General features: G+C 41.7%; 2 protein-coding genes across 2 annotated transcripts in view; one reads left to right on the top strand and one right to left on the bottom strand.

The window, feature by feature from the left end:
- Positions 1–44632: 44632 nt before the first annotated feature.
- On the top strand, positions 44633–57866 carry LOC145418062 (trypsin-1-like). The gene is made up of 7 exons (XM_080286595.1): positions 44633–44807; positions 45233–45370; positions 50686–50878; positions 52316–52427; positions 54893–55040; positions 55778–55914; positions 57696–57866. The coding sequence occupies exons 1-7, from the start codon at positions 44633–44635 to the stop codon at positions 57864–57866; spliced, it is 1074 nt and encodes a 357-aa protein (XP_080142721.1).
- A 9897-nt stretch (positions 57867–67763) lies between these two features.
- LOC145418061 (tryptase-like) overlaps positions 67764–72089 on the bottom strand; it is an 8473-nt gene continuing 4147 nt past the window's right edge. Inside the window, exons 3-5 of the mRNA XM_080286594.1 lie at positions 69947–70094; positions 69086–69222; positions 67764–67934 (exon numbers count right to left, since the gene is read on the bottom strand). Coding sequence (XP_080142720.1) covers positions 67764–67934; positions 69086–69222; positions 69947–70094 — 456 coding nt within the window. The remainder of the gene's footprint in view (positions 67935–69085; positions 69223–69946; positions 70095–72089) is intronic.

Raw genomic sequence — 72089 nt, 5'->3', positions numbered from 1 at the left:
AGAACGAGAGGAAAATATACAAGCAGACGATATACTGGGAGAATATACACATACAAACATTCATAAATGCATACATAATTCACACACACACACACACACACACACACACACACACACACACACACACACACACACACACACACACAGTATTATATCTACAGTACAGTATGTATCTATATCTATCTATCTATCATATTTTATATATATATATATATATATATATATATATATATATATATATATATATATATATATATATATATATATATATATAAAACTGAAGACCAGAACAAGGAGACGATGGACTGGGGCCATGTTCACAATTTATTTCAGTGACGTTTCGAGGAAATCCAACCTCATCATCAGACGAACTAAAATACGTAACATGAATTACAAAATGAAGTACCACCAAAACATCATTCACAAATTAATAAAAACCAATAAAATATATACAAATTAAATTTAAAAATGTAGTAGTAAAAAAAAAAAAAAATCATTCACAAAATTACTAAAACTCTAACCTATACACGTCCACACCGTGGCAACTACACATAGCAACTAATCAGTAGAGGAAAGTCTGTGGAAAAGTAAACTTGGTTGAGCTGTATGTGACTGCTGAATCGAATCCGTGAATCAGTGGGTAAATAATTTAATGGAAGACTCATAGGTATTCAGTGAAGGCTGTAAGTCATGTATAAACAATGATTCCGCTATTATAAGACTAGTTTTATCATTATTTGTCATTAAAATCTCAAAATCATCCATTTGATCTGGACGAGAATAAAGTAAACATAACGCACTTGGGTTGGATAGAAATTATTCCCTTCATTACGGAAGTGTCATTTTATATTTTATTTTCGTTACCTATAGACAGTATTTATTAGGCTTTGGTGCCACTTTTTGATCTGATGGAGTTCGATATAACTTACATTAGACCCTTTCCAAACAGAGGGCTTTCCCATCCAGAGACAAACTGATTCATGTTTTTAAAAGAGTATAAAGTTGTGGATTTTATATATTGTAGGTTAAGATATGCAACAAAATAGTGTAGACTGCATGACTATTTATTTGTCAATATCTTTAGTCTTCCTTCTAAGTTTCTCTTTTTGACGTTCATATTACCATTAAGTTCACAATCAAATACAGAAAAAATCCACTGCAATTTCTAAAGCTCATTTATCAGATTCCTCAAATATTACCCTTGAAATTGTATGGAGAAATTGGTGATATTTTGGAACAGATCTCTGGCCTTAAATGAGGACTACTTTCTGTATACATTAAACAGCTACATGCATTTGTGTCTGTAATAGATGTACATATAAAAGCAGAAGGATGGATGCGGAATTAGGACATGCATAATCTGACACATGAATAGCAAGTGAGTGCTTTGTGGGAAACGTTGTCACCTCAGCCTCACTCTCAGATGACGTGGGCCTCTTTCATATGCATGGCCGGGAAGCAGGTGTGGAATATGATGCATTTCCACCCTAAACACCTGTCCTCCCTGCCTCTACACACACTTGTTTCTGGTATTCTAAATGTTTGGACTGCAAAGATATTCGCCTGGTCACTCACTACAACCCAACTCCTGACCTTTCCCTTCCTTCATAACCCTCACATCAGCCATCACCTGTAAGCTACCTTCACGCCTACCCTAATTGGCCCCCAACACCTGTTCTATCCGCCACTCTATACATTTAACTTACTTGCCACCCTGCACACCTGTCCTATCTGCCACCCTACACATCTGACCTGTTTGCCAACATACACATCTGTCCTATTTGCCAACATACACACCTGTCCTGCCACCCTACATACCTGTCAAATTTGCAGACCTACACATCTGTCCTGCCACCCTACACACCTGTCAAATTTGTAGACCTACACATCTGTCCTGCCACCCTACACACCTGTCAAATTTGTAGACCTACACATCTGTCCTGCCACCCTACATATCTGTCCTACCTGTCACTCTACGCATTTGTCCTACCTGCCATCCTACAAGTTTGTCCTACATGCCACCCTACACATTTGTCCTAGTTGTCAACCTTCATATCTGTTCTGTCCCCCTACACATCTGTCCTACCTGTCACCCTACGCATTTTTCCTACCTGTCACCCTACACATCTGCCCTACCTGTCACCCTACACACCAGTCTACCACCCCACTCACCTTTATCCTCTCCCCTGGACTACAGTACACGCGCACATTCACACCCTTTATTTGCTTCCTTCCCTTTTCAGATATTTTAACGTCACTACACACCTGTAAATCATCTCCACACCTCTCCTAATCTTGCCTCTCTAGACAACTGTATCTTGTGGTCTAAATGTCTGGTCTACACAAACACATCTCCCCACTCCTCTCTCCCTTCCCATCACAATTTCTTTACATGATTCCGTATTCTTACACCATTCTGATATGCTTTATCTTTTTAATGTCTTCATACATTTGCATTTCCTGTTCTGCATTCTACCTCACCACAGCTGCAGTAAGGAAAAAAAGTGATGATGATGATGATGATGATGATGATATTCTGCATGCTTGGGCTTCACTAGTCCACGTCTCCTCCCTCCCCTCTCCCTTTCCCTTCCCCTCCCTTCTCATCATCTTCTCACACTACTCCATATCCACATATCACTTCCTCATTTGTTTTACCTGACCCTCATACAACTGTACTTGGTATTTCTATGTATGTATGTACTGCAGCGCCCGGCCATCTGGCATTATATATAAACACACACCCTTTCCCTTTTTCTCTCTAACTAAACTCGTCTCCATTTTATAATCACTTTCATACCATCCTCACTTATTACCTTCGTTCACCTGATTCCATACACCTGGTCTGCCACTGTAAATTTTTGGAGGACATAAATACTTTTCCTTCGTCCCCCTTCGGCCCAGCTCCTTCTGTCCCCTTCCCCCTACAAACACTTTAAAGTTTTTCCGCGTGTATATACCAAACTCACATTTTATCAGGCACCCACATTATGTATTTGGAAACGTAAATGGTAGAATACACACACACACACACACACACACACACACACACACACAGTTCTTCCCCACAGCCATTCCCTTCCCTTCACAAAGCCCTTCACACAACCTCACATCTTTTCACCATTTCCACATCTGTGCAGCCTAGCTCAAACACACCTGTATCTGCTGCGACACATACCTAGAATAATAAATAAATTTTTTCACCAATAACCCTCTCCCTTTCCTTTTAAAGTCTTCGTTTCATCATCACCTACACAACTATCGAACACTAACACAGCTGTTTTGCCTTTGTTTACCAGGGCTGCGTTGCACCAGGCATTATCGCTAAAGGTCAGTCCTGGAGTAGCGGGGGAGGTGGTGCAACTATCAAATACATAAGAGGCGAATTCCCTTTCACTGTAGATATCTTACTTTTTAAATATACTAAGCGGAGAGATATCATAGTAAGTCTGATTTTTGCAACACTAATCACAGTATACGTAATTTCTTTAAATATTTTCCTAAACTGGTAATTGTAAATAGAGCTTTCTTCAATATTATGAAAATTATGTTACAAATACGTTAGCCGTATCGAAGAACCACAACCCGTGTGCCTTCCCGTTCAAAGAGAACCACAACAAACCGTGTGTTTCCCAGCTCAAGATTCCCCTGATTCCTCAAATTCTGACGAGGAAATGGGATAGGCAATCGCTCTGGAAGTCATTACGGAGGTGAGATGAAGTGTTGTTCCCAGAATCAAGAAACACAGAAAAATGATATCGGGGGAAATAATTAAACAATTCATCAACACGTGCACATTAATTCCTTAGTCTTTATTTTCATTATGCGAAAATTTATTGCTCAGTGGTATCGTGTTGTTATTCAAACTACGTTTACCACCTCTAAATACAATGAAAAGGTTTCTAGTAAGGTGAAGTTATTTCATCGTGACCATGAGCCGAATCTATGCCATTTATAGTTGTGTAATACTGCCAGAGAGTGTATATGAGTGAGGTGGAGGGGGGGAGAGGGAGGGGGAGGCCAAGGATGAGATGGGGGGATGGAATGGTGAGGTACATGAGAGAGGGGGGTGTGAGCTGGAAGCAGGGCAATGAAATGGCGGGGGACAGGGCGACATGGAGGCGATTTGTTAGTGGCCACTACTTACGGGATTGAGGCGTCTGGCAATAGATAAATAGACCCACCATTCCAAACAGTGCCAACGGTGGTAGGGGTAGCGACGATCCCCTCCCCCTCTTTTACCCCCACACTTTCACTCTAAAGTTCCGTCTCGCACCGTGGCGACAGCGCTGCCCAGGCTCCCCGCACCTGTATCTGCTGCTCTCAGTGCTTGGAAGACATAAACCAAACACATATACACAAACAAAAACACAAAAACACATACCAACAAAAACATAAACACACAAAAAAACAGAAACACACAAATAAGCAAAAAACGCACGCCAGGAAAACACACACACACACACACACACACACACACACACACACACACACACACACACACACACCAATCTCTTCCATTCACCACCACGTGTGTACTGTATGGCACTTCATCCTGTGTGACATGGACTATAATTTTGGTCACAACTGTGTACCAAAACATCTGTTGTCATAGTTCTTTACTACCGCGTCACACCTGTTGCCCTATTGATCACGTACCTTTTACATCCTCTTAATTCTCCACGATTCATTACTCCTGTGTCGGCCAGAGGTGTGCACAGTCAAAGAAACAACTATCTACCCAGTTCTGTCTGAAGGATATTTACCACTGGCGAAGTACAGTGTGTGTTCTACTGTTATGTGTTTCAGATGGATTGTTTTCAATGTATTCGTCAAACCTTAGGAACATACAAGTATTTGTGCGTGTGTCTGTACTTCAGATGTTAATATTACTATATAATTACGTTTCCTTCCCCCATATCTCCCATTTCATTTTTTTTTTTATTGTGGGGTTATTTTTTGGAATGGTTCCTTCACTCACTCATACTCTAAGGATTTCCACATGCAAGGTGCTTCACTTTAACGAAGCCCCATGGGATCCAGCAATTCTCTAGTACTTTCTTACTTGCATGTATTTCCCTCAGTTCATTTAGTCGCCTGTTTTACGACTTCCTCTACCCGTTTCACTAATTTCTATATTTTGTATCTCGACATGAAAAGTTCACTGTAGGACTGGAATTTCTCCTCGAAGGACGTATTATCAGCACCCACTTTAGTAGTCTGCTTTGACTAGATTCGAATCCAGGCCCAGGGCACTGCAAATCGGAAGGAGAAAACAATAATTACAGGGCAACTGATGATCTCTTTCCCTATACCCTTCTTCACCTACACTCTCCAGGTATTCTTTTCTTTCCACATCCTCCCTCCCCTACACTCTCCCTCCTCTACGCCCTTCTTCCCCTACACCCTCCCTCCTCTACGCCCTTCTTCCCCTACACCCTCCAGGTATTCTCTTTCACTTACATCCTCCCTTTTCAATACCCACTAGATACTACACCCTCCCTCTCCTATACACTGTAGGAATTCTCTTCCCCTTCACCCTCCCACCCTTACACCGTGCCTTCCCTACACCTTGTCTCCCCTACACCCTCCAGGAATTGTCTTCCTCCTGCACCCTTCCTTCTCAGTCCCCTCTAGGTACTACATCCTCCCTCTCCTATTCATTCCAGAAATTCTCTTCCCCCACATCCTCCCTCCCCTACACCCTCTCACCTCCCTTCCCTACACCCATCCTACATCCTCTGTTGCTGTGATGAATTAACCACACTTCAGGCAACACCATTAACGATCAAAGGAAGGACCACAGCACACTCAGGCTCCTGTGTGTTGTCAGGTAGGTCAACATGTAAGTTATTGATCTTTCACCTTAACTTGGCCTAGATTTTTTACCTTTTGCAATTTGCTTCACAAAGGCCAAGGCAGGGCAAGATAATACTAAGGCATTACATTCTTTCCATAGCACTTTTATCGTGACTAGCATCCTGCTCTAGTGTTAGTTTGGTGTTATAACTCAGGATTCAAAATCTGAGAGGTGGCTATTATAAGCCAAGTTAAAGTGAAGTAAGTGTGGCAAAAGTATGGCCTATATCAGTTTAGCCACCGCATTTCCAACTACCGAAGCGGGGTGTATTCGTTTAGGATTCTGGACCTTTCTCAGGCTGTCATTCCCTCTGCCTACGATCTCCAGTTTTTTAAGTGCAATATATCTATGGATTTGAAAATGAATGAATCTTGAGTTTGGCTCTCTTTCTTGATCAGTTTTGTTTGGAAAGAATAAGTATTGCTGGCTATAAGTCCACCCCCCTCCTTTTTAAAATATTTTCTACATAAAAAATATATAGCAAGATAAGGATGTGAACAGGTGTGAGTCAGGGATGTGGGACAACTGTATCAGGCAGGTGTGTGGAGCAGGTATTTAAAACAGGTGTACTAGACGGGTGTGTGAAGCAGCAAATGCACAATGTAGGTGTGTGAGACAGGTATTTAAGACAGGTGTACTAGACAAGCGTGTGGGGCAGGTGTGTGAGGCAGCAGATGTGCAAAGCAGGTGTGTAAGGCAGGATATGTGTACTGCAAGGCAGATATGTAAGGCAGATGCTTAAGACTGTTGCTAGGTTATGGTAGGTTTGTGTACGTCGCTGTGTCAGGCTGATGTGTGAGAGAATTGAGAGGATGGTGTGTAATGCAGGTATATGACGTGTGTGAGGCAGATGTGTGAGTCTTACACACTTGCCTCATGCAGCTGCCTTACATACACCTGTTACATAACTGAGACATGTACACCTGTACATGGGCTTACACTCCTTCACTGAATAGCTTTAATGATTTCTCTCACGCACTCTCCTTGCACATCAGTCTCACACACATGCACCACCCTACTTACCTACTCGTACATGCACACACACATGCACCACCTCACATACATACATGCATATTCACATGCATTACCCAACATACACACATACATACACACATGTACCACCCTACATACATACACACATGCACATGCATACACACATGCACATGCATACACACATGCACATGCATACACACATGCACCACCCTACTTACATACATACTGTACATGCATACACATATGCACCACCCTACTTACATACATATATAAACACACGCACCACCCTACATACATACATACTGTACATGCATACACATATGCACCACCAAATATACACACATGCATACACACATGAACCTCCCTACATACATACATGCATATACACATGTACCACCATACATGCATACACACATGCACCACCCTACATACATACATGCATACACACATGCACCACCCTACATACATACACACATGCATACACACATGCACCACCCTACATACATACATACATGCACATGCAACACCCTACATACGAGTACATACACGCATGCACACCGCATCACCCTACATACTTACTCGTACATGCATACACACATGCACCACCCTACATGCACATATGGATACACACACACACACACACACACACACACACACACACACACACACACACACACACACACCAATCTTTTATTCTCCACAACCCATGTATTCTCAGCGGCATCTCGACCTGTGTGACATGGACTATAGTTTTGGTCGCAAGTGTGTACCAAGCCATCTGTTGTCATAGGTTCTTATCACAGCATCACACCTGTTGCCCTATTCATCATACACCCTTTACATACCCATAACTCTCTGTGATTACTTACCCCTTTGCCGGATATGAGTCTCCCTTCCTTGAACATAGCCGTTTTTCTTTCCGCCATACCCCTTTTCCATCTATTTTACAAATGTATCTCAGCTCCCTTCATAACCCTTGCGTGGTCGAAAGAAAGTTAGTATTCTTTTCTAGCTAAAGTAAGACGACTGTATTAATCTCAGAGTGAGTCATAGGCGCCTGAAAGTTAATATTCCTGTAGGTAGAATTTCTCGTTATTTTATTCTGAATCATGCTTTGAAAGGTTCACTGCAGGACTGGACCTTTTCCTTTAAGGATTTACTACTAGCATCCACTTTGAATAACTGCTTTGCTTAGGTTCGAATCATGGCTCAGGGCACCGAAAATCGAGAGATGAAAGCGATAACCACTGAGGCATTATGGCTTCCTCCCCCCTACACCTTCCCTCTCCCACTCCATCCCTCCCCCTATGCCCTCATAGTATACCCTCCTTTCCCTATACCCACCACGTACACACTCTCTTTCCCATACACCCTCCAGGTACACCTTCCATTTCCTACACCCTCCAAGTACCCTCTTCCCCTACACCCTCCCCGTACACTCACTATGCATCCCGTGTTGGTGTGTGGTGTGCTGAATCAACCACACCTCACGCAACACCACTAAGGATCAAGGTAAAGGCCGCAACACACTCAGGCTCGTGTATTGTCAGGTAGGCCAACACATATGGTAGGAACAGTACTGTCCTCAAACTGTAGAACTATTACATTTCAAGGTTCCTGTGTATTGTCAGGAAGTCCCACGCGTAAGGTAGAAACATTACCGTCGTTCTCAATAAATCAATAACATATCTGGAGGTCTGGATTGACGAAAGTGGGGTGTATTGGTGAAAAACTGTACACAACATTACTCTCTTCGCTTCCTTCACCTTACCTAGGCGTATAACAGCCAACTCTCCCTTAAGAGTACTGAGCTTTCACTAGAGAATCACATTAGACTATGGTACTATACTGCTTTTACCCTGTCTTAGCCTAGGTCTGACACTTCTCTGTCTTGAACGCTAAACTGTTAAAACTAGAGTAATACTAAAATATTGTGTTAGCCATGAGGAAGTGCTATGGAAAGAACGAAAAGTCATAACATTATCTTTGCTAATAAGCTTTGCCTAATAACCTAAAAAAGGATGAATATCTTGGCCAAATTAGTGGAAAAAACCTAAACCCGTATTCTCGACTGTTGACGAAACTCCGTAAAACTTTTTCCTAAGCCATCTATTTGGTTTATTACACCTTACTGTCCTTTTCTGTGTTACTACATCTTTCGAATATCGTCATTCTCTGCCTAAAGAACTTACAAAAGAGTATTAACCAGCCGGATCCAAAAATAATTCGCTGAGGAATAGATGCTAGAGAGCTTTCTTAACCGACGAGAATACGAACCCCATAGTCACGAAGGGTTCTATGAAAAGCAAGCAGAGTCGTAATATTATGTTACTGAGCTACGGGAAACGACAATTACCTCGTGTTAGTTAAAGAAAATGAGTTGTAGTCAAGTCTGGAACTGTCTTCTAGGGCTCTCATTCAATCTACCTATGATGCTAAGTCTTTTAAGTCCAATGCATTCGGGGGTCTGTAATTGAACGAACTCTGAATTTGTTTTTAATACTCATTCAGTTTCATTTGGAAAGAACAAGGTTTATAGGTTATATGTCTGAGACCTAAACTCCTGTCTAGGTTTTGGACAAGATCCCATGTTTAAAAGTTGGACTGCAACAAAACTGCATGCCACAGATATTAACAGCGAGGTTTTGAGCTGCTGAGGCGCTTGATCAAAGGCTTTGTCCATCCACGGTTTAAACCGCCTCGAGGGGTGCGGACTGAAGGAAGATTAAAGTTGGCAAGTGTCAGCATGACTACAAAATTATTCTTTCCAAGCACGTCTACAGACTGATGAGCTTGTGGAGAGGAGACTATTGGATGCCATGCGTAATACCGTTGTAAGTGAGCCGATGTTTGTGGTTTAGTCATCACGATTCAGACGCTGCCAAAATGCGATGAATTGGCGCTGGTCTCTTCCTCCAGTGGTAGAATGGAGTTTTTAAGAAAAACCTGAATACCTGATGGTATATCTATGGGCCTACATCTTACTCTGTCATAAACTAAATTTCAAACTTCCTTGCCCGTTTGCTGTTGAGAACGCTGTGCAGACAGTAGCTTATTGTTACCGTAGCTTACTTTTCTATAGTAGAATTAAGTCAGTTGTGCAAACAGTAACCTGTTATTACTGTACTTCTGTACCATAAAACTGTAGCCGAGTATTTTCCTACTGTATCAAACATGTGCAAACAGTATTCACTTAACGCCTTACTTCCGTACAATAAAACTGTCAGCTGTGCAGATGGTAGCCTCTTAATACCGTACTTCTGTACGAGTATCACAACTGTGACAACTGTGCAAACAGAACCCGATCAATATCACCGTACCTAGTATGTGTCATAAAACCGTCAGTTGTGCAAATGGTAGCTTTGTATTACCATACTTCGGTAATACAAACTTTTATATCAGTGACTATGCTTTTCTAGTACATAGAGCACATAATTATGTTTTATTGGAAATTTGGATTTGTTTAAATAAGGAATGGAAGATTACATAATCTAAACACGTTATTTATAAATCCACGTTCCCTGTAATGCAGCAAGACCGAAGCGGTTTGAATTAATATGTTTGAACTTTTGATACTTTTCTATCGTCTCAGTAATGAGCAACTGGTAATGGCTGTCACATTAAGACTTTTATCGCAGAAAGAGTTACTGCAAATGTCAAATGTTTTTGCACCCTACAGTACTATTAAACTTACGAACTTACAAGTACTGCATTATTCGTTCATGGATTTTGTGTAGTCACTCGAGTTATAGTGATATTTCGTTACTCTGCTGATTAGTTTTTGTCACATTAATCCACCAACTTGGCAGGGAGCTACTATTCCTTTATTGTAGAGGTTGATGTTCCCGCCACATTCAAATCCCAGTTAGGCCACAAACGCATACTAATTGGCTGTGATCAACGTATCTGAATGCGTTCTTCAGTCCGAAGTTGAAGTCCTAGATTACTCAGTCTCGGATTATCTGTGATATAATTCAGCTACTTGAATAAGGCTAAACCCTAGGCTATGATTCTGGATCCAATTATTCTTCAGTCCGTGGTCTGAACTTGTCTCAGACCCCAGGTTTAAACCGTTGTCCTGAATTTGGGTCTTAGAGTGTTCTTTTCTGTTAATAATACATAAGATAAAGGTGTGAGGCAGATGTGTGAGGCAGGTGTATGAGGTAGACGTATTAGGTAGATGTATGAGGTAGGTGCGAGTTAGGTGTGTTAGATAACCAGTGTGTTAGGCAGGTGTATACGGAAGATGTGAGAGGCAGGTAAATTAGGCAGCTGTATTAAGCAGGTGTATGAGGCAAGTGTATAGGATGTGTCAGGTAATTATAGGTTTGTGTATGTCGTTGTGTCGGATTGATTTGAGGCAGGTGTGTGAAGCAGGGATTTGACGTAAGTGTATCAGGTAATTATAGGAATGTATGTATCATTGTTATCAGGCTCATTTGTGACAGAACACTGAAAATCAGGTGTGTGAAGCAGGTACGAGTATGTAGGGTAGGTATGTGAGGCAGGTGTGTGAGGCGGGTATGTGAGGCAGGTGCGCGAGGCAGGTGTGTGAGGTAAGTGTGTGGGGCAGGAGTGAGGTAGGTGTGTGAGGCAGGAATGATGTAGGTGTGTGAGGCAGGAGTGAGGCAGGCGTGTGAGGGAGGTGTGTGGGTCAGGTGTGTGGGACAGGTGTGTGGGTCAGGAGTGAGGCAGGTGTGTGAGGTAGGTGTGTGGGTCAGGTGTGTGAGTCAGGTGTGTGTGGCAGGTGTGTGTGGCAGGTGTGAGGCAGATGTGTGATGCAAGTGTATTATAGATTTCTGTGTATCGTTATGTTAGGTTGGTTCGAGAGGGATGTTTGTGAGGATGAAGTGTGAGGCAGGTGTTTGAGGCAGCTGTCCAGTAGTCTCACACACCTGCATCCTACAATTGCCTTACATACTCTTGCTTCATAAATCTGACTCACTCACCTGTGCATAGGTTTACATTTCTTTACTGGATAACTTAATAATTTCCCTCACGCACATTCCTTGCACACCTGCATCACACATGCACCCCCCCCACACACGCACGCACGCACGCACACGCACACACACACACACACACACACACACACACACACACACACACACACACTCTCTCTCTCTCTCTCTCTCTCTTTCACACACACACACACACACACACACACACTCTCTCTCTCTCTCTCTCTCTCTCTCTCTCTTTCACACACACACACACACACACACACATACATACATACAACACTCATACTATACACACAACTCACACACACACACACACACACACACACACACACACACACACACACACACACACACACACATACACACACACACACACACACACACACACATATATATACATACAACACTCATACTGGACACACAACTCACACACACACAACTCACATACACGCAACCCACACACACACACAACTCACACACACGCACACAACTTTCTCTCACACACACACACACACACACACAAACATCTGTGTGTGTGTGTGTGTGTGTGTGTGTGTGTGTGTGTGTGTGTGTGTGTGTGTGCGTCACATAGTTCTTCACACATATTTCCCACATACACAAGCCCACGCATTAACAACCCCTTCTTCTACCTTTCCTCCTCCTCCTCCTCCCCTTCCTCCTCCCTCTCCTCCTCCACTATCCCTCCTCCCCCACTTCCCTCCTCTCTCCTCTCTTCACCCCAGGACATTGACACTATGGTAAATAATACAAGCACACCAAATAACATACCTGTCACCAAGCTGCCATGGAAATATGCAGGTACCGGCGAGATGCACCTGGGCATAGCATTATGTGTACATATGATGAAAGCCACGATTTGCTCTTATGGCGAAAACATAAAAGCATCATCACTTCCTCTTTCTATATACTTTTCCACAAATACATACACGAGAGAAAAAGGGATCCTAAAATATTATATTTATTTTCCCTTTATTTACTTCAAAAACTTCTACAGTGATGGCGCATACCGCAATATTTATACCCATGCCCTTTTATTTTACTTGATGGGAGTGCCAATGTGGATGTGAACAAAATAGCTCAAAACGTCTTCATCCGGTTTTAGACAAGCTTTTTTTTTTTTTCTTATGTAAGGAAGAAGGAACCAAAGGCCAGGAGCTCGCAAACCGTTCCTTCCAAGAAAAAAAAAAAATACAAAAGAGAGCTTGGTGGAAGTGTTGAGGTTTAGACAAAATGTTGACCTATTATTTTGAGAACAACAGCTCAAAGGTCAAGGTCACAGGGCTTGGTCAAACTTTGGCCAATCATGGCGACTGAAACAGTTTTCATCCAATTTGCACCAATCTTAGTGAAGGGTTTGAGGATAAGGAAGACTCAATTGGCTTCGATTATGAGAATAATCAACCAAAAGTCAAGGTCTCTGGGCAAGGTCAAAGTTTGATATGACTGACTCTGTCATAAAAATGTCTAAAACAGTTAACCTGATTTGGACCAAACTTAATGGAAGGGTTGATCAGCCAAAGAATTAACTTTTTTTTTTTTTTTTCAAAGTAAAATAGGTCAAAGGTCAGGGGAACATGGGAAGGTTAACATAAATAATTTTTATATAATTTCGTTCAACCCTTGTGGAAGGCTTCAAGATAATGAAAGGATAAAGGGATTAGATAATTATTTAGAACAGTCAATCAAATGTCAGGGTCACAGGGAGAAGTCAAATGACAAAGTCAAAGGGCAGGTTAACTCAGACAGTTTTGATCCGATTTGGACCAAACTTCATGAGGGAGTAAAAAGTTGGGAACGAATGGAAAAAAAAAAAAGTGATTTTGGGAGGAAAAGGTCCAAGACTAAGGTCACAGGGCAAAGTCAAGTGTTGAGGTACTGCACGCTGTGAATGTTATTCCTTTTCTCCCCTTGCTGCCACAAGATGGTTTTCTTCCCTTTATGATGTTTGGTAGTGAAAGGGTGGATGAAAGCTGTGTTTAAGCATTCCGGTTTAAGAAGTTTGTCTAAAGTTTGATGAAATAATCTGGAAATAAAGGCAAGGCAAAGGTGACAGCAGGCATCATGAGACGTTAAACCGCTGTGTTCATCTTAGTGATTTTGACCTTTGAGTTTGTGGTGGGTTAATCACCTCCAGAATACAAGGCTACTGAGCCATCCAGTTTACCATAGCTACATCTCCTAGTTTTACCTTAAATACACATTTTACTCACCAACCTACAGACGGTGGATACACTCTTAAGTCAAGTGGTTAACAGTGCTAACCACTTGACCACCACGTAGCAAAAATGGAATGAAAAGTATGGCACATCCTTGGCTGGAAAGCGTTCATGGCAACATTATATAAGATTAGTTTTTCTTTCTGTATCTATTATGCTGTTCAACAAAATGCTTAAGTATTAAAATAAAAATTGAGTAAGTACTACCCTAAGTTATAATATGGTGATGCTAAAATGGAGTGAACAATTTCCTTCAAAATTTCCCTATGATCCTACCCTTTTATAATTTGTAACAGTATACCCTGGTTCTTGTACCTTAGCTTAGCCCAGACTTCTTCCATTTGCATCTTAGTCCACGTAACTAACTGGAAGATCAAGGCAATGCTACAGCTATACAGCCTTTACATAACAGTTCCTCATAACTAGGATCATATTCTAGTGTTGGTCTGTTGCTACTGTAAAGTGTTCAAGATGGTGAGGTGGCATAGTTAGGACAAGTTAGAATAAAAGGAGTATGGTTTGGGTAGCCAGAGCCAAAAGTTAACTAAAATGAAGGGCTCAACTCATCAAACAATTTCTAGTGATATTTCTGGTTATTCTTTCAGGTGACAATTTCTACTGGCAATTTTAGGTGACATTTCTAGTTAACCCTGACTAATAAAATGCTTCGTATTACTAAAGGGTAGGACAAGGAACAGAACTTTTTGAGGAACTGTACATTATTATATGTAAGACTTTTCTGGCATTGAAATATTGGAGTGTATGCTACTGTAAACACACAGTTTAACAGTCTAATAGTGTAATTATGAGCAAGCGAGCGCAGCGATCGAAGCCAGCAAGCATAGCAAATCAATGTTTGCTCTATGTTCAGCTGAGAAATGAGTGATCCGACACGACCCGGCCCGGTCCAACATGAATAATGTATTTTCTATTTTAATTTTGCTTTATCCAGACGATTTCATTCATCTTGAGGAAGCTTTTTGATCTGGGGGGGTTAGATAGTACCCTCCTTTACCTCTCCGGTTCAAGGGGCTTCCCCTAATCTGAATAAAATCGTCCGGAAGCAGCAAAAACAATTCATGGAAAAATACGTCACGGGACTGGAGAGTCGACAGGCCATTCCAAAACTGAAAAAAAAAAAAAAAAAAAAAACAGAGAGAGACAGCCCAGTATCGAAGTGGTGCAAATATAGTTCATGCTTTTGTTAATTACCATGATTGTGTGCTTAACGATTTGCCGAAAGTGGTGCAAATATACGTCACTTTGTCTTCATGGAATGTCCTGCATCATTAGTTGTGTTGGTTGACACGCTGAAGTATTGAAAGTATTGATTGTGTCGGAAATGTCAGTCTCATCTACCTAATTGCCGCACCTTTGCTGGAAGTCGTGACATTATATACGGTTATATATATATATATATATATAAACTCGGATATATGAGATATATTAATAAATAAATAATAAATAAACGTCACCAAACTGAAGGGTCAATATAAGGGAACAGAGGAACAATGTCAGATATATGGCATAATGTTCTGTGGGGCGTGTGGGAAGCGAAGGACTGTGGGGCTGCCTGAGTTCTGTGGAGTTAGACCTTAGGCAAAGTCAGTCCAAGCCAGACCTGGACGTTCCCTCTACCTGGATTATCCCACTCTCCGTTATAATCTTCATCATCATCAAGACCTGTCCTTTTCCCTCTCCTTCAGCTATTCTCTGTCACATCACCATTTTCCTTCTTCTCCTCCTCCTCATCATCATCATCATCATCATCGTCATCATCTTAACCCCTTTCCCTAGACTACATACGGTGTGAGGACTCCACAAACAGGAAGAGGGAAGTCAAAAAATAAGTCATCAACAGACCGCCCGATAAAAGTGAACCAACCATTTATTCATCACTCAAACCTTCACTTTCTATATTACTTACAGTTATGAGCAAAAGTTCGCCTACATTTCCCTGCCATCATTGCCCTACCTTCCATACAGGGTGGTTCATATATAACGCTTCTCTTTCGCCCCGCCTGGTGATTTCTGTTGTGTTGGGGGGACGGCTTAGTGTTACCAATGTCTACCCAGGATCATTTATTCATTCCCGACGCCCACTGCCACACTCACGACCACACCAGCAGACTGAGCCGTCCTCACACACACAAACCATCGGGCGAGATTATAGTTGAGGGTTAATTATGGATCACCTTGCATTTCTCACTCCTTCCAGGTCAGAGAGAGAGAGAGAGAGAGAGAGAGAGAATCACCACAGCCACCAGGGAAGTGTCAGCTAACTTTCTTTGCTCACGGCTGTACCACTTCACAGCTCCTACTCTCCCCCCTATCCCCCTCTTCCGTGTTACCTGTATTAAGAGTTCCAATCAGTGATACCTTTGCTACACCTGTTCTTATCACTCCTTGTACACTCCGCTCAACCACGTGAAGCGATGTATCAAGGAGACTACTGGTGCTATTTATTTGTGTATTTTTAGTATTTATTATTATTCCTCCTATGGACTTACCTCCCGTATTGGTTATTTACGATTTATTATTGTGCTTATTTATCACGTGACTTGCTGTTTGGGAGGGAGGATAAATATTTCCTTTATTGCCGTTTCCTACTTTTTTTTCCTTCCATTTGCTAGATTTTTAGTTCATTTGAGTGTTTTGAGGCCTCATTTGTTGTGCAAATGAATATTAACCATAGTATGACTATGACAATAGTCTGATCAGAAATATTAGTAATGGTGGAAGGGACCGCGCTAATCTAAGTGTTTAACTAAACCTAACCTAACCTAGCTTAACTGTACCTAATAATTTAATCTACCCTAACCTAACCTAACCTAACCTAACCCAACCCAGCCTAACCTAACCTAACCCAGCATCCAGCTGGGAAGTTGGAAAACGAAATCCACCTTTCAGTATGTTGAGCAATTCTGTAATATTCATTTGCACACACACACACACACACACACACACACACACACACACACACACACACACACACAGGCATACACTATATGACAGCACAAATCCACTGGGTATGATAAGATTGCCCGCTAAAGAAACGGCAGTAAAGGAAATAAATACTGGAAGCAGTACTGTGCGGACCATTCAAGTGTTAAAAGGCTATTTTATTAACACGATGCTATGCCTCACTCAGCTGAATAAGACAGACTGGGGTTGGATGGTGAGAATGCTATAATTTTCCCTACTAGAAGAATGTTAAATGTGTAACTGATGGTGCTGTGCAGGGTTCATAAGAGTAATCAGCTAACAAGACCATCTTCATCCTTTTATTCCTATTTACACTATTATTCACTGGGTTGGTATGATTCAGACGAGATACACTTGTATATTTCTAAACTCTCATTCCGTTGTTATGGATACATTTACACTACTAATATACCACCTTGTTCTGCTAATAAAGGTTCTAGTTGAGAATGAAAAGGAAAAGTCGCCATCAAATTTCTCGATATCAAAGATATATTTCAGCCTTTTATTCGTTAAATATCGATGTGTTTGTGCAATTGAAAAAGGTTCTATCAGCGATCAGCTTCATTATTAAATGAACAAAATTATAAAAATACAGCTCTATTTCGGACTAGATTAGATTCCTTTTCAAACAGAGACGATTTGCATCTTCTGAAAGAATTCGTATCCGCCAAAGAGTTGATGAACATTATTGGTACCCCCGCTTACCCCCATTTACTTGAAGAAGATGGAGAAGCTGCATATATTAATTATTGGTACAACAACAGCAAAATATTCGTCAGTTCCCCACCTGCCACTACACACTTCCTTATTCGAGGTTGGAGGGTGACTAAAGGTATTAGGAATTTAGGAGCGTCAAGGGCAGTGTTGCCAAGCAGAAATCTTCAAAAGCGCTAAGGTTAACTTTAAAACGCGCTCAACTATGGGTAAACAGTTCAAATTTTCGCGCTAAATTGGACTTCAAAGCGCGCTAGAATAGAAGGAAATCTAACATTTTTTGGCGCTAAATTATTATGAAAAGCACTAGATCTAGCGCCAAAAGCGCTAAGTTGGCAACTCTGTTCAAGGGTTCATTTGAGGCGCATTTTTTTCGTCCAGGCTAATGGATCCGATTGGAAGCCGTCTTCGGTGCAGCCAAGCTACGCCACTTATCGGTCGGTCAGAAGTTATACGAACCCTGCTGAAGTATTTATCATCGAATCCATGACGGTCTTCGTATCTCTCGCTTAGAGACTTAAAATGGCTAGCAGAGAAGTCAGCGATAAATATAAGTGAATCAGCATTATATACAGTATATGAAATTATGCTGTAAGAGACTAGTACTAACGACATGTATGGTCAGTTCAGCACAAATAAGAGTCGTGATCTTTTCGTCAGATGATTTTTGTTGCCGGTGATCCTGTGTTTAATGTTTGATTGGCGCCAGTAATTTATCGGGAATTACCTAGCTTTCTGTAGAATTCGGGTGGTTTAGCATTTATCATGGTCGGTATAGCGGCAAAGTTTCTGCCTCCTATCTAGGAGTCCCGAGATAGTCTCGGTTAGAGCGATAAAAACTTTCCCTTTTGTGCTCTCGTCCTCTTTCGCTTTCCATTTCACAATTTTCTTCTTTTTCTTTCTCTTCATTCTACCTCTTTTCTTATGGTCATCATCATCATTATTATCATCATCACTCTCGCTCACTTCAGTGTGAGGGTCTCAAAACACACACACACACACACACACACACACACACACACACACAAACCACTCCTCCCCTCCCCCCACACATAACGCCTCCCCAACATACACATTACTATTCAACACACGCACATAAAAGTCAGGCACATACGTACACAAGCACAGCTCCTAGATAACAACCACACATCCCATATCTGTAATGACCTACCAAGACACACAACACCATACACTTTGAAATTGATAAGTGTATATAAAGTGCATGGAAGAGTACAGAAGTGCATATGAGGGTTCAGAGGAGCATGGAAGTGTTTAAGAGAGTGTACAGGTATAGAGAAGTGTATAGAAGTGCGTAGAAGAGCACAAAAGTGTATAAAAAAATCTAGCAGTGCATAGAAGGGCAAAGACGTGTGTAGATAAACTTAGACATGCTTAGAAGGACATAGCAGTGAATGGAAGTGCATGGGAGAGGACAGAAGTGTACAGAAAAGTATAGACATGTATATAATAGAAGTGAAGTGTGCAGAGGACGCATAGAAGGTTGTAAAAGTATATAGAAGGGTTTAGAAGTTGTCACAATCACTTATCTGTCATGGTAGGGACAGCTCTTGTACTGTGTTCCAGCTAGCGACACACGATATTACTCATCTGCGAGAAATAAAGAGAGAGAGAGAGAGAGAGAGAGAGAGAGAGAGAGAGAGAGAGAGACAGACAGACAGACAGACAGAGAGAGAGATTTAGTACCATGATCCCTTTGTTAATCAAGACTAGTCAAGCATTCTATTCCTGCTACTATCAGACGATTTTATTCAGCTGAAAGTGATTCATAGGAGCTTCATATGTACTGAAAAATAATATGATTCACTGTACACAGCTGCATGCATTTCAGTATGATTTCAGACGATTTTATTCAGCTTCGAGTAGATCTGTCTGAGTGGAGGGGTTAGGTATGGCGTAATGTTAATAATCGTAGAAAAATGTTAGAATTATCACTTAATTTTCGCCCTTTTTTGGGGGGAGAGGCGAGAGGGTTCAATGGATTTTCTTATTCTGCAATAATAATAATAATAATAATAATAATAATAAGGAAAAGAAGAAAAAGGAAAACCATGTTATTATTATTATTATTATTATTATTATTAGTCTCCTAAGTTGTTACGTTACTCTTTTCCTCACCTTCCACACAGCCGCCAAGATATAAAAATTAAGGCAGTACCGGGAGGAAAGGTCATAATTTTAAGAAGTGATACAGGAGGAATTCTGAGTAATTAACGTTGTATCAAAACGGGTTCAGGGCCAGTATTCTCGGCAGGTAAGGAAGCTCCCTAACACTTTCTCCTAAGCAATTTATTTTGCTTATTGCACCATACTATTCTATCCTGTGTTACATAAATCCTTCTGATGTTGCCATACTCTGCATAAATAACGCTGTAAAGGATATTAACTAGCCATACCCAGAAATGAATCGCTAAGGAAGAGATGCTAGGGAGCTTCGTCAACCGATGAGACTGCAGACATATATCTGAATCCTTATACAACTGAGTTACTGATGATTTTATGGTGGAAAATTGTCTTCCATATTTTTCAACCCTGAGGTCAGTAACTTCAGCTTCATACGGTTGAGGTTTGGACTCATGGTGATAGTTTTTTTTCTTTTCTTTTCTTTTCGTTTATTCTTTTCTTTCTTTTTTTTTCCTCCTTTTTTATTTCCTCATATATCAGATCTCAAAATTATTCCTCCCGGGACGTCCTGTATATGTATGTGATGCCCTGTCTTGATTTTGAGCTGAGTGTATAATTATCCTGAATGTGCTTATGAGAGAGAGAGAGAGAGAGAGAGAGAGAGAGAGAGAGAGAGAGAGAGAGAGAGTGAAAGAGAGAGAGCAGATGATGCGTGAATATATGCCACGATAAACACAACCAAACACAATACAAACAGTGCTGGCAGAATAATGAATATAAAGAGAGCCAGATAGATAGATACGTGGTGTGTGTGTGTGTGTGTGTGTGTGTGTGTGTGTGTGTGTGTGTGTGTGTGTGTAGACAGAAACAATCAGACATATAAACAGATGGATGGATAGATAGATGGTTAGACTGTCAGATAAATGGACAGATGGATGAACAGACAGGTGGAGTGATGAATAGATAGAGAAGTAGCGATGATAGATAGAGAGAAAAAGATAGACAAATAGAGAATTCGTGTGTGTGTGTGTGTGTGTGTGTGTGTGTGTGTGTGTGTGTGTACCAAGGCTTTCACCTGTGTATAGGGTGATTTGTATTTTCCCAGGTGTTGTGTAAATCCAGACAGATGTCTCCCTCTCTCTCTCTCTCTCTCTCTCTCTCTCTCTCTATCGTATGTATCCCACTCCCTCCTCTCATCCCGCGACTCTCCACTCTCTTTGCTTTCCCATCCTCTCTCACTATCTTTAACTCGTTACCTAACAATCTGCTGTTCAACTTACCTCTCTCTCTCTCTCTCTCTCTCTCTCTCTCTCTCTCTCTCTCTCATTTTCAACACTAGTATACATTCTGTCTGGGTCTGATCTGCACGTGTCCTCTCTCTCTCTCTCTCTCTCTCTCTCTCTCTCTCTCTCTCTCTCTCTCTCTCTCTCTCTCTCTCTCTCTCTCTCTCTCTCTCTCTCTCTCTCTCTCTCTCTCTCTCTCTCTCTCTCTCTCTCATTTTCAACACTAGTATACATTCATTCTGTCTGTGTCTGATCTGCACGTGTCCTCTCTCTCTCTCTCTCTCTCACTCTCTCTCTCTCTCTCTCTCTCTCTCTCTCATTACCTTAGCATCTTTTACACTACTTTCCTCTCTCCCCCATTCCGTTAGTCTTTCTGCAATATCTGTTTCCTTTATTTGTGATTTCATTTTTCATACTGTCGATTTTATTTTTTTTACCTCCATTCCTCCTCAGTAGCCGAGTGTTAGCTTTGCGAACTACGGAATGGCCCGTCCGAAAGGGTCAGGGTTCGAATCCTGGTGCCGGGAATTAGGGCCGCTCAGTTCAGGTGTCCATCCACCCTGCGCGAGCTGGCAGGTAAACTGAGTACTTAGGGTAGCACGCAGGGGAGGTAACTGTGATTAGCTGGATGCTGTAGTGGGTTTGTATTGCAGAATGGGCGTAACAGGCTCAAAGGCCCAAATCACGAAATAGTTCACCGCGGCTAAGTGTCTCACGGCGTCCAACCCGGCTTTTCCCTTTGCCTCTATAATTTCGTGTCGTTACCTGTACTGTTTGTCATCTTTTTCTATGATTTTATGGCCTATTGTTCTCCTTTCTCTGTTTACCCTTTGTCACCTTGATTCTCTCCATCCCCTCCATCCATTCATTTCTCCCTCCATCCCCCTCCCTCCCTCTCTCTCTCTCTGTCACTGCCCTTCTCATCACACACCACACCTGCCTTACCATTCTCCACACTTCCCCTCGCTCTCCCCTTCCCTCCTATCCCCCACCCTACCAACTCTCCCCACACCCACTCCGCTCTCCCCCATCTCCCTTTTCCCCCTATTCACTCTACCAGCTCCTCATTGTACACAGCCAGAAACAAAAGCTCTACACGTCAACTTAGCTGGTGTAAGGTGTTTGTGTGAATGTGCTGTGTTGAGTGTAGTGCTGTTCTGTGAAGCGCGGATACTGTGTTCATGTAACAAGGAGAACAGGGTGAAATATGGATCTGTGTAACTATTTATGTATATTTCTATGTATCTATATGTGACAAAAGAATAATAGTAAAGAAATATATATAACTGCCCAACAAGAAAAATTATCGTAAGAACAGAAATGGTTTAGAATCAATAATGAAAATGTCACTGCTTAATTTGATGTAGGTGAACATTTTCATCCATTGCGGCTTATTTCTCGTACCACAGTGGCAGACTCGGACAATACTATGGTTATTCGTCCTTTCCATAGAACTTCTTCGTGACTAGCGCCATATTCCAGTGTTGATCTAATGTTACAACTCAGTATTCAAGATGGAGAGACGGCAATTTTACACCCAGTTAAAGTGAACAGAGTATATTTGTGATTTTTTACAGGTACATCGTAAATTGGTTCCTGAAGACTGCTTTGAACCCTTAGATGAAGAGAGACTAATCCTAACCTAATTTGAATCATCTAGGGAAAACTATACTCTCTTCACTTCAACTAGGCGTAAAATTACCATCTCTCCGTCTTAAATACTGAGCTGTAACAGGAGAGTAGCACTATAATATCTTACTAGTCATGAAGAAGTATTATGGAAATGATGTAGAGCCGCGGTATTGTCTTGTTCTGCCTCCCAGCTGCAGAAAATAAGCTGCAAAATAACGAAAATCTGCTAGTAGGTAGAATAAATAAACCAAACCGTTGATTAGAAAAGTAGAATATTTCACATCCTAAATGGCCAGTGAGAATTTTCATTACTAGAAATTCTCTATACAATCCTTAGACGACGAGAAGCCAATCGTAAAGTTAATATGAACCTTTGACTGTAGCAAAAATTAGCATACTTAAAATTCCTGTCATCGTAATAGAGAGACAGGATGAGAAATTCGCCACTCCACGACGATAGGCTGATCCAAGCTACATAAAATCGTCCCGTGGCAGCAAGAATGAATGCAGTTAATCTTTCCCACATCCTGAAATGACCATGTGGGAAAGAGGGTGAGGCGTGAGGGCAAGGCTGAGTAACTATAGTCCTTTCACCTTAACTTGACCCAGATTTTCGTCTTTTTGCAGCTTAATTCACGTAAATCAGTGGCAGAATAAGACAGTAGTATGGGTCTACACCCTTGGCATAGCACTCCTTCGTGACTAGCATCATAAATCTATTGCTGATCTATAGTTACAATTCAGTGTTCAAGATAAACTGATGGCAATTTAAGACCATGTTAGGGTTAAAAAAAATAATAGTTAATTCTTCCACTTCGATTACGGGTTTTCATGGATTTTTATCATCAAACAGACGATTTTATGCATCTGACGAAAAACCTCTCGTACTGAAGGAGCTAATGAAGAGGATATTTAACCCCTCCAAGTCGAAAAGTCTCCTCCTAAACTCTGCAAAATTGGAGGTAGAAAATGCGAAAAAAGAAAAGAAAGAAAAGAACATTGAAAAATAGATCACCGAACTGAACTCTGATAAAGAAGAAAAGAGGAAAAGGAAAATTACGTCACCGAGCTGAAAAGGCTAATTAGGCTGTACAGTATCTACCTCCTTCAAGACGAAAAATCTCTCCTACCCTGAATATTATTGTCTAGTGGTAGTAATAGTAGTGATAGTAGTAGCAGTAGTAGTAGTAGCAGTAGTAAAAGTAGTAGTAGTAGTCGTTGTTGTAGTAGTAGTAGTAGTAGTAGTAGTAGTAGTAGTAGAAATAGTCGTAGTAGCAGTAGTAATAATAATAGTAGTAGTAATGGTAGTAACAATAGTGGCAGCCCCAGGTTCATCTGAAATGTGAACCCAAAGGACTGCAGGCTTAAGTTGTCTTCCTCTTGCAGTCCAACATCCTCCTTTTGGGGAATAGGGAAGGGGTTTAGGGACGTTTTAAAAAGGATGTATAAAAAAAAATACATTCTCAGGCTGGAGAGGTTAACGAAAATTTAAGAAGGGCAAGGCAAGAAGAAAATATAACCTGAGGAGGGAGAAGACACTGGCATAAGAGGCAACGTAGCACCGTTTCCTTGGCGATTTACTCAGCATATTTCACCCCTACATTGACTTTTATAATGGTTTTTGTTTTCTAGAATAACTATAACATGCATCTGTAACAACCGAGAGGCTAATCACGTGCACAGTAGGAAATAAGTCGGTAAGGAAGAGGTGCTGCGAAGCCTCCCATGCACCAAGAATACGACTCAGTGTAAGAAGGATCATAGAGCTGTCACACACACACACACACACACACACACACACACACACACACACACACACAATCGATCAATCAATTCAAAACTGTAACTATAGATCATTCACTTCAACTAGGCCAAGACTTTTGTCCTCTTGTAGTATACTTCACGTAGTTCAGTGGTTAAAAAGCGGCCATACTACGGATCTATATTCTTTCCCTAGCACTTCTTCGTGACTAGCACTATATGATGATGATGCTACTATAGTCGCGGCGCGCTACTCTGAGGTTATTATCGTGCCCAGGCTACCTACAATTCAAAAGTGCGTCTTATTTCGTGTATAATATGAGACGCATGTGATTCGTTTATAATGTGTTCGTGTATAATAATATTCGTTTATAATGTATTCGTGTATAATAATATGATCCGTGTATAGTATGATACGAAATCGGACGCACTGTTGAATGGTAGGCTGCCAGGGTACGATAATGACAACCTCAGAGTCGTGCGCCGCGGCTATAGTCGGTGTTCAAGATAGAGCGATGACAGTTTTAGGACAAAATAGAGTGAAAAGAGAAAAAGATTTGTTTCCGACGCGAGAGAGAGAGAGAGAGAGAGAGAGAGAGAGAGGAGTCCGTAGTTCCGTCCCCCAGTACAACCTGCCAAATCGGTTTACATCCACATCCCTATTTTAATTCTAGTTATAAACAAACTGAGGCAAAGGAGGCATGTGTGAAGGGGAAATTGTAGCTATCAGTTTCCCTCCAGTGAGATGGTCTAGATCATATGCAAAGGATTATTATGGATTATTGTATTTATAGATTATCTCTTAGTTTGTTTAATCTATCTATACCTTCCATATTTTATAAATTTTCTTATTTCTACTGTTTCTTTGCCTCTCTAATTACGTTTTTCTTGTCATTGTTTCTTCTGCTCTCCCTCTCATTCCCCCCGTTTCTCTCTCTCTCTCTCTCTCTCTCTCTCTCTCTCTCTCTCTCTCTCTCTCTCTCTCTCACCGACACACCTTACTACTCGCCACACACCTCATCCCTCTCCCCTTCCCTCTTCTCCCCCATCTCTCCCACTCCCCACACAACCCCTTCACTCTCTCCCTTCTCCCCTTTCTCCCTCCACTCCCTCCCCTCTCCCCCTTCCCCCTTCAACTCTCTCCCCCTTCTCCCCCTTCCCCCTCCCCAATCTCCCATGTCCCCTCTCAACCCAGTCGAACAGAAAAAGTTAGTGACAACCTAACTGGCGGGAGGTGTTGTTCGTGTGCATAGTGGTGTGTGTGTGTGTGTGTGTGTGTGTGTGTGTGTGTGTGTGTGTGTGTGTGTGTGTGTGTGTGTGTGTGTTCCTCTGAGCCTGAGTTCGGCGAAGGAAAATAGAGTGAGAAATTTATCTTTGAGTGACTGGAGGCCAATGCTAATCTGAATATCATCGTTCAGTAGTAGCAGTAATACACGTGTTATGAATATTTACGTCTTTGCTAGAGTTAGGAGAACGTCTCTCTCTCTCTCTCTCTCTCTCTCTCTCTCTCTCTCTCTCTCTCTCTCTCTCTCTCCTTTTTTGTATGCTGTTTATATCTCTATATAGTTACACATAGATTGCATAAGTAACTCCCTAGCAAATAATAGCATCACATACAGGTATGTAGAAATAAACTATACCCTTTTTACCCTATGCTGGCCTAAAATTGCCGTGTCTCCATCTTGAATAATAAGTTGTAGCAATAGAGTAACACTACAATATGATACTAGTCACGAAGAAGTGCCGTGAAAGGGATGTACAGCTGTATTATTGTCTTCTGCCAATGAGTTACGTGGCCTAAGCTGCAAGAGGACGAAAAAATTGGCTAAGTTGAAGTGAAATGAGTATAGTTTCCTTAAGTGACAAGAAGAGGGACCCTGAAGTGCGATTCTGAAACATATTTAAGATCGATTTTCCTTCGTAACTTAGATATGTTTTTCATAGGAAGAACTAGACAAGGAACGATATTTTCCACCCCTATCCCTGATCCTTCTGCAGAAAATAATTATAATCTTCGGCAATTTTCGTCCTGTAACTTAGATTATTCATGAAGTCAGAATGGGAGACAGGAAGATTCAAAAGCCTTCATGTCCTTCCTGGAAATCAAATTCTGAGTTACGACAGGAAATTGATCGTTAGTGCGTTCGTGCATCCTGATCCTCGTGCGTAAGAGGAAAAAATTGAACGTAAAAAAATAAATAAATAAATAAACGAAGTACCGATGTCCTGACAGAGTGAAAATTTTACCCTTTTTACTCTGACTTGGCCTAACACTGCCATTTCTTCATCTTTACTGCCGAGCTGGAACAAGAGACCAGCACTGAAATATGGTGCTAGTCACGAGGAGGTGCTGTGGAAAGGATGTAGAGCCATAGTATTATCTCGTGCTGTCACTGAACTACGTGAAATAAGCTGTAGAAGGACGAAAATCTAGGCCAAGTTAGAGTAAAAGGAGTACAGTTACGATGTGCAACAGGAGGAGAGCGTTGAGATTAATGGAGAGTATGTATAGAAAAATCCAAGACTAGACATAACTATGAATATATTACCTAAGGAAAATGAATGACGGTAGAAAGTCCGTGTGTGAGACTTTGAACTTTATCTTTTAGTTGTTGTTGATAGCTTGGCCTGTGATGTGGACCCGAGGATTAAGAAGGTCTGAATGATGAATGGATGGATTTCTGAACTACTTTTATTGGGCCCTTTGTTGATAATTTTGCTTGTGTGTGTGTGTGTGTGTGTGTGTGTGTGTGTGTGTGTGTGTGTGTGTGTGTGTGTGTGGGTGTGGGTGTGTGGGTGTGCTTTCCCGTTTCCCTTTATGGTTCCTTCCCTCCCCATGTAAGTAGAAATGAGGTTTTCCGATGATGATGTTGATGATGACGATGATGATGGTGATGGTGGTGACGATGATGATGATGATGATGACGATGATGATGATGTTGATGTTGATGATGTGCTATTGCCAGACGCCTTAATCCTGTAAGGGATGGCCACAAACAAAATAATCGCCTCCATGTCGTCATGTCCCTGATCATTTCACTGCCCTGCTCCCAGCTCATACCCTCCTCTCTCATACAAGGTCTAGTGAGATATTCTACAAGCTCTGATAATTTCTGGCTAATCATGGGACCACTCCGCTCATGACGTCATGCGGTACAGTAGCCCGCCACTCCAGTAGGGTTAGTGCGGTCAGTTGGATTTAGACTCCTGTTGGGTCAAGTTCCTCAGTTCCTTCTGACTTGTCGGTCCAAGTTAGGATAATGGTGTGCTGTGCAGTTAACGTGTCCATAACGTCGCTACATAAAAAAAAATGTAAATGGAAATATACATTTATATATATCGTATCCCGAAGGATGAAGAATTGAAAAAAAGGTGGATTTAAATTTGTGGTCTTAATGATAATATTAATGTCAGCAGTTCAAGTGTCTGCTCATTGGCTGATGCAACACTGAGGAGTGTGGCAAATCTTCAGCTCTTCTTGTTTTAACATATACATTTACATCTGCAAACTGCATGCAATATAGGCAGGCAGTTTAAATATGGAATGATTTACGAAGCTGAAGAGGTCAATATTTGCTTTAAAAGTTTACCGTTATCAAGGAAAATTAAAGTTGATTATAAAATTTAATAAAACAATGAGTGACATTTGGAGTAAAGACAGGCATATATGAGTATTATAGTGCAACATGCTGACGTTGGTGTACACTGTGCGTGGATGCTGTACAGTATCCCAGTAGACCCTGGGCGGATGTAGCGCAACATGTGGAAGTAGGTGTACACGGGAGAAGAGTACTGCGTGACGTAAGATGCGTGGGGAGGCAAAATGACCAGACCTGTTCTCATTGGACCTTACTTTCATATACCTCTCCACTTCATCTCTCCCTCTACCCCCATCCACCCCACCCACATACACTCTCGTCGTTAGTCTCTCGTTCTCCATCCTCTCCACATGGCCAAACCACCTCAGTGTATTTCTCCTAACGCTTTCTGTTACATCCACATCCACTCCACAACGCTCCTTCACTTCCTCATTTCTCAATCTGTCTCTCAGTGTAACTCCACACGTTCCTTTCAGATAGCCTAGCTCATTTCCACTGCTCTCGCTCTTGATTTGTGTTCCTCCAACAAGGTCCAAGTCTCACTTCCATATGTTCGAGATGGTATCACAATAGTGTCATGTAGCGATTTCTTTACTTCCATGCTCACTTCCCGGTTTCTTATCACTGCAACCAGCAACCTTTCTTCCCTGTTGTACCCTCTCAAGCACTTCACCCTCCAAACTCCCATCCTTACTCATCACATTACTGAAGTACTTAAATGCACTCACATTTTCCATTTCCTCATCATCGAACCTCACTGTACATCCAGTGAATTACTTTCTCTCGAAGACCATAACTTTACTCTTCCCTACTTTCACCTTTAGATTCCGTTTGTTACACACTCTCCCAAACTCATTCATCAAGTTTTGCAGTTCTCCTCCGTCTTCACTTAACAGTACAGTATCATACGCAAACAACAGTACAGGGAGTTTCCAAACGCTGCCCTTTCTTATTAGGACCACTCCAACATCCACTGCCCTACCTTGTATCTCTTTTATAACTCCATCCATCCATATGGAGATTGAACAGTCATGGAGACATGTCACATTCCTATTTCAATCCAACATTCAAATTGACAAATTCACTCAGTTCGCTATCCATACGCACTGCATTCAAAAACTTTCCGTTTACTCCATATATTCTTAATATTTTTCACGTTCCTTGTCAATCTCCCCTGTCATATGCTTTCTCCAAATCCATGAAGGCCACATACAAGTTATTTCCCTTCTCTGGAAACTTTTCCACTAAAGACCCAAGAATGAATATCTGATCTATGCACCCTCTTCCCTTTCTAAAACCTCCTTATTCTTCACCAACTAATTCCTCTGTTATTTCCCCTAACTTTGTCAATAAATATCCTACCATATACCTTTCCTATTACATTAAGAAGACAAATGCCCCTATGATTACCACACACTTCTTTTTCCCTTTGTCCTTTGTACAGAGGAATAGTTATACCTGACTTCTAGTCCTCGAGGACTCTACCTTCTTCCCAGGCCAGTCTGCACATCTTCCATATCCATTCTTCTACCATCTCACTCTCATGTTTCAGCATGTCACCACATACTCCATCAATCCCTGGGGCTTTACCCATTTTGACATTCTTCATTGCTTCCACTACTTCCATCGTATTGATTTCTTCCTTCCTGCACACCTCCCACCTTCTCCCAGCCATTCCCCAGCCTTTTATACTCGCATTATTTTCTTTTGTCTAAGTTTAACAGTTCCTGAAAGTGTTCTCTTCACTTATTATTATTATTATTATTATTATTATTATTTTATTTTCCTGTGATGGCAACAGCGATGACAATGGCAATACTAAGCTAAATTTCCATTATCTTCGATACGATTACACCTTTTGTATCATTTTTCCGCCAAACGCTTACATTCAGATTAGGAATGACGTCTCGTAGTGAAGAGGTTACGAACTTGAAAAATATGGATGGGAATTGTACCTCAACGCCAGCTGAAGGAATTTTGTATATACTGTTAAAAGAATTGGATGCCTGGTGGTCAAAAGGTTAAGGTGCTCCAATCGGTTTGAGAGAGAGAGAGAGAGAGAGAGAGAGAGAGAGAGAGAGAGAGAGAGAGAGAGAGAAAGAGAGAGAGGGGTTAACGGAGACTGCAATTAACCCCTTCAATTCCAGACGTTTATACCACGGTAACAACCACAACAACAACAACAACAACAACAACAACAATAATAATAATAATAATAATAATAATAAGTAATAAATATAATAATGAGGGTTTCCTGAATTTATCGGTTTAGGTATGCGTGCCAAAGATAATTATTTTGTGTATATGAAAACCTTGTGTTATCAGGATCGTATTAAATTAGTGAAAGAGAATAATATACGAAATGTCAAAATGAAGCAATGTTGAGGAGTTCCTTTGGTGATGATAATGATGATGATGGTGGTAGTGGTGACGGTGGTGGTGATGATGATGCTTGTGCGCCTGTGATAACGTTGGTAATGATGATGGTCTTGGTGGTGGTGAAGACAGTTTTTGTGATGGTAATGATGATGATGGTGGTGATGATGAAGAATATTATGAAAGGAGTGATGGTGGTGACAAAAATCATGGTGATGGTAGTGATGATGGTAGTGATGATGCTGGTGGTGATAATGGTGGTGATGAAAATGGTTGTTCTGGTAATGGTGGAAGTGGTGGTGATGTCAGTAATGATAACAACAGTGGTGCGAGAGGTAATGATTCTCTCTCTCTCTCTCTCTCTCTTTCTTCAGGTTAGGCGAGACCTTTCGAACTGGAGGGGTTAAATATAGTCTTTAGTTCCTCTTTCACTAATAAAGGTTCTTCCTAAGCTGAATAAAATCGTCTGAAGGCAGCAGGAATAAGATAGATAATTACGGTACGTCTTCGGGCTGAGTGGGTTAATATTTTTGAAGTTAATGTTAATGTTAACGTCGGTAACTAAGACTGATTTGATGAGGAAAAATAAAAATGAAAGGCACACACACACACACACACACACACACACACACACACACACACACACACACACACACACACACACACACACACACTGGACAGATTTGGAGAGAAAAATAAAATGCACACACACACACACACACACACACACACACACACACACACACACGAAAAATCTGACCCATTTATCAGGCACAGGATATGGTGTCATGTGAGGTAGCAATAATGGCAGTAGTAGTGGTGGTGGTACTGGTGGTAGTGGTGATGATGTTAGTGGCAGTAGTACTAGATGGAGGTGGTAGTGGTGGTAGTGGTGATGAGATCTCGTTAGTAGTGGTGGTAGTGGCGATGGTGGTAATGGTAGTAGTAGTAGTGGTAATGATGATAGAGCTGGTGATGATAATGGTAGTGGTGGTGGTGATGATAGTGATGATGGTGGTGATGGTAGTGATGATGATTGTGATGGGGACGCAGTGGTGATGATGATTGTGGTAGTGGTGGTAAGGGTGATGCCGATGGTGGTGGTGTTGGTTGCAGTGTTGATGATGACAGTGATGCTAGTGGTGGTAATGATGATGACAATGGTGGTGGTAGTGATAGTAGTTATGGTGGCGACAGTGGTGATTATGGTAGTGGTTACAGTGGTAATGGTGATAGTAGTGATAAAGGCTGCAGTCGTGATAGTAGCAGTGATGGTGGTAATGGTGGTAGTGATGATATTGAAGTGGTGATGATCGTGGTGACAGTCGTAATAACAGTGATGATAGTGGTGATGGTGATGATGATGGTAGTAAAGGCATGGTCGTGGTGATGATGGTAGCGGTAATGATGATGATGACGGCAAAGATTGTAATGGCAGTAGTGGTAGTGATGTAATATTATGGTGATGACGGTTGAGGTGATGATGACAGTAATGATGATGGTGATGGTGGGGTAGACGAATATTAATCCTTTGAGCTTCCAGTCATGTTAGGTGCTGGAGCGGGACGCCTTCACGTGGTGGCACTGATATGACTGTGTGGCTCCACTGCCTTTCTATACAAATATCCCTTAACTCCCTCCCTATCCCCCAAAAGGAGGATGGTGGACTACAGGAGGGTAACTTCGGCCTGCAGTCCAATGGATTCACATTCAGATGAGCCTGGGGTTGGAACCACCACTATAACTACTACTACTACTATTTCTTCCCCGTCTTCTTTTTCTACTACTACAGTACTACTATTCCTTCTTCCTCCTCTTCTTCTCCTTCTACTCCTACTACAACTACTGTTATTACTACTACAGTTACAACTATTACTATTGCTACTACTACTGCTGCTACTACTACTACTACTATTTCTTCTTCTGCTTCTACTACTACTACTGCTACTACCACATCTCCTACTACTACTGTTACTACTACTACTACTATTGCTGCTGCTGCTGCTGCTAGCTGCTACTTTTTTCATCTATTACTACTACTACCACTACTACTACTACTACTACTACTACTGGTAGTACTTCTTCTTTGTCTTCTTTTTCTTCTTGTTCTTGTTCTTGTTCTTCTGCTACTACTGTTACTGCTGTTATCAACACCATCACCGCCACCACCATCAACACCACCACCACTACTTCTACTAGTACTACTACTGCTACTAATACCAGTACTACTACTACTACCACCACCACCACTACAACCACAATCACCATCACCCTTACTACTGCCACTACTACTGCTACTACTACAACTGGGATACAAGACCACTGCATCATCCGGGTTACCACAAAGTTATCTCCACCCCGTGTTACCCTAGTTACTCATTTTACCTGCCGCCCAACCCATAAAAGGTGGTTGAACACCTGAGTCGAGTGGTACACCAAATGTCCGCATCAATATTCGAACCCTGTGCCATCAAGCCTTCCCACTTATAGTCGGTTTATTTTCATCTGGCGAAAATGGGCTACTTTCAACACCTGCATGATAGGTTGCATGAAATTCGATAAACCTTACTCATGAGGTAGGAGTGAATCTCCCTGGTTACTAGTCAAATTAAATCTCCAGTGTACCTATGGCGTGGTTGGATGAAAGTCGATAAACCTTAGCTATGAGGTACGAATGAGTCTTCTTGGTTACTATACTGGTTTTACTATAATTTGGCCCAGATTTTTGTCGCTTTGCAGCTACGTTTCACGAAGCCTACATCTTTTCTATCCGTAATGAAACAGAGCAGCTTGTACAGCACCCTACCCGTATCCTTGACCGCTTTGGAGAGAGCTCCAACATACTTGACCTCATCCTTACTACTAATCCTTCTTCTTACACTGTTAATCTTTCCTCTTCGCTGGGCTCCTCCGATCACAACCTTATTACCTTGACCTGTCCTATCGCTCCGGTACGGCCTGTGGACCTTTCAATGAAACTTCGAGTGTAGCACTTTGGAGCTGCAGATTGGGAGGCCCTCAGGAAGTACTACTTTGATTTTCCCTGGAATGATTATTGCTTCCATGGCCGGGAGCCATCTGAGTGTGCCTTGCGCATTACGGAGGTTATTCTCTCAGGCATGGAAGCATACATTCCCTTCTCATATCCATTGACTAATGCAAGAAAGCCTTGGTTTAATCACGCTTGTTCTAATGCTGTCCGCAACAAGGAGAGGGCCTATAAAAGGAACCAGAGCCAACCCACCCCTGAATCACACCAGCTTTACGTTTCTGCCTGGAATCGTGCTAAGTCTGTTCTTCGCTCTGCTAAAAATAATTTCATCCGTACTCAGTGCTCTAAACTCTCCAACCCGAATTCTTCCCGCTCCTTCTGGCACCTTGCCAAAAACCTTTCTAACAACTTTACCTAATCATCATTCCCTCCTCTTTACTACTCTGATAGTTCTGTAGCTATTTCTTCTACTGATAAAGCAGATCTCTTCGCGGTGCTGTTCCTCCATCACTTCCCCCCACTGACTTCCTCATGGTTGACATTAGAATTTCTTCAGCTGATGTATTTTCTGCCATCACTGGCCTCAATACCAACAAGGCATATGGGCCTGATGGAGTCCCTCCTGTTGTCCTCAAGAACTGTGCTTCTGTGCCTACCCTGCCTAGGTAAACTCTTTCGCCTTTGTCTGTCAAATTGTACCTTTCCTTCTTGCTGGAAGTTTGCTCTCATTCAGCCAGTCCCAAGGAAGGGTGACCACTCCCAACCTTCTAACTATCGTCCAGATGCTTTAACATCCTGTGTCTCAAAAGTTTTCGAGTCAATTCTTAACAGAAAAATTTCAAAGCATCTTTTCTATCACCACCTTCTTTCTGATTGTCAGTATGGGTTCCGTCAGGAACGCTCCACAGGCGATCTTCTCACCTACCATTCAGACTCCTGGTCACCCTCCTTTCGGGACTTTGGCGAAAGCTTTGCCATTGCACATCTCAAAGGCTTTCGATCGAGTCTTGCATAAATCTTTAATTTCCAAACTGCCTTCTTACAGTTTCTATCCTTCTATCTGTGCCTTCATCTATAGCTTCCTTTCTGGTTGTTCTATAGCTGCTGTTGTAGACGGCCATCGTTCTTCTTCTAGCTCTATCAACAGTGGTGTTCCTCAGGGCTCTGTCCTATCACCAACTCTCTTCCTTTTATTCATCAATGACCTTCTAAGCTGTACATCTAATTCTATCCACTCGTACGCTGATGATTCCACCCTTCACCTTTCCATTCGGTTCCCACAACGTCCATCTCAGCAGTTACTTCAACAAAGAAGGGATGAGGCTATGGCGCACCTAATGTCTGACTTGGCTCGTATCTCTGACTGGGGTAAAAATAATGTTGTTATCAATGCATCAAAGACTCAGTTTTTATACCTATCAACCCGGCACAATCTTCCACAGGAGTACCCACTAATATTTAATAATATCCAACTCCATCCTACATTATCCTTGAACATGCTTGGGGTTTCATTCAATCGGGACTTATCATGGAAAGATCATATTACATCTCTTGTAAAATCTGCTTCCAAGAGATTAGGTGTGCTAAGCCGATTCCGTACCTTCTTTACCCCTGCACAGTTGTTGACTTTATACACAGGTTTTATTCGTCCCTGTGTAGAGTACAACTCTCATGTGTGGGGAGGCTCCCCACATACAGCTCTTCTCAATAGGGTGGAGTCAAAGGCTTTTCGTCTCATTAACTCTCCTCCTCTTACTGGCTCCCTCCAACCTCTGTCTCTTCGCTGCACTGTTGCATCTTTATCGGTTTTCTGTCGCTACTTCAATGGTCATTGCTCCTCTGAACTGTCTGCTTGCATCCCTCCACCTCTACGCACTAGCAACAAACTCTCATTCTTTTTCTGTCCAATCTCTAATGCAAGAGTTAACGGTTACTCCTAGTCCTTCATTTATGCAACAGGTCATCCCTGGAACTGTTTCCCTTTGCCTGTATTTCCTACTTCCTATGATCTTCAGTCTTTGAAACGCAATGTGTCCATGTATCTCGAAATGATCAGATCTTGAATTTGGCTCTCTTTTGAATTTTTTTTTTTCTTGGAAGGAACGGTTTGTGGGCTCCTGGCCTTTGGTTCCTTCTTTCTTGATTAAAAAAAATAGCTCAGTGGCAGAAAAGAACAATGTGACAGCTCTACATCCTTTCAATGCAACTTCTTCGTGTCTAGCACAATATTCTAATGTTAACCTATTGTTAAAACTCGGAGTTGAGAATGAAAAGATGGCAATTTTAGGACAAGCTAGATTAAACATGGGGAACGCTACGCTTCTGCAACCCTCCATCTGATCAAGCACATACCCCCCACCTCCCTGCACACCTGATCAAGCACATAACGGACCTCACCCCCCGTAATCTTTTATTTTAAAGGTGGGTGTAAGGAGAACGCCTTGACAACACATAACCTGTGTCCTTCAGATTCCCTGCACAGGTCGCACTGAAATCTCTGGATTTTTTTTTTAAATATTTTTTCATTATTTGAAAAAAGAAAAAACTACTTAAGACACAGCATTCTATCTACCTAAAGGCATCAGTTCACTATAAGACATATAATTATGTGAAATTTCATGACTATAGTGAATACTTTCTGACTTCTGGCACGGAAACGAAATCTCTACACCCGGCCAGCCGCCCTGCCGCCCAGCTCTACGGACGGACACCTATTGATCCCAGTGATAACAACACCCTCCTCTGACTTAGTCAGGTGGAGGGTAAAAACAGTCTAAATATCACCTCTCCAGTTTGACTACACTTGGCAAGGGAATGAGATGAAAGGGGATAGGGATCTTTGTCAGGCAAAATGCAGACCAACAATAGGTATGCTACCCACTAGACCACTGCATGATAATGATGGTGATGATGTTTGTCGTTGTTGTTGTTAATGTTGTTACTGGTGGTGGTGTTGGTGGTGGTTCGGCGATGATGATGATGATGATGATGATGATTATGATGACGATGATGATGATCAAGATACACTCGTGTTGCTTGGAAGATATGATTGAAATATATTTCTTCAATACCATATTTTACTGTTTCGGTCCTAGGACGCCACGATCACTTAAAAAAAAAAAAAAATCTTACTTTTACCAAACAATCCTATTCAACTTAAGAGGACCTTAACAATGAACGGGTTGACGAAAGCTAGTACAGAAAGTCTTTACTGAGCTGAATAATATCGGCTTGAGACAGAAAGAATAAGAAGATATCGTCGGAAAGAATGAGTACACACACACACACACACACACACACACACTAGAAGCTATCATTATAATGCCTCTTATTTTGTTTTCCATATATATATATATATATATATATATATATATATATATATATATATATATATATATATATATATATATATATATATAAACTCATTTTTGTCCAGAGCAACATCAATATGTTATCACCTGTTTTAGTTTATTTTATCTACTTCCAGTCGATTATAACTAATTTAGAAATGGCCTCGCCTGTCAAACGGAATAGTGAAGGCGATATCCAACTCCTCCAGTTCGAAAAGCCTCTTCTGAGCTGAATATTATCATCTGGTACTAGCGAAAATAAAATATAATTATGTCCTCGAGCTGAAGGCGTTTATTTCCCATCCTTTCAGAATTATGGCGATTGATCAGTCCCCTCTGGAAGATCTGTTATTCATCACTGCAAAGAAGAACAAGAATAAAGGTGAACAGAAATGGTGACATGATTTAACATCCAACAAGCAACTTTACGTAGCCGCTCCCTGACGACGAATCCTGCGAGAGGAAGGGATAGGCCGGAAAAACCGGCATCTGGCCATATCCATTCCTACCCAGCAACGATCACTACGTCTTCTCCAAAACAGAAGCCGTCTCTCCATCTACATGCTACCAATGCTCAGTCCCGTGAAGTGGGAGGCCTAGCCAGGAAAAATACCTCGAGGAATTTTTGTCTCTACTCTGGAACGACCTCTGCTCCTCTTCCGTATCTTTCCTTTGCCTGACGCTGAATCCTGTGAGGGGGTGCACATGGACGTAACAGGTCATCCTCCCCATGTTCTCCAGCATCTAAAATGAATAAGTTTAACACGACAATTTTTTTTTTTACTGCTCTTTCTGAAGGGGTTAATGAATGCTATATTTAAACTCTCCATTTCAAAAAATTTATCCTGAGCCGCGTAAAAAAAAAAAAAAAAAAAAAAAAAAAACAATGGCAGCAAGAAAAAATTATGGGAGATGTCATTGCAGTGAAAAAATTAACTTGTTCACGTTCTGTTTTCATCTGTTCTCATTTTATATATAGCTTGTTTTGAATAGGCTCTTGTTTTTCTGTGTTTTTCTTTTGCGTGTTTTAAATGCAGCTGTTGACTTGTTTATTTATGTTTTCATTGATGTGATTTGTTTTTATTTCACCTGCATTCTATGTTTGTTTTGATTGTGATTGCCTGTGTTGCACCTGTGATTTTTTTATTTTATTTTATTGCACCTGTGATTTATTTTTGTTTTATCGCACCTATGATTTGTTTTTGTTTTATCGCACCTATGATTTGTTTTTGTTTTATCGCACCTATGATTTGTTTTTGTTTTATTGCACCTGTGATTTGTTTTTGTTGCACCTGTATTGCATATGCTGTGTGGATTTGTGTGGAAGGGTGGTGGGACAATGGGAGTATTTTCTGTAGTGTGTGTGTGTGTGTGTGTGTGTGTGTGTGTGCTGGGATCAGTGATACTGATAGCTCCGTGCTGATTTATACCGTGTGTGTGTGTGTGTGTGTGTGTGTGTGTGTGTGTGTGTGTGTGTGTGTGTGTGCGTTACCGAGAAGAAAGCGGAAGTGGACTGCATTAGATGTGTAATAGTGAGGATACATTGCGTGTTAGGCTAAATATACTGAGTGTTATATCGAGTGTGTTGCGTGCTATATAAGAGTCTTAGTTTGTATTATATAAGAGTTCGCGTAGCACATTATTCTCAGCGGTTTATTTTGCATACAATACTTTAGTATTGTCTTATGTTATTTACATATTCTTAGGTTGGTCAAAATCCGAAAAATAAAAGACCATATAAAAGTGTAAGAGGCAGAATGAGTCGTTCAGGAAAATGTGTAACGGAATCTATGAAGCCAACGAAAATTGGAAATCTTGAAAAGATGATAAATATTACTTTCACCCTGGAAATCTCTCAAGAGGAACGGCGAAGGAGCAGAATGTGATAATAACGACTGTAATTTCATCCGTTCAGTACAGTGACGTTATTCTCAGTATATTTTTGCTACTATCGCATCAACAGGAAGGTCACAACAAAGGAATTACTGATATGCGTTTTACCCACTCACATGAGCCTGGATTAAATAAACGACCACAGCATAGATTAGAATATCTGGATTGGCTTACTTAGAAAATAATGGAAGCAACTTATCTATATACGTGTAATGTATTCTAATGAGTAATAACTTAACGATGAATGGTAAACTGTGCCCCTACATTATATTCGCAAAAATATCTATAACACAGTAATAACAATGCAAGGACTGGGAACACTATCTATCTATCTATCTATTGCCAGACGCCTTAATCCCTAATACGGGGTGGCCACAAACAAATCGCCTCCACGTCACCGTGTCCCCCGCCATTTCACTGCCTTGCTGCCAAATCACACACCCCTCTCTCATATACCTCTCCACCCCATCCCTCCATCTCATCCTTGGCCTTCCCCTCCCTCTCTCCCTCTCCACCTCACTCACATACACTCTCCTCGTCAGTCTCTCACTCTCCATCCTCTCCACATGGCCAAACCACCTCAATGTGTTTCTCCTAACGCTTCCTATCACATCCACCTCCACACCACAACGCTCCTTCACATCCTCATTTGTCAGTATGTCTCTCCATGTGACTCCACAGGCTCCTGTCATATAACTTATTTCCACTGCTCTCACTCTTGACTTGTGTCCCTCCAACAACGTCCAAGCTTCACTTCCATATGTTAGAGCTGATATCACATTACTGTCATGTAATAACTTTTTCACTTCCATGCTCACTTCTCCGTTTCTTATCACTGCTTTCAAGGAACCAGCAACCTTTCTTCCTTGTTGTACCCTTTCAAGCACTTCACCCTCCAAACTTCCATCCTTACTCATCACACTATCCAAGTACTTAAACGTACTCACATTTTCCATTTCCTCATCATCCAACCTCACTGCACATTCACTGACTTCACCTCTCTCGAACACAGTAACTTTACTCTTCCCTACATTCCGTTTCTTACACACTCTTCCAAACTCATCCACCAAGTCTTGCAGCTCCCCTTCGCCTTCACATAACAACACAGTATCATCTGCAGACAACAGTACAGAGAGTTTCCAAACGCGGCCCTCTCTCATCAACTGCCCTACCTTGTATCTCTTTAATAACCCCATCCATATAAAGATTGAACAACCATGGAGACATGACACATCCCTGTTTCAACCCAACCTTCAAATAGAAAAACTCACTCATCCACACGCACTGCAGCCTTAGCACCCTCATACATATTCTTCACAGCATTCAACAACTTCCCATCTACTGCATATATTCTTAATACTTTTCACAATCCTTGTCTATCCATCCTGTCATATGCTTTCTCCAAATCCATGAAGGCCGCATACAACTTCTTTCCCTTCTCTAGAAACTTTTCCACTAAAGATCTAAGAATGAATATCTGATCTACACAACCTCTTCCCTTCCTAAAGCCTCCCTGTTCTTCTCCAAATAATTCCTCTGTTATTTCCCCAACTCTGTCAATAACTATCCTGCCATATACTTTTCCTATTACACTAAGAAGACAAATGCCCCTATGAGTACCACACATTTCTTTTTCCCCTTTCCCTTTGTACAAGAGAATAATTATACCTGACTTCCAATCCTCCGGGACTCTACCTTCCTCCAAGGCCAATCTGCACATCTTCCACATCCTTTCTACTACTATCTCTCCCCCATGCTTCAGCATTTCACCACACACTCCATCAATTCCTGGAGCTTTCCCCATTTTGACTTTCTTCATTGCTTCCACAACTTCCGTCCTACTGATTTCTTTCTGTCTTCTCACCTCCCTCCTTCTCCCAGCCATTCCCCAGCCACTTATACTCGCATTACTTTCATTCTCTACGTTCAACAATTCATTAAAGTGTTATCTCCATCTGCTCACTTTTTCTCTCTTCTCAAATAGTAATCTACCATTTTTATCTTTCACTCCCCTACTAACTTCATTGCCACCCTGTCTGACTCTCTTTACCTCTTTCCAGAACATTTTCTTACATTTCCTCCACTTGACACTCATATTCCTTCCAAATTCCTCTTCCATTCTCTGCTTACTCTCTCATACTAATCTTTTCACCTCTCTCTTCCTTTCTAGGTATGGCTCTCTCTCTTCCGTCTCTGAACTTCTTCCATGCCCCTATTTCTCATCCACTCACTATATGCTTTCTTCTTTTGTGCCACAGCCTGTCTCACCTCTTCATTCCACCATACTGTTCCTTGCACCCCCTTTCGTCTTCTCTTCACACCACATACCACCTCACATGCAGCACATATTTCTTCTGTGAATATTTTGCACACACCTTCTACGTCCCCCATCTACTCCAATTCATATTCACCCAATCGTTCCTTCACCTCTCTCTTTTATTCTGCCTCTTTCTCATCCTCTTGTAACCTTTCCACTCTCCTTGCATATACTCCTTCCTCCCATCCTTCCCGTCATGGAAACGCATGACACCATTATTCCTACCTAAATAAAGAACATTCCAGCATGTACAATCTTCTCCCTAAAACCATAGCATAGGAATTAAAGAACCTTGACCTAGACATGACGTGCTTGCAGCAGAAGGGACGTAACATCACCCTTAACGCAGAGCGAGGGTGACACTGAGTTAACGCGGGCAGTGTTGCGATAATTAGGTGGGAATGAAGGCCAGAGTTGCCAGATGCTAATAGCCGCAGCCGTGCATGGTATCGCAGTTTCCAGCTATTATTTAAAGTACTGGAATATTTAGACAACAGAACTATTAGATCAGAAAAAGTTACATGCCTTTTAAACTCTCACCGTTCCTTTTGTGGAGCATATACTTACATACAGTGCAGTAGGAAAGCCAATGCTCTAAAATCATGTACAGAATGAGTAAGTGGTCATTCCAAGATAATTCTGCTTAGTGACTCATTGGTGCGTAGCTTCACTGGGCAGTGTCACCACCTAATTATTCCCGAATATTTCTGCGACTTTACCAATAAACGATTTCATTCAGCTTCGAAAATACCTCTGACGTGGAAGAAGCTGATAAAGGTTGTATTCAGCTACTCGGTTTCAAAAAGTTCTCTCAAGATTAATAAATTCTTTCCCAGATAGCGAGATGAAAATGAAAGGACGTCCTCTGCCTGAAGGGATTAAGGTGGATAGACCGCCCAGTGCACCAAACTCTCAGTTTCGTGCAGTTAAAAAAATTTAGTTTTCTTCCTTATTTTCGTCTCATTTCTCTGCTAGTTTTTTATTCTCTAGTTCTCTTAGTCTTTCTTCTTGTCTTTAATTTACTATTCATCTTCCTCTTTCCCTAGTAATTTTGCTTTATTATGCGCTCATTTTCCCCCTCTTTTTCTTCTCTCCTCCACTTCGTCGTCGTCGTCGTCCTCCTCCTCCTCTTCCTCCTCCTCCTCCTCCTCCTCCTCTTCCTCCTCCTCCTCCTCTTCTTCTCCTTTCTTTTTCTTCTTCTTCCTCAGTGTCCGTCCAGGTGTTTGTCTATCACAGTGAACTCAGACATAGATTTCCCCAGCGTCTGTACTCACTCAGTTTCTTTGCCTCACTCACCTCCTGCTTCCAGATTAGGAGGGGGTGGTGAGGTCCTTCCTACGTGTTCTTTGTTCTTCTTGTTCTCTCCAGTTGTTCATTTTCTTCCTCAAGTGTTCATTTCTTCCCCCCAAAATCTTGCTTTCTTTTTCAGGTGTTTGTGATTTCACGAGACTGATTTTCTCTTTTTTTTTTCTGTTTCCCAGGTGTTTCTCCTCTAGGTGTTCTAGTTAGATTTCTAGTTAGGTTTTTAGTTAGGGCTCTGCTTAGGATTCGAGTTAGGGTTCTGGTTAGGTCTCTAGTTTGGGCTTTAATTAGGTCTGTGGTAAGGTCCCTGGTTAGCTTGCAAGTTAGGGCTCTATTTAGGTCCTTAGTTAGGTTTCTAGTTAGGGTTCTAGTGAGGTCTGTGATTAGCCTCTACTTAGGTATCTAGTTAAGACTCTAGTTAGGTCTCTACTTAGGTCTTTAGTTAAGGTTCTAGTTAGGTCTTTAGTTAGATCTCAAGTTAGGGATCTTATTAGGTCTCTTATTAGGGCTCTAGTTAGGTTTCTAGTTAGGCTCTAGTTAGGTGTCTAGTTAGGGCTGTAGTTAGGTTTCTAGTTAGGGCTGTAGTTAGGTCTCTAGTTAGGTCTCTAGTTAGGCTTCTATATCCACTGTATTCCCTCAGTTTCTTTCATTCGTCTTTCTTCTTTCAAACACTTTCGAATTAGTCTCATGTCAATTTCATCACCAGCTCACTTCAGACTTGGTACAATTTTTCCTTGGGCCAATACCACCTGACATCCCTTTCATTTTTAACAGAAGTATTTATTCCTCTTCATGAAATTCACGGGTTCAAAGGTCAAACCAATTAAACACAGTTTCTGGAATCCTATGTTCTTGTATGTTTTATAATTATCATGGTATTTTTCAGGGAAGTATGTCTATGTAATGTATATATGTGAAGATAATCTTTCATTCCCTTGACAGTGTTGACAGCCTTCAATTCTTCATGATCTTCCCCATTTTTTTTTTTCTGTAGGCTTACTTTTTTATACACTAGATTATTATTTTTTTTCTTCCTGCCAGCATCAAACATTTTTTTTTTTCCTGGGCTTCAGATACAAGAAATAGTGTCATCTTTTTTTCCCCCAGACTTCTTGAAGTTGCAGTTTGTTCTTCTCTATTCCTTTTGTGTGTGTGTGTGTGTGTGTGTGTGTGTGTGTGTGTGTGTGTGTGTGTGTGTGTGTGTGTGTGTGTGTGTGTGTGTGCTTTACTCATGAAATTTAAATATTTATATAATTTTCCACAGTATTCAGACGCAGTAGATTATTTAAGTTCACTTTTGATCTTTTGCGTCTGTTTCTGTGTTCTGCAAATGTTGGTGTTATCCGTATTCATGACTAAAGACAGTAACTGTATGTTTATTTACTATACTCAGGAAAGTCTTTAAGTTATGTACTTCCGCTGCTGCCACTGCTGCTGCTGCTGCTGTTGTGACTACTGCTACTACTACTACTATAACTGCTACTACAACTGCTTTCAATGTTACTACTGTTACCGTCCATTTTTGTCGCACCCACAGGGGCGGCCAAAATATAGTGCTAGTTCCTGTGTCACTCCTTCCCTCCCTACCTCTCTCACTGAGTTACTGTACTTTCTTAAATTGGGCTCAGGCTTTTTTTGAAAGAGTGTTAGGATTTTTTTTTTTTTTTTTGCACAATGATAGAGCTTCCCCGTACCAGGTTTCAAGCAGGGTGGGACCTCCAAGGGCCGTCCCTGTGGGTGTCCCGCCCAAAATCGTTAGGCACGGCAATTTTTTTTTTTTTTTTTTAACCTAGAAAACGAATGTTTCCACGATGGTAGAGACTGACTTGTGCCAGGCGGTCTCGGCCAAAGTCCTTATGCACGGCCAAAGTTTTCAATGGAAGAACAAGAAATTTTGCATAATGCTGTATGTTCACCCTGGCCACGATTTGAGGAAGCTGGAACCACCACGAGTCACCCCTCACGCAGGAAGGGGCTGCCCCCAGGTCTCCCGGCAAATCCATTATGCATGAGTGTAGTTTCTAGCGTAGGAGAATGAAAATTTGCGTATTGGTAGGCGTTTACTCGCCACCTGAGTGGGACTCCCGACGACCACACCCCTAGGGCGAGGGGAGGGGGGCCTGTCTCCAGGGAACAATGCCAGGATTCTTTTACCTACGGGCATGGAACTTTGTACAAAGGTAGATCTTTCTTAGGGCCACGTTTTAGGCATACCCCCAAAAGACCACCGCCATGGGGGGACGTGAGCTAGCGACCTTCGAAGGTCCTAGCAAAGGATTTATGCACGGTCATGGTTTGACCAAAGAACATAAAATTCTGCATGGTAATATTCGTTCACCCCGGCCACGTTTTAGGCAGGATGGGACCCCCGTCAACAACCCTCCACAAGGAGTGAATGCTCCAGGGGGTACAACACCATAGTTTTTAATTTGACACACAGAATTTTGCACAGTCCTAGACATTCACCTGAGCCAGAGCTTATAGAAGGCGGGATCCTCTGGGTTCGCCCTTCCGTCTTCCCGTAAATAATTATTTCTTTCCCCTTTCATATTGCAGGGGTGGGTGCGACTGTCAAAGGTGTCCTTCGACTTGTTATCAGTTCCGTCCAGTCCCGTCACATGTCTCCACTTTTAATAATAAGTGTCCGTTATACGAGTTTACATTTTTTTTGTCACATTATTTTTAATATATACAGTTTTCCTGTATTTACCACACACACACACACACACACACACACACACACACACACACACACACACACACACACACACACACATTTTCCTTCATATAAATGTATATTTCTTTTTTCATTACATGCAAATTCTTTCACAGCTAACGATTTTCCAGACTCGCCGAATCGTCCACCAACCTATCCCATCACGCCGCCACCTGGCATCACGCATGATGACGTCACCACTCCCTATGACGTCATACTGCCAGATGAATGTGGTATCACGCGAGGCTACTGTCGTGAGTATCATTACACCCTCGCTAGCAAAGTGAAAGTGGGTGCTATGTTTTGACCAACGTGTGTGTGTGTGTGTGTGTGTGTGTGTGTGTGTGTGTGTGTGTGTGTGTGTGTGTGTGTGTGTGTGTGTAAACAAAACTGAAAAAATTTTCATCCGAATTCAACCAAACTTTGTGGAAGGGTGAAGGTTAGACAGTGAGGAAGCTTAGAGATTTTGAGAACAATAGGTCAAAGGTTAATGTCACAGGGCTAGTTCGATGTCTGGCCTAACAAAATCATCTTCAGCAGTTTTGTCTAATTTACACCATACTTGTTAGAATGGTTTAGGGTAAGGCAAGAAAGAAATGAGTCCATTCTGAGAACATTTAGACAAAGGTCAGGGTCACAGGGCAAGATCAAAGTTCGATCCTTGTTACTGTCTGAATAAAGTAAATAAAACATTTTATATCTGATTTCAACCAAACATGGTGTATTGGTTGAGGATCAGTCAGAGTGATGACGTATAGTTTTTGAGAACAACAGGTCAGAGGTTGAGATCACATGGTATGGCTTACTACAGTTTTTGTCCGATTTAGACCAGACTTTGTGGAAGGTTTCAGGATAAAGCTAGGACAAAATTGTAGATTGTGAAAGTCAATTAAATGCCAAGGTCACAGGGAAAGGTCGAAGGTCCAATTCAGATGGCATGGTCAGCTTCAACAGTTAAAATCTGATTTCTACTAAACTTGTGGAGGGTTCGGGGTAAAGCATAGATGCAAGGATTCGACGATGAGGGCAGTCGGCGAAGGTCAAGGTCGTAGGGCAAATTCAGTGTTTCGACCCTCAGAACAGGCGGTGGGCGAGTGGGTATTGCACTCTACGACTGTCCCTTGTTGCTTTTGTTGTTTCTACTACTACTACTACTACTACTACTACTACTATTACTACTACTACTACTACAACTATCTAGTTCATCGTTATAATTGTTATGGTTATATTGTAAATGCCGGTATATTTTATGCATTAAGGATGAATGCATTTGAAGCGCATGTATAAAGAAAGATTTACAAGGAACCCTATGGTTAGGCCTGTGAGGTAGATCCAGGATTCCAGGGGCTTGAATGACGTGTGAGTGAGTGTCTGACCCATTTCTCGGGGCATATTGTTGATAGTTTTCCCCATTTCATGTTTTTTCCTTCCTTGTTGTCCAAACCTTACCTTACCCCATCCTTACGTGAAAGAAATGATGATGATGATGATGATGATGATGTCAAAGATTTTAGTATGCATGTGAGGTGGTGTCAGGATTCCGGGGACTTGAATGTTGAGTAAATGAGAGTGTGGCACATTAGTGTTTGGTAGACTTTTGGATAGTTTCTGCTTTTGTCAGTTTTCTCTTGCTTCTGAACCCTACCACACCGTACTTTTAAGTTGGAAAAGAGGCATGAATGATGATGATGATGATGATGATGATAATGACTGAACTTTCAATTTTTATATTCTTGGTGATGTGTTCTGTCTTTTCCGATGATGATGATGATGATTATGATGTGGTGGTGGTGGTGGTGGTGGTGGTGGTGGTGGTAACTGAATTTTCAGTTATTATATTCTTTGTGATGTGCTTTAACTTTTCTCATTAATAAAAAGACGCATATTAACCCAGGGATACCTAAGCTGCAGGCCTTTCAGGTGTTCAGTCAAAAATACCACAGTACATAAGATCATAAGAAAAAGGTATATTTGCAGTAAGCAGGTAGACCCACACTAGGCAACACCTGTAAGAGTGTGACTAGACTTCGAGGCTAAGACAAGAATGACAAAGTAAATGACTCGCCCATCAAACCTTCCTGCGAAAACTGGGAGGAAAAAGTGAGAAGGATTATGCACAGTATCGAAAGCCGGCATTAAATTTTTTTGGAAAGGATAAAAGGAAAACACGTATACCGGAATGGAACCTAAAAGACAAAATAAATAAACTAGAGACTTGGATTGGTTTCATACCAACATTTACCGGTCAAAGTCCACCTAGGCTGTTATTGAAACTCTCAATGGAAGGCGTACCCACTGCATATCAGGGTAACTTATTTCACTCTTCCACTACTCTATTTCCAAACCTGTTTCTACCTATCTTCTTATTAAAGCAGGAATATTCAAGTTTGAAAGTATTTGTTCAAAGTCTGTCCTGGTTTATAATTTTTTAGACATCGGTAGGGAATTGGCTACTTTGGGCTTGTTGTCCCAAGAAACCCCAGCTGAGGCAGGAAACTGTTTAATGATTTGAATTTCGTTGAAGCAGACTTTACTGAGCTACCATAAGACCCGCCGACAAGTCGTAAAAAAAAAAAAAAAGAATATATAGGTACACCGGTTCTGTTTGAGACAATCCCAGCATGAGCTCTAATTGGATGGTGGGTGTTAGCGCCGAAGTGGTGACATATGAAGAACGTAAGAGGACCGCAGAACCACAGGAAACGGACTGTCAAGCCCATGGCCAGTGTCGGACACACAGAAAAGAAAAAGTTTCACCCGTTTAAACACCATTAGATCACCACTTACTTTACGTCTTTGCTGTGAGTGCCAATGTGAACAGAACAATATATAACAGACTTACTCATTAGCTAGATATATGGGTGAAAGACACACACACACACACACACACACACACACACACACACACACACACACACACACACACACACACACACACACACACACACACACACACACACACACACACACACACACACACGAATGAACGCTCATTTTAGTATTAATAAGAAGTCTTTTCATACGCAACGTAACTGCAAGATAAACAACTAGACTATACCAAAGGATGAGGGCATTTGCCGGACCCTTCCATTGGTCGACCTATGTCACTGAGTTACTTAGGGAGGACCGATTTAAACTCAGCTCCTTGCAATCCCGAAGAGCTTCCTGGAGAGTTCCCTGGCCTCTCATAGGAACCTCCCTCATCCCCTAGTAATCCTTGGACGCTCCCTCGTTTGGAGTCATTCTCGGGGCCTTTTTAGACCCCCGTTTTTGGGTCAAGAATCAAATGAAACGGGGAAAGGTTTTCTTGTTGAGTTTTATCAGTTTATACTTTATTCGTACGAGTTTTCGTTTTTGCTGATAAAAGTGTGGGTTAATTCTTTCCCCCAAAGTGCAGCAGCAAACAGATTGGCTATTCTAAGTCAGAGAAGCAAAGTAAATTATGATAATTGATAAATACCAGTGTGGTATCTATCAATTATCATAAATTTTGTATCAAATGATGCTCACCCCTCCCCCTCCCCCCTTCCTCAAAAGCACATATTCTCTTTGCAGTCCAGCACATCCAAGAATTTATGAAGAAAAAAAATTCTGTAACGTGTCTGACCTACCCTAAATTGATTACTGATTTTAGCGCAACAAATAAAAACCAGATACTGATGAAACACATAATTCTGTCTTGCCATCAAAACTCTGTGAATTGTTCAAATGGAAGACTTATATTCGCACATTTGGAAAAGTTGTTCATAGGGGAGAGACAACAGTTTCGGTCCTTTTTCTTCACTCGCCTTTTCTAGCATTTTTTTTTTTTTAATCCAGATAAAGATTTCTAGCTTATTTCAGCCTGGTTTGAGGCTTCGTTTCAGTAGTTACCAGGGAGACTCAGGCCTATCTTATAACTAAAACTTACTAAATTTCATGTAATTACCAGATGCTATTCACGTTGAGTGAGTTTCCGTCAGATGAAAACAAGCCGACTATACAGTAGATGATTTGGTGGACTCTGATTCCCCCTTGCCTCATTTCACCAAACAGTAAAATTAGGGACCTGGATTGACACTGACTAATGCTGGTCGTGTTCTAGGGGAAGACTGAGGCATTGAAAAAACTGGTTGTCTGTCTTATATCCATCAATCCAATGACGCATTTTCCAGTTTATTGTTACTGTTTCCAGATAAAAATATTAAGCTTTAAGATAAACTTTTCGATCTAGAGGGATTAGGGTTAGCCTCCACTTCTCTCTGTACCTCTTCTAAGCAGCAGGAATAAACCTGAAAAAAATATCCTCAATCTGAAAGGATAAAAACCTCGTGTGGCTGATAGGTAACCAATTAATAGCTATGTAAATATATAAATGAACGTGAACATAACACTGGGGAGTCCATGGCTAAATTAATGTATTAACACACGTAAACACAACGCTAGGGAGTCCAAATGTGCTGTCATGACAATTATTTTATTGCTGTTTTCAAATCTAAATTAACTGCGACAGTTTGTAGCAGCATTGATATCGCTAACAACATAAACTGACCTGTAATTCGTCAAAATATATAACAATCACCAGTAACTCTCTAAAAAAGTGACACAATCTATTAAACAGTCATTTAACTGAACGAATAAACAATCATTCAACAGAGAGTGGTGTTCAGTAAGGTGATTGGTTATTCCTTTGCCTGCAATGTGTCTCTCATTTAAATAATATCCTTCGTCTTACGCTGAAACAAAATACAAATTTCTTTAGTCTTGACCAAAACGTCATTGGTGATGGTTATTAAGTTTTGTGTCCCTTGGTTTCCCTTAAAGCATAGTAGAATCGTATGACGTTAGTTGGAACAAAGTACAACGTAGGTAATTCCCAGCTAGAAAATTAAATAGAAAGTGTGGCTGCTATTAACCTTTGTATGAGTATTATCGAGGTAAAAAAGGTTAATACTAAGGCCCTATGCTTTGAACGTGCAATCGCGAAGCGAAATGCAAACCCCTGATTGTTTAGTGCCATTTTTGGAACGCCAGCGGCTTTTAGAGATGGTCCGCCTGCATCCCATATAACAGAATGCACTCATCAACAACATAGGAAGGGTAAACACTTTCCATCTGACTAATTTACTCCTGAAATTATGATAGAAAATTAGGGAGCTTTCATTCCACTTAGCGGTTTAATGTTTAAGCATACGGCCAATAGTCTTCCGAGCGTCCATGAGTCCAGCAGGGAAGAATGAAAGGCATGCAGGCTGTTATCGAAAAAAAAAAAAAATGTAGCCATTTTTGCCGCTCTTTCCATGGCCTTTAAAAATAAGTATGGTAGTCACGAAGAAGTGCTGTGAAATGGAGGTAGAGTCATAGTATTGCCTTTTACTGCCACTGAACTACGATAAATAAAATGCAAAAGGTAGAAAATCTGGCCAGGTTAGAGCAGAAACAGGCTAGTCACACACACACACACACACACACACACACACACACACACATCTCCACACAGACACACCCTCTCCTTCCTCTTCCTCCTTCCCTTCTCTTTCATCCCTCCAGTCTTTCTCACTCCGATTCTAACCATCCTTCTCCCCACCAGCCGACTGTGGTAACGCGCCGATCAAGGTAAAGTATGGACGAATAGTGAACGGATCCAACGCTAAACCGGACGAGTACCCTTATCACGTCCTGGTTCGACCCCTGTTTGGATCAGTATATCGACGGTGTGGCGGATCCATCATAAAGAAGAGGTGGATCTTGACGGCGGCACATTGCTTCTTTGATAAGGATGGGTAGGTATGGGGGAAGGTGAAGAAGGTGTTGTGTGTATGTGTGTGTGTGTGTGTGTGTGTGTGTGTGTTGCATTAATATCGCATTATTGTTGCTTCCTCACTCTTCAAACTCCCTCTCTCACCCTACACATCCCTGCTTCATACTGCATCTCCCCCTTCCTCACCATACTCACCCCCCCTTCCTCACCCTACTCTCACTTCTCTCACCAAACACTCCCACTCCCTCATCCTACACATCCCCTCAACCTACACACCTCTCCCACACCTTAAACACACCCCTCCCTCACCCTGTACACTCCTCCCACACCCTACACACCCCTCCCTCACTCCACACACACCCTCCCTCACCCTACCCACCCATTCCTCACCCTACACATCCCCTCTCTCACCTTACACACCCCTTCCCTCGCCCTACGCACTCTCTCCCTCACCCTACGCACCCTTTCCCTCATTTTACACACCCCCTCCCTCACCCTACACATCCTTTCCCTCACCCTACACATCTCTTCCCTCACCCTACACATCCTATTCCTCACCCTAGACTACAGACCCTTCTTAACCCCCATGGTGGCAGTCAAGTGGTTAGATTAGTGGCTTGCTATCTGAGAGGACGCGAGTTCGATCCAAGAACAGGCCAAGGAATAGTTTGCTGATTTGAAAACCGCTAAAACACTCATTACTACATTTCCAAAAGATTCACTGACATAAAAAAAAAAAAGTCTCATAACAGCATCATACTAATCCTGAGTGAAAGAGCCCTAACATGTATTCAGTATGGACGGTGGGATTAGTTTAAGTGGGATGACAAAATCTGCTTTAAACAGACGGTAATCTAGGTGGGCTACAACCGTCATCATCATCGTCATCCTCATCATCATCGTCATCATCATCATCATCATCACCATCATCATCATCATCACCATCCTCATCATTATCATCACCCTAAATAGTTCAATATTCATAGGACAATGTCGAGTCCATCCTGCACTCCCTCTCTGACTTCTTATTCCCCGCCCTGACTCTTATCTCACCCACTCATCGCCCTAAATATCTCTCCCGCACCGTACACACTCTCCCTGACTTTTTCCTCACATCATTCTCACCCTACACTCCCTCCCTACCTTCTTATTCCCTCCCTGACTCTTCACTTCATCCCTGACTACTTTCTACCTCATCCCTCACCCTAAGCGCCAGTCCATCTCTACACCCCCCCAACCTATCCCTCACATCCCTGACTACCCTCTTACTCATCTCTCTCCCTAATCACTCCTCCCTCATCCTTTACACCCTTCCCAACCTGTCCCTCCCAACACAAATTTTTCTTCACCTCATCTACGACTCCTCTTTCACCTATCCCTCACCCTGAACATCCCTCCCTGACTCTCTCTCCCCAACTTTTCCCACTCCTATCTTTTCCTCCCTCTCCCTCACCCCCAGGAACAAGGCCGATGAGGTGCAAGTCAGAGTGGGTTCCATCTACCGTTCCGAGACTAAGCCAGTGCGGGTTAAGGCTTTCTACATTCATGAGGACTTCGACAAGATCGTCACGGTAGATACTATGCAGCACTGTGCCCACCTTTACTTGGCTTAATTCTGTTGTTCTTCCATCTTGAATGTTGAGCTTTACAATGAGGATAAATCTAGTACATAATAGTATCACAAAAAATGTTATAGATATGTGGAGCCGTAATGTTGTCTTATTCTGGCCACATAGCTGCTCTGGCCCCAGGTTCACTTGAACGTGAAATAAGTGAACTGCAGGCTGAAATTGTTCTTCTGTGCTCCCACCATTCTCTTCTCTTTTCGGTGAATAACGTAGGCGTTGGGTGACGTTTGCATACCGGACACAAAAGCCGTTCAGTTAGATTGATGCCACCAAGTGAAGGCGTCCCTCTCCAGCACCATGACCATAGTGTCACGACTCGAAAATATAACACAATACATAATAGCTAGTAACGTGTATATGTAATATAGAGGTTAGATGAAAGTCATGCCTGGCGAGAGTGCTGGAGGAAATGGCGTTTGCAGTCTCAGTTAGGAATTTCAAAACGCAGTCTTATTCTGCCAATGAAGTACAGGATATAACCTGCAAAACGACTAAATTCTCCTTCATTTTACGTCGGACGATCGCCAAGGTACATACATTTACTGCTCAGTCAGGCTAAGTAACGTTGTGTTGCGTGCCACCCCGGCCTGCTATTATTCTTGGGTTAATCAAGATAGATGTATTAGGCAGTATCGGTATTGCACTTAACAAGACAATTTCTTATTAAGTTCTATTATTCAACCATTTAAGACCGACTGATAGCGATTTCAAAGCACTGACATATATCTGGGTAAACCAACGTTGAACTCTTGCTTAGCTGGGTCTCAACATAAGTAGGTTGGTGGTGGCTGAGGTGATCTTTCAAGGTAGACTTTAACCATTGTACAAAGGAACATTTCATTACGCCTCGTGAAAATGAATAACAGCTTAAATTTATTATTACTTAATCAATAACGTGGATGTATCAATTAAAGCCAAGGTCATATAGATTGATTAATTACGTGGTACAGTTAGGAGTAAAGGTTGGCCTACTATTCTACTGAGTCTATTTCACACTTCATGCTTGGCTGTCACCCTGCTCCCTGACGCAGCATACCAGAGAGAATCATCTATGTGCAGAGAAACATACCAAGCCTTTCGCAGCTTAGAATTATTAATCAGTGGATGGAAGTGAGAAGCAAAATAGTTGGAAGCAGTTGAAATTGTTTGTGTGACAACGATACAAAGCACACAACAAAGAGTATGATAAGGAAGGGTACTCTCTGGCGTTGGGGGAGGAATGAGAAATATGGCAGGCAGGACGCAATATTTGCAGGGGATTAACACCGAACTTTGCTCCTAATAATACGTAAGCTTCGCCTCCCGTCTCACAGTCGCTTCTGATTGGATAAAAGTAATTAGCGTCGTTTGTCAGTTCAAGAACTCTGTATGACTAAATCTATTTCCATTTGTCATTCTAAGTACTGTATTATGTCAAATTCCTGCTTAGTTATTGTCTATGGTAGTGTGTTAGTGTGTGGAGGTGTAGATTAACTCATTTTGCACCTTGACACTCTCTCTAGCTCCTATGATTCATTCTCAGAAAAAGAAAATCATATTGTGTTGGCTGCAATATAACACCTGAAGTTATCTCGACTGAATGGGAGTTAATGGTACCAGTATTAACATTCAGGTCCCGATGATTTCGGCTCAGATGAATAAAATCTTCTAGCGGGATATGGAATTCAGTACTATGGTGTTTTGATTATAACTTGGCCCAGATTTGCAGCATGTAGCATTCAGGTCAGTGGCAGAAAGAGACAATGCTACTGCTCTACATCCTTCTCGTAGCACTTCTTCGTAACCAGCACCTCTTACTAAGAAGCAGTGTTCAAGATTGAGAGACTGCAGTTTTAGTCTAAGTTAAATAAAAGGGTATAATGATATTCTGACCATGAAGAGGTTAATACTGGAAACACCAGGAAGTACATAAAAATGCTGTAAAGTATTGACCGTCTCTTCTTGTGGCCACATACCTCGTAACCTCTCTCCAGCTCACCGCCATTCAATCGTATTTATTTCATTCAAGCTCCTACAGTTAACTTTCTCCAAAGTTGTCTCTTCATAGCATCATCCTCCACAAGCCCAGCATCTCTTAAATCCAGCATCTCTTAAATCTCTCTGAACCACATCTCCCCACCTAATCCTTTACCTTCCTTTCGATTTTCTTCCTTCCACAGGCTTTGTCCATGTTCTCTTGACTAGCTCATCTTTCTCTCTTCTCACCACATGATCTTACCAACTCACCCTTGCTAGTCTGATCTTCTCACTGTGCACACCAAACTTATTTCCTCCCTACCAGTCACTCAACTAGCTCTTCCAACTCTCCTCTCACCACATGACCGTACCATCTCAACCTTGCAATTTTGATCCTCTCGCTAGACACACCGAACTTACTTCTTCCCCATCACCCTCTTTCGCTTCCTCAGGGTGACGACATCGCCCTAATCGAGCTAACTGACGACCTACTAGCAGACGACCGGCCCCGCGTGAAGGCCATCTGCGTGGGGGAGGAAGTGGATATCCCATTTGGCGGGCAGGTGGTGGCGACGGGGTGGGGCGCCGAGACATATGGCAGTGAGTGCATTGGTTCCCTGGTTGTTCTTTCTGTTTACTTTCTCGTAGACTCTCATTTTCTCTTTCTCTCTCTCTCTCTCTCTCTCTCTCTCTCTCTCTCTCTCTCCACACATACACACACACACGCACACACACACACACACACACACACACACACACACTAAGCACACACAGGTACAAATAATAATAATAATAATCATCATCATCATCACCATCACCATCATCATCATTATCATCATCATCATCATCACCATCACCATCATCATCATTATCATCATCATCATCATCACTATCCAGGCCTCTTTTCCAACCTAAAGATGGTGTGAGATAGGGTTTGGCGAGCAAGAAAAATCTGATGGAAGGAGTTCTAGTAAAAATCTGTCTAATTAAATGGGTCACACTTTCATTCACTCACCATTCAAGTCCTTGGAATCCTGACTGCGACTGACAAGCATAAACAACCACAAAGACGCTCTTCATATTAACCGCCAATCAGAGTCAAAATAAATAATGATAATAATAATGATGATGATGATGATGATGATGATGATACTACAATTACTATTACTACTACTACTACTACTACTTCTGCTACTACTGCTAATAATATTAATAATAATAATAAGAAAAAAAATACCGATACAACAAAAAATAAGAAGAAGAATAGTAGTAACATTAGAATAATAATAACAATAATAATAACAACACCAGTCCCTTCCACCCCCTCCTCCCTCTAGGCGATGACCCTCACCCCAACACACTGAAGGAGGTGTTGCTGGACGTGATCACCATGGAGCTGTGTCAGGAGCTGGTCACGGTGCCAGCTGATGAAAAGGTCATCTGCGCCCTCACGCCCTTCAAGGATACGTGTCAGGTGAGGTCAGAGGTCAAAGTGAGGTCATAGGTCAAGGTGTGTTTATGTATAAGGTGGTGGTGTTGGATTTATTTGTTAGATGTGCTGTTGTTAGTATCTGGTGTGTCAGGTTAGACTGTGTTGGTGTTAGGTGTGTTGGTGTTAGTTGTGTTGGTGTTAGGATGTGTTGGTGTCTGGTGCTGATGTTGAATGTGTTGGTGTTAGGTGTATTTGTGTTAGATGTGTTGGTGTTAGGTGTATTTGTGTTAGATGTGTTGGTGTTAGATGTGTTGGTGTTAGGTGTGCTGGTGTTAGGTTTGCTGGTGTTAGATGTGTTGGTGTCAGATGTGTTGGTGTCAAGGTGTGTTGGTGTCAAGATGTGTTGGTGTCAGATGTTGGTGTCAGGTGTTGGTGTCAGGTGTCGGTGTCAAGATGTGTTGGTGTCAGATGTTGGTGTCAGGTGTGGTGTCAGGTGTTGGTATCAAGATGTGTTGGTATCATAAATCGGGTGTGCTGTTGTCAGAGGTGAAGATTTGACACGTTGATATATGTGACAAGTGGAAGGACAGTTGGACCTCAGAAACACACACACACACACACACACACACACACACACACACACACACACACACACACACACACACACACACACACACACACACACACACACACACACACACACACACACACACACACACACACACACACATTATGGTTATGGTCGATGTGTGAGAAGAAACACGCAGTGGTGATGGTTAAGTTACTGTGTTTCAAACTGTTTCAGCGACAGTACCTTAGTGGACAAACAGAGGGACAGACAGAAAATGGCAAGCTCAAACATGACTGACGATACTCTGTTCATCTTAACTAGGCACAATATGGTCAACTCCCAATCTTGAACGTTGACCTGATAATAAGAGATAAACACTAGAATATGATGTTCGTCTTTAAGAAGTGGTATGAAAAGAGCTGTAGTTATGTCTTATCATGCCACTGATCTATGGGATATAAGCTTCAAAAGGACGAAAATCTCCGCTGAGTTCAAAAAATGAGTGAAGTATAGGAAAACATCAAAATGTGAGGCTTACCACCAGGTCAAAAGAAGCAATGAGAACAGAGTAAGAACTAGCTAGAGAGGAGGCAATTTCAAAGGAAGGACTGTACTGGGCTCTATTTGTTACAGGCTGCGTATACTTCAGATTACACTACTTCCTCCCCAAGCCCAGCTACGAGAAGCACTTACAGACACTAACGGACACATAAATAAAACTAAAATCGAGGGAGGGAAGGCAAGCTAATTCCATATGTTTGAAAATACAATATCCCCCTCTATTTCCGACGGTTACACGATGAGAGTATGGTGTATCAGTTTTGCTACCTTGCTACTGAGTTTGCTTTGTATGCAGGCTAACAACGTCTATACATCTGCTCCATAAACCCTTCTTTGTACTCCGTGAAAGGGTGACAGCAGCGGCATGGCTCTGCGGTGTAGGCTGGCAACAGGTGGACATTGATAGCATGAATCTAATTTAACTAACCAAACTAATCCAGGCTTACCTAATCTAAACAAGCTCAACCTAACGAACCTAACAACCTAATCAAACTAGCTTTAGGAGTTTGTACTAGATAAACCTAACTTAACATAACCTAATCAACCCTAACAAAATAATCATCTTAGCTTCACCAGTCTTTGCTAGCCAAACCTACCCTAACCTACCCTACCTCACCCTAACTTAGCTTAATCAACATGACCTCACAAGCCTAACCTCTCTTAATTTAATCTAACCTAATCTAACCAACAGGGCGACAGTGGCGGCCCTCTCGTTGCACAGCTCTGTGACAAGCAGTGGGCACAGGTGGGCATCGTGAGCTACGGTTGGGGGTGTGCCAAGCCAGATCATCCAGGGGTCTACACCAGAGTCTCCCACTATCGCCCCTGGATCAAAAAAATCACTGGCTCTGAGGAATGCTGATCTGGTCTGACCTCAGCAACCTCCTCCTGCACCTGGATCACCCACTACCTTGCTCATTGTCATCACTGTTTCCAGTGACTTGTAACTTCACGACTTTGCATTACCTGGACCTGACCTAGTATGACCTGATCTGACCTGACGTAGTGTGACCTACTCTGACATGATCGGACATGACGATTTGGCCTGACTTATTCAGACCTGACCTGATCTGACCTGACGTAGCTTGACCTACTCTGACATGATCGGACATGACCATTTGACTTGACTTATTCAGACCTAACCTGACCTGACCTGACCTATGTAATTTGACTTGATCCCCAGTACCTGGTTCAACGACATCACTGGCTTCAGTTACTGCTAGCCTGATCGTACATGACGTGACATGACCTGCTATGGCCTAGCGTGACCTGCTCTGATCTGACCTGGTATGATGTGATCTGACCTGAAATGACATGACGTAGCCTGACCTGACATGACCTTATCTGACCTGGCCTGCTATGACCTTATCTGATCTGACCTAGTGTGACCCACTTGGACCTGAGCTGACCTGATTTTACAACTTCATGTGTCCTGACCTAAATGAGGTAACCTGATTCAGTATCAGACATGTTTGTGCTATGTCAGCATGTGTTTCTGATGCAGTGCTTAATACGTGAGAGGTAAAATATGAAAATCCATTCTCCTCTCCTACCTTAGTCTCATAACTGGATTTGTAAGCTTTTTAATGTGACATAGTGAACTGAAGCGCATGTTATCACTCATCTGTAGGTGATAATACAGTTTGTTCCTTTGTCTACTACGTCGCGCTGAAGCATCTGTAAATCCAGTAATGAGAAGGGGGGGGGGGAGACGCAGACGGACTTATGTTTGACCGTACGACATGTGTTATTGTACATTTTATAAATTATGTGCTGATTTTTTGTGTTGGTGCAGGAAAGGGGCATCTTCATGTGGTGGCACTGATATATCTGGGAGGTGGTCTGCAGGTGAGGGGCATCTTCAGCCTGCAGTCCACTGGGTTCACATAAAGATGAGGCTGGGGTTACGACTACTGCTGTTAATACTACTACTACCACCATTACCATTACTACTGGTGAAAATAGGGACTTTGATACCTTGTCGTTAGCTAGCCTGAACATTTTCATATTTTTCTTGGCTACGTCATTTTTTGGGGTGAGGTTCCAGTGACCAGTTTCACGGTGTACCCTGATAACAAGAGAAATAATGTACAGGGGCTTAGTCGCGATTTTGTAATGGGATCCTGAATAGTGGTTGTCATTATTTTTGAGATACAGGTACATAGAAAGTATCATAACTGTATCTAGATTAATAAAAAAAAAAACAATCTAGTGTTAAACAGTTAGGGATGCAACCCAGGAAACAATAATTTTAATTAAAGAATATAAAAATTTAAAATGTAGGTAAATGGCTAATTACTACCTCCTCTTTCAGTTTCTACTGGAGGGGAGAGGGGAGGGTCCCACAGATACAATGCCCACTATGTGGGTCTAATGACCACACAGTACGATGTGATATTATAAGAATACAACAGTTTTGACTCGAACCGGTGCATCGAAGGTCCAGATCGGGCTGAAGCTGTTTTAGCCTCACATTAGGTTTATTTTCACTTTTCTACTGCTTGTTTGTTTTGTTATTCAAGTTGTTTTTAATTCTCATCAGTATTTTTATAATATTTAGAATTCTGAGTATTTTTGTCTATTTTTATTATTTCCTTTGTTACTTTGTGCACTTGTCAGACTCGTTTCACGAAGAATTCTCTAAATAGTTTCCCGCATTTTTTGTCATGCTGATTAAGATTTCTGAGCTGTTTGTTTGATTTATTGATATTTTCAGAACTTCTTCCTGGAGTCTGTTTTCATTATGTACTATAGAAGAATTTTACATAGTATATATATTTTGTTTTTGTTTTTCAAATTAGTTGTAATACAGCATTCATTTTCTTTCATTATATTATTTTCCAGAACATTTTTATTTCCAGTATTAATTTACTCTCAGATTCTGTTAACTGAGACTCGTTTTACTGGGAGCTCTATGAGAGATTTTTAAAAATGTTTTTATGCTTTGTTTTTCAAGTTATGAAGGATTACCCGACAGTAGTTGTTTCTTGTCGTGAGATATATATATATATATATATATATATATATATATATATATATATATATATATATATATATATATATATATATATATATATATATATATATATATATATATATATATATATATATGTATATATATATATATATATATATATATATATATATATATATATATATATATATATATATATATATATATATATATATGCTCGACTCTGGGCATAGGATTCACAGCCTGCTCCCAAGGCCCGGTAGTCCTCCCACACATCATACACCTCTACATGTCACCACTTCGGCGCTAATACCCACCGTCCATATTGAATACATGCTAGGGCTGTCTCATACAGGACTGGTGTATTGGTATTAGCGGGGGTACTTTTACATGTCGGCGGGACTTCTGGTGGATCGGTAAAGTCTGCTTTACATGAAATTCATCCTTAAACTGTTCCCTGCCCCAGCGGCGATTTGAACCTGGGTCCGGGAGGACCGCAGGCCACCTCTCTACCGATTGAGCCACCGCCTCCCCCCATATATATATATATATATATATATATATATATATATATATATATATATATATATATATATATATATATATGATAATGATGTTATTAGCGGGAGATTGTTGTGTAAATAAAATTATAATTGTTATATTAATTGGTGTTTATTTTTTGTAAGGTGTATTTATATAAAAATATAATAATTTGCTTGTATTACCTTCTAGTTACCCAGACGTATGGAACAATGTGATGTCTGTCGGTGCGAGTGTGGGTGTGGGTGTTTTTCACATTTGCGTTTCTGTGCGTGCATATTTGATTGTTTGCATATTTTTTGTGTGTTTGTTCAACTCACACCCCGAGGTCCCAAACTGAAAATTATTACCGCCCGCAACATTGGAGTAGATTGGAACAGAGTATTTACTGCAGTCCCCTCCCTACCATCCATACCCCTTCCCTTCCCCTCTACTCTTCTTTCCCTAATTCCTTCCCCCTTCGCTTTCCCTACTTTCTCCTGCCTCCTCAACCTCCCAGCCTCCTCCTCCTCCTTTCCTCTTTCCTTCTGTCTCACTACTTTTCCCTTTCTCCTCAGCTTCCCAACCTCTTTACCATTTCCCATTCCTCACAACTCTCCCTTCCTCTCCTTCCCCGTCTTTCGTCCTCCCTCATCTCTCATTCCCTTTCCTTCTCCCTCCCTCTCCTTCTCATAGTATTAGATATCATGGCTATAGTCGTCTCTACAACAAACAGCCTCAAAAGGACTATTAGATATATTGCTATTTAGTATCCTGTGCACTCCTTTTTTTTTTCCTTTCCACCTTCCTAACTCACCCTCTCTCCCTCCTTTCCACCTTACCTACCCCCTTCCCTCTCTTCCTTTCTTCCCTATTCTCTGTCTGTCTGTCTGTCTGTCTGTCTGTTTCTCTCTCTCTCTCTCTCTCTCTCTCTCTCTCTCTCTCTCTCTCTCTCTCTCTCTTTCTCTCTCTCTCTCTCTCTCTCTCTCTCTTACGTCACCGCCTCCTTTTATGATTACTAAACACCTGCATCTCGTCCTTAGTGCCCTTTCCCAAACAACTTTTTTTCTTCCATTATCATCACGCTCCTTCCTAATACATGTGCCAGGAGGGATACAGAAAGAGGAACAGAAGGAGGGTGCAAAGCTAGAACTGTCGTCGTCCTCCTCCTCACCATCACCATCATCTCCAACACCATCCCCTTAAATCGCAATCCGTCATCATCATCAACATCATCGTTCCTACTACTGTATGGGAAGTGGAAAAAAAATGGAGAATCATCATCACCATCACCATCATCATCATCATCATCATCATCACCATCACCATCATCATCATCATCATCATCATCACCATCACCATCATCATCATCATCATCATCATCACCATCACCATCATCATCATCAACATCATCACCATCACCATCAGAATCATAACTTCCCACGTACTGCACGAGAAGAGAAATATCTAAACACAAAAACAAAAAAGTAAAAAAGGCAGAACTATCAACAAAATGCTTAGTAGAGAGAGAGAGAGAGAGAGAGAGGGGGGGGAGGGGGCAATACATCTCAAGAGCTCCCCGCCTATACAAGCCTCAATATTTATAGGGAGGCGCCTGTTTTATGGGTCGTACACTTTATGCCTCACTGAATTCTTCTCATATTTCTCAATGCTCCCTCATACGTCTCTTGCTTCATACTTGTTGTACTTCATATCATTCTCTCCTATTATATTTGTCCGTCTTTTTTATACTCTCTCTCTCTCTCTCTCTCTCTCTCTCTCTCTCTCTCTCTCTCTCTCTCTCTCTCTCTCTCTCTCTCTCTCTCTCTCTCTCTCTCTCTCCCTTCATACTTGTTATACTTCATATTTTTCACCCCTCGAATTTGTCCGCCATTTTTTTACATTCTCTCTCTCTCACTCTCTCTCTCTCTCTCTCTCTGTTTGCGTGTCTATACTAAACAAGAAGCGATGACATGGCACAGTAAACCAGTCCCCGGCAGTCATTTTAGTGCTGACGTATAAACGCAACAGGATATCTAGTCTAAAATGTCACATATCAAATCTGGAGTATCATCATCATCATCCGGACCTCCTTTCCCACCCTAGGGCAGGGTGAGGAGTAGCAACGTCCAGACAGCCTAAGTTTGCCAGATTCAATGGGCCACTCTTCCATTCACCCATCATTTACGCCCACGGAATCATGGCTCCATCAGATAGGACAAAAGAATTTCATCACGCTCTATAGCTTCACATGAGTTAGGAGTAAATTAGGTTAAAATTTACGATTTTATGCCCATTTGAAATTTTAGGCCCAACCCACCGGACATTGATCCCCCTACCTCTAACTGGGGGTGATCCCCCTGATGTACTGAGGCATATTATGCAGATTTGAAAGATACGAGTACACCTTTAGGTTTTGGTTTCATGTCGATATGACGAATTTGAAAGGAGTTATGGGGAAAAAACTTTTTTTTTTATTTTTACATTTTGGGGCCCACAGCCTGAGCCTTGGCCCAATTTGCCCCCCAAATTAATCAGGTGACCAGAAGATCATAGCCCATCATTCCTGTAATTTGAGTCAAAATCGCACCTGTAGTTTTCGCGTAAAGTGGTTAGCAGACAGACAGATAGACAGACAGGCAGACAGACAGGCAGACAGACAGACAAACAGACAAACAAACAAACAGACAAACCAAGTGAAAACAGTACCGGTCCCTGAGCCCCTCCGGAGCTGTGACGGGTAATTACTTCGTATAGGCCTATCCATGTCTCACGTTTTTCACTCAAACTACTCACTCAGCTTTTTGACAAACTCTCCATCAGTCTATTTGTATAACCTTCAGAGATATTTGCTGGAGGGGAATAATTAATTAAGAAAATGCATTATCTTATTTGAAGGTACTAATATTCTCTTCTGAAATATTTTTATTTTTTTACTCATTTACTAAAAAGACGATTTTCTATTTTTCCATCACGAGATAATATTATTCAGCAAAATGAATTTGTTTAGATAATTTTACTCAGTAGTATTTTACTCTGAGAGTCTGTTGGCAGAGGGTCATTTAACTGGGAACGCTAATGACAGATTTCATAGTATTTTTGTCTTTTCATTTTTAAGTTATGTAGAATTAGAAATTGTCTAGCGACATGCTCTCTCTCTCTCTCTCTCTCTCTCTCTCTCTCTCTCTCTCTCTCTCTCTCTCTCTCTCTCCTTTTGACACGTGATTAAAAGCAGCCAGGAGTAACCCCTTCCTCCAGATAAATTACTGTAGTTCGGCACAAGAGTCTGAGGTGTCGTTATCGGACCCTGGCAACCCACCAGTCATCAATGCGTCCGATTTCGTATCATATTATACACGAATCATATTATTATACAAGATCATATACACGAATCACACACGTAACATAATAATATACACGAATATTATTATACACGAGCATGTACACGAAGCACACGCATATCATATTATACACGAAATCGGACGCACTGTTGACGGGTAGGTTGCCAGGGCACGATAATAGACGCGCGCCACGGTTATAACTACCCTTGCCACTGCCAGACGATTTTATTCATTTTATTCTTTATCATTTATGCTCAAGTAGGCCCTTTCGTAGCGATGGGTGAGTCACTTCAGTCTGAGGATGTGTTTTTTTTTTCATTTATTCCTCCTTTTACCACCTGACTCTTTTATTGAGCTTTTGCAAGATCTGTCTTACTGGAGGAGAATGATGGAGCCTGTGATCCAAAAGTAAATTGAAAAAAGAAAGACTGAAAAGAGAGAGAGAGAGAGAGAGAGAGAGAGAGAGAGAGAGAGAGAGAGAGAGAGAGGAGAAAAATATGTGATGGCCCCAAGCTGAAGGGGCTAAGAACAACAGAAGGCCGTATTCTCATTGGCTTGGGCGATGTCGCAACACCTCCACCTTAGCGACTTTTTTTCTCTATTACTCTTTAATTTCCCTTCTGTTATTCATGCAAATGTAAGTCGATATTAAAAGAAAAATCTTCATTTATACAAGAGAACATTAAACTCTCAAAGGATCCCGTAGGTTACTCTCAGCTGGATAAAATCGTCTGCCTTGAATTGTAATAGAAAACGAGAATCGTCCAGAAACTTTTTTTTTTTTTCTGTATTTCAAATTAATGGTGGCAGTATTAACACTCTCAGTCTCCTTGTACTCACCCTCTGCTGAATAAAATCGTCTGGTTTTGGCTGAAGAAAGGTTTGTTGCTACCATGAGATTTTTAATGGTAACTACTGATGGCAACAATATTAACTCAGGCTCTTATGGCTCACAGTTGAATAAAATCTTTTGGCTTTGACTGGAATAACAAACTAGACATATTCTCATCCTGAATGATTAACATAATAGTAAATTCTCTGGAAAATACTTAAAGGGATTTTACTTCCGTTGCACAACCTCAGAGTAAAAAAAAATCTGTAGAGATCATTATAATGAAAAGTTATGAGGTAAAATTAGACAGCGATATTTTTGGGGGTGAATAGTTTTATTGGGCGCCTCAGAATATATATAGTACATAGACATATTTTACTTTCTAAGACACAGTAACAATGATTATATATATATATATATATATATATATATATATATATATATATATATATATATATATATATATATATATATATATTATATATATATATATATATATATATATATATATATATATATATATATATATATATATCATCATCTAATCCTGTGTTGCTCCATGAGGAGCGTAGGAGCCCGGGGCTAGGCAAATTTGTCCTGACATTTAATGACATTTAAGATGACAGTGACCAGCTTCAATCATCCCTGAGTGGCATTACTTGAGCAATAAACCCCAATCACCCTTTGGATATATACCTGTACAGGCTCCATCCGATTGAAGCACCCTAATTACCCACTAAACCACCAGAGGCCATTGTTTGGTTATATGGTTACCACCCAGCGTAGTAAATGGTTTCCTGGTGTACACGAAACCATTTAGCTTGTCAATCAGTGTAAAGTCACCCATGGGGAGGAGAAGAGGAAAGAGCAGACACCTGAGAGTAGCGCTACATCGAGTGAGTGGATGGTAAGCGTCTCCACCTACCACCATGTATACGGTATATATATATATATATAATCGGCAGGCAGGGGGCCTGCAGTCCTAATGGACTCAGGTTATAATCCCCGCTGGGGCAGGGAACAGTTTAAGGATTTGAATTTCATAAAAGTAGGCTGTACTTATCTACCAGACGACCTGCTGAAATGTAGTAGAGTACCCTTGCTAATACCAATACTCCAGTCCTGTATGAGACAGCCCTAGCATGTATCCAATATGGACGGCGGGTGATAGTGCCGAAATGGCGACATGTGAAGGTGTACGGTATGCAGGAGGATTACTGGGTTTTGGGAGCAGAATCTGAAGCCTATGCCCAGAATTGGACATACAGCATTATGAATTATCTATGAATCATCGCGAATTATCTGTATATAATGATAGGGAGACGTGAGGAAAATATAGAGAAGAACTGGAAGAGCCGAGATGAGAAGTAGGAGAGGGAAATGTGTATGAGAGAGTGTGAGAGTGGACACAATGCTCAGGATATGTCTGCAAACTTTTGGTTGAACTTCAGTTGGTAAGAAAACAAGCAGGTGGAGAGTCATGATGATAATGATGATGCGCACTGCAATAAGACGGTTACGAATTTTGATAACAGCCGTCATCAAAATCATCATCATCATCCGGACCTCCTTTCCCTCCCTAGGGTAGGGTGAGGGGTAGCAAAGTCCAGACAGCCCAAGTTTGCCCAATCCAATGGGCCAAGCTTCCATTCACTCATCATTCAAGCCCCTGGAATCCTGGCTCTATCTGATAATCCAAAAACTTTCAACACATTCTGTAGCTTCACAAAAACGTATCCCATAGTGTTAATCCGGACGCTGTGACGTTAAAAAGGGGTGCAAGATCCCTGATCATGCACTTCTTCTCACAATATTCATCCAGCCAGTTCGTTCTCTTGTCAGTTCCCTAGCTTCACCGACTTCCAAACCTCTCTTCCTCACACACTCATCCATCATATCTCTCCACCATCTCCTTGGCCTACCTCGCCTCCTGCCTCCTTCAGATTCGCTCAGATATACCTTTTCACCACTCTACTGTTATCTATTCTCTCCACATGACCATACCATCTCGGAACACTCTTCGATTCTGGTGTCCACTGATTTCCTCACTCAGCATCTTTCACGAATCACATTATTTCGTATTCTATTCTATCCACTCTCTGTACTCCACACACATTCCTCAGCAGTCCCATCTTCACTGCTGTCACTCTTGACTTTTCAATTTCATGCCACACCATAGTCTCACATCCATATGTTTAAGTTGGCATTAACACTCCTTTATGTAAGGCTCGCGAAGCTGCAGCACTCAAGCCTCAGCTTCTTATCAAGGCCTTCATAGCACCAGCTACTTTCCTTCCTTGTGTCACTCTACTTTCCACTTCATTTGCACATTTTCCTCTCTTTTCTATCACTGTACTCGGGTATTTGAACTCTCTCACCAATTCCAGTTTCTCTCCATTCACTGTAAACACTGGGAGTCACTTTCTCGATTACCATCCCTTTACTCTTTTCTGCATTTACTCTCAAGACACGACACTCACAGACATCAGCAAGACTTTTTAAAAATACTACTGACGTTCGAGAAGCAATGAGAAATATCGAAGGCAGGACACAATGCTGCCATGGGAGTGTTAGTATACTTTTACCCGGGTAGGGTAAGGTTGATGATGATGGTAATGATGGTGGTGGTTGTGTAAGGTAAAGGTGGTGATGGTGATGATGGTGACGATGGTAATGGTGGTGGTGGGAACTACGATGCGTTGCTAATAATACCATTATTTTGATGATGATAGCTTTCTAACGTTTTACAGGAAGAGAAAGGAGAAGTATGGAGGTCAGAACAAAATGATGGTAGAGGATTGTTGGCGAACTATTGGCCGTGACACAACAACTGGAAAGAAATTTAACAAGAAATCTAACAAGTGGTTGATGATGATGATGATGATGATGATGATGATGATGATGATATTTGTTTGAGCAACAGTTAGAAGATTTTAATAAAGATGAAGGAAAGATGCTCCTGGATGCTCGGGAAGGAATGAGATGCATGGAAATTGCTAAACAAATTGTAGCTTGTAACAGTACCGCAGCTAACACGAAAGCTAATAGGTGGATGATGTCCCATAGGCTAACAGGTGGACAATATCATGAAAGCTAACACGTGGCTGATCCGGTGATGGTGTTGATCCAGTCCAAGAAGTAGGGTACTCTTGTGTAGACGCCTGGGTGGGATGGACTGGCACACCCCTCACCGTAGCTCACTATTCCCACCAGTGCCCACCGTCCGTCATCCAGCCGTACCACCAGAGGGCCGCCACTGTCACCCTGTCGACGTATGTGGCACAGTTTATAGATGACTTGTTTCACTTGGATTATTTCTACATTACTCCCTTCACCCAGAGGCCATCTTATTCACTTTATTCAGCTTAACACTAAAACTACTCCCCTAATAGTAAAGAGACTGCTGAGTTTTATCCTACCCCTGATGTTCAATTAGTCTCTCCTTAATTGGCTAAAATCGTCAGGAGATCCACAGAATAAAAAGGAAACTTATTAAACACTCAGAGCACAACACCTGCACCCAAAATTCACCCCATGGATAGAACTTTTGACTTGCTGTGTGACATTGCCCTTTGACTGATTGTTTTCAAGACTGGTCCCCCCATGTTTTCCTGACCCTCAACCCTTCCACCACTTGATATAAAAACTGTTCGAGTTGAACTTCTCCTGTGGGTTTGATCTTTGACCTCCTGTTCACAGTCTATTAATTTCATCTTCATCCGACCCGTAGCCCTTCCATTGTTTGTTGCAAATCAGTGTGTTTGCGTAATGCTGTACACACACACACACACACACACACACACACACACACACACACACACACACACACACACACACACACACATTCAGAAAGATATAAGGACCCGCTGATGAACGGACACACACACACACACACACACACACACACACACACACACACACACACACACACACACACACACACATGACAATAATACATCCCCTTGCTACCGCGCGCAGGTGTAGTGAAGTCCTCAGATTATAAAGGACCAATATAGCTCTCTTGGCTTCTATTCACCGCCTAGCTGACTTTTCTTGCTTTATATGATTTCTGGCTTTAGGTCTCTTGTCTTATTTTCCTACCTTTTTTAATTAATCATAGTGATCTTTTTATGTACAAGACTCTGGGAATAGATTAGCCCGTTCGTTCCCCGACGCACAGCTGTCCGTCATTGAGCAACAGACGACAGCATACATCTGCACATGTCACCACTTGGACACTAATATCGATCGTCCATACCGAATAATTACATGGTAGGAACATTCTTGCCTCCTCAAGTGGGTGAAGATGTAAATGATGGTGCTAATTCTCTCCCAGTCCCTCTCCCTCCCTCCCCCCCCTCTCTCTCTCTCCCTCTCTCTCTCTCTCTCTCTCTCTCTCTCTCTCTCTGACCCACCTGACAAGCATCTCTGTACGGCGTGAGGGTGCAGATGACGGAGTTGGGGTCTTCTGGTAAGGGTGAAAGTTCAGCGCATTTCTTCATAGTGATGATCTCTAAGGCCACCTCCTGCAGGGTCTGTGGCTGGTACAGGGCTGAAGGGGGAGGGGAGAGTGTATGAGGAAAGGAAAGGGGACACGGGAAGGGTTGGGAAAGGGGGAGGGGAGAGGAAAGGGGTGTGGGAGTAGGGAAGCAAAGGGAAATGGAGTATGAGAAAGGGACAGAGGAAAAGAAGGGAAAATAGCGTGAGAAATCCTCTTTGCTTTCATCTCGCCCACTTCAGAACGTCCAAAAAACTCACACACTTTTCCTCCCCCTTTCCCTCCCTCCCTCTCACACTCCCTCCCTCCTTCTCTACCTCTCACATCTGTACCTTCACCCTATTCCACATCTTCCCTCCCTCTCTCCCATTCCGTATCTTCCTTCGTCTCTCTCTCTCTCTCTCTCTCTCTCTCTCTCTCTCTCTCTCTACAAATACCACTTCTCTTTTCTTCCCTTCTAACTCTTCTTCATACCATCCCATCCCACCCTCCCTCCTTCTCCTCCCACCCTTCCCCTCATCCCCTTTCCGTCCCTCCTTCCCTCCCTCATCCTTCACCCTTTCCCTCTCATCCCTCATCCCTCAAACCATCCCTCCTCTCTCATCCCTCATCCTACACACCCTCCCTCCCTCCAATCCCTCTTCCCCTACAGTTTCCATCCCTCCTTCCTATCCCACACCCTCTCTCCTCCCTTCCCTCCCTTCCCTCATCCCTCCTTTCTTCCCTCTCCACTTTTCTCCCTCCCATCCATCCCCCATCCCCCATCCCTCACACTCACTTCCAGATTTCATAACACCCCACCCCGTCACCACCGCCATCTCTCCATAGCCAATGTCCTCCTCTAAGGCCAGGCAGATGGGCTGAACGCTGGGGTCATCCTCCCACTCTAGGTCATCCTCCAGCTCTATGAGGCCGATGTCGTTGCCCTGGAAAGTAGATAGATAAACAGATAGATAAATACATAGATGAGTAGATGATAAACTGATAGACAGATTGATAACTATATGGATGAAAGGGTCGATGCTGAAGTCACTCATCCACTCCAGGTCATGCTCCAGCTTTGTATATAGATAGGTAGATAGGCAGGTAGATAGATAGATAGATAAGTATATAGATAGATGGATAGATAGACAGGTAAACAGATAGATAGGTAGTTCGAAAAATAGATTCATAGGTAGATAAACAGATAGATTGGTGGACAAATAGATTAAGAGATATACAAGCAGACAGATAGATGAAAAATAAGTGGACACAGGGTTAGATGTGGGGGTAACTCTCGAGCACTAGGTCATCCTCCTTCTATCAGCCCAATATCGTTGCCCTGAGAGATAGATAGATAGATTAGCAGATAGATGTAGATGGTGGATAGGCTGATAGATAGACAAATAGACCGATAGATAGACAAATGGATAGATAGACTGACAAATTTTTAGATGGTAGAATAAATGGTGGGGTCACTCTCCCATTCCAGGTCATCCTCCGGCTTGATAAGGTCGATATCACTGCCCTTGGAGATTGATAGATAGATAGACTGATAGATATACAGGTGGGTAGACAGACGGATGGGTAAATAGGACAGTGGATGGGTTAATGGAATAATAGACGCATAGATAGATGGATGGATGAATAGGTAAGTGGAAGGACTGATAGATAGACAGATATATGCATACACAGAGAGATAGACAGACATAAAAGACGGATATAGACAGATTAGCAGGTGGACTGATGGATAGACAGATGCTTACATACACAGACAGATGGATGGGTTGATAGACAGATGGGTATAGACAGATAAAAAGATAGATTTTTGATAGACAGATTCATATATACATGTAAAGATTGACAACCAGATGGATATAGATAAACAGATGAGCTGATGGATAGAGTTACATGCATACATAGATTGACAGATAGATAAATAGACAGATAGATAGATAGATAGATGGAGAGAGAGAGAGAGAGAGAGAGAGAGAGAGAGAGAGAGAGAGAGAAATGGTAAACAGAGATAATTTAGATTACTAATAGAGATAAAAGATATGGTAGGTTTGTTGTGGTAATTCGGGCAAGGAGAAAACTCGTATGTGAGGTATAAGGGCCCTAGGCTAGGTAAGGTAACCCAGATCATGGATTTATAATGATGATGATGATAATGATGAAGATAAAAATGATAATGTTGACGATGACGAGGATGAGGATGAGGATGAAGACGACGACGACGACTAGGAGTAGGAAGAGGAGGAGGAGTAAGTGAACTTGATGATGGTGATAATGGTGATGATAGTGATAATGATGACAATGACGATGCTGAAACACACAATGCTGGATTCTGTCTTTTAAAATGATCTACAATAATCTTTCTGTCAGGACTGTGTAACTAATAATAAATATCGTACCTAATATTAAATTTCCTCACCGCTATATAGTATTAAAGACTGTAAGACAGTTCACATCTCCGTGCAGTGGGAGACGGGAGATGTGGTAGTGTGAAGTATGACGTATGGTAGTGTTGTGTGTGGTGTGACAGTGTGAAGTGGTAGTGTATGGTGTGGCTGTGTGGTGTGGCAGTGTTTTATGCATCATTATGAGGTGTGTAAGTGTGTAAAGTGGCAGTGTGAGGTGCGGCAATGTGATGCGTGTTATCTTAAAGGATGAAATTATTAAGTGTGGTAGTGCCTGGATATGTCACTGTTTGGTGCGACAGTGAGTGGCGTTGTAGTGTTGTTGTGTCATAGTGTGAGGTGTGGCAGTGTGAGGAGCTAAGTGTGTGGCTGTGGTGATACGCTGGCCACACTAAGAGTCGCCACTGAGCTACGAGTACATGCTGAGGATTTGACAGATTTTTTTGATGTCGTATTCTCTTGACGTTTGGAGATTTTTTTTTTCACTTTTTTCTTTCATACTAATGCGTCTTATATAGTTTT

Source organism: Coenobita brevimanus, chromosome 112, assembly GCF_032717465.1.
Source record: "Coenobita brevimanus isolate Jiangsu-jjx chromosome 112, ASM3271746v2, whole genome shotgun sequence".
Lineage (NCBI taxonomy): Eukaryota > Metazoa > Arthropoda > Malacostraca > Decapoda > Coenobitidae > Coenobita > Coenobita brevimanus.
This window is presented reverse-complemented; position numbering and strand designations above follow the sequence as displayed.

What these genes read in the sequence shown, in the direction of transcription:
- LOC145418062 (XM_080286595.1), top strand. Translation starts at nt 44,633, where the DNA reads ATGGGGGGACGTGAGCTAGCGACCTTCGAAGGTCCTAGCAAAGGATTT. An exon ending in ACTTCGACAAGATCGTCACG is followed by an intron (nt 52,428 to 54,892) that starts GTAGATACTATG and finishes TCGCTTCCTCAG; the next exon opens with GGTGACGACATCGCCCTAAT. An exon ending in GGGCGCCGAGACATATGGCA is followed by an intron (nt 55,041 to 55,777) that starts GTGAGTGCATTG and finishes TCCTCCCTCTAG; the next exon opens with GCGATGACCCTCACCCCAAC.